Raw genomic sequence first — 58,570 nt, 5'->3', positions numbered from 1 at the left:
TTTGTGTGTGTGTGTGTGTGTGTGAGTGTGTGTGTGTGTGTGTGTGTGAGTGTGTGTGTGTGTGTGTGTGTGTGTGTGAGTGTGTGTGTGTGTCTGTGCCGCAATTATCTACCTGCCGTACAATTAAATGCTTTTGCCACCGCATCCACTCGCCCTCGCTCATGGCTCGCCATGGATGGGTGAGGCGTGTTGCCCTCAGGCTCCGGCGCGGATCTTGAAGAAATAGTTATCACTCGAGGAAGGAAGCCAAGTTCGCAGTGTTGTTCTTGTTCGTGGGTAGTGTGGGTTCAACACGTGATGATATGACGGTGTGAAGGGCCCGGCAGCTCCCCGTGTCCAGGGAATGTTACCTGATTCGAGGTTGGTTGATAACTTGGGGTCTCTACCCTGTCCACCCTGGAGGGGCCGTTTGTGGGTTCAAGTCCCACGACTGCGTATTCCTAAGTCCAATGTGTCGGCATGTCGCATGATGGTACGGTTATCCCCTTCAGCAGCTGCTGAAAATTGGGATGATGTCTGGAAGCGAAATGCGCCTTGGTCCAAACGATTAATGTCTGGAATGTAGAAATATATTGCGTGCAAAAATGGTGAGGTAAGAGTTCAAATTTGAAACCGTGGTGTGCTGCAACGCGCGCTAAGAACTGCGCCAATGTACTGCGAATCTTGCAGATTCCGCGAAGAACCGCAACGCTTCCCCGAAACAGTGTCAATATTGTCTCTCAGAGACTACATTTTCTCAATAAAAACAAGTTCCAGGATATTTGAAATATGTGGTTGCGAGTTAAACGGCATAGGGACATCCCGCGCAAACGTAAAGTGAACTGATGACAGTTGACGCGTTGGGTAGGTCAAAATGCCTTCGGTTTATTTCGGAAGCGACTGGAGTGCGGAAGAAATTATAATTTTATCCGAAGCAGCTAAAATGGACCCACATGCAAAGAGCCGAGAAGGTTATCGACACTTACGACGAAACGGATCTCACCCCGCAAGCCATGCAGGTGAACAAAATACTTAACAAAAGAACGGATTGATAAGTCATTTAGGATTGCGGCAGTCCAATGGCCTTTCAAAGAGCTGGCTGTGATACGCAGCAGCACCTTTGTCAACGATTATGCTATTACCCAGTTGTACCGTTGAGGATCCATTGCGTGAGGCCTTCGAGTTCTCTAGCAGTTACACCCTGTCTTTAAAGATGTACATTTATATAAATGCACCATCCAGCAAGGTGTGATAGTAGAGTCAGCGGCGACGGTGCCTACATGTACACACGAGGATAACGGACCAGGTGATGATCACTCAAAGCAGCGGTTAGGGCACCTGCACCTAGATTATTCCAGCAGGGCTCAACAAACAATAAGCTTTGGAGTGTCCACGTCCTTAGTTGCCCCGGGGCGATGCGCCGGCTGGGCTGCAACCTTCATAGGGCCACTGCCGGTAGAGCCATGCGTATAATAGATATGTGGACCTGATAAAAAAATAATTCAGCTTTTCGGTGCTGTGATGCGCTTTGTGTAGCGTGTTCATTATTAAATGGGACCGCCAACGTGCAACATTCATGGGTTGTGCACGTGCATAACTGTTGAAGGGACGGCTATTGTTCCTTGTCGTCTGGCTAAACAGGTTTCCATGTCGTGTCCTCATTTTATGCGCTCTTGAACCCCGCCGTAAATCCGGTTGCCTAATTTGTCCCGCAGCCTTCACTGTATACATAATCAGGGACCTCCGACAACCCGGAAATAAAAGGAGGATTTGAATACTTTCGTGGAATATGTGCTGCTCTTCCGCACCCAACAATCCGACACAGCGCTCTGTGACATCGGCATCGACCTCGGTGTCGGCTGAACCGAAAGAGCCAAGCTTCTCAGTGCACCACGGTTTTCATCCAGCACCTGCCAGCAGCCACTACTGCCGCGCTGAGTGCGAGAGCAGGAGGCCGCAGCTGTACTCCGCTGGCGCGTGCAGCCTTCGCGGCACTTATCCTTCCGGGGTCCATGACATTGTCGCGAGAAGAGCACAGCTCGCCGGGGATGCCGGCGGCATCCACGGCCGCGCAATGCAGCCAGTGGCCTCTGACCGGCCTATGGAGCGGAGTTGTCCGCCCGCGCATGGCTGCGGCACCACAGAGCTGGAGCTGTCCGAGGTCAGCAACCGTATGTTTGAAAACTCCTCATCCTCAAAGTTGGAGCAGCATATCGGCTGGCCCATTGGCATTGCTACGTCGGCCGCTGCCGCCACCGCGGCTGCCATCACTAATGCCATGTTTACTAGGAGGGATAATCTGCAGGCGAAGGCGGCAGCAACAGTAGCACCGATGGCAGCAGAAGCAGAAGAGGCAGGACGTGGTTGGGGTCATCCAGGAGAGTTGCTGCATCGCTGCACCAAGCAAAGCGGCACCTATGACATCAGCGACCCAGGCGCTGAGGACGATGACATCAGCTCTCTTCTGCAGCCCGGGGGCAGTCCGTGCCTGCCCCTGGAGGCCGGTTGGGCCCTGTCTAGCGTGGCACAGCGGGAAGCGCGAGGCGGCGCTGTCTGCGACAGTCAGGCTAGCGGCGCCGGCAGATGGTTGCACCGACCCGTATCAGCCAGCAGTAGCCGTTGCAGCAGTAGCAGTTGCAGCAGCGATGACTTGTGTGAGGGCATGGACATCAGTGGCCCGGACGGACCCGCGTCCGGCGCCACCGGCGGCGGCGGCGGCCACGGAGAACAGCTGGGTCAGGACAGGCCCCGACGGGCACCGCCGCCGCCTTTGCCACGCCGCCGCGCGCGCCTGCTGGGTTACACGGACTCCGCCCCTGCCCACTGCAGCAATGCGGCCGCCGCGGCACCGGCGACGCGCGAGGTCACGATGGCGTTCCTGCTGGGGCAACAGACGATGGCGGTACGGCGGCACGTCCCCGGGACCAGCACGCTCAGCGCTCCGCCAGGGGTAACGGCTGCTGCGGCAGCGGCATCATCATCATCACAAAAGCCTTTCACCCCAACGGAGACAGCGCCCCCGGTTACGGCAGTGGCACTGGGCTGCCGCGTCGTGGAGTCGTCGGCAGCTGAAGGCGAGGCTCCGAGCGGGGACGAGATGAGGTTGCTCCCGGGGCGAAATGCTGTCCAACTTGTGGTGGAGAAGAGCTGTGGAATGGCTGCCGTGGCGCGCGGGTTGCCGCCGCCCCCCCTGCCGCCCCGGAGCAGCACCACGTCACGCAGCATCAAGCCGCCGTCCGCGGGGCTACTATCACGCCGGGCCTTGATGGTCGCCGCCGCGGCGATGGCGGCGGCGGCAGCAGGAGCCCCGCCGCAACCAATTCCTCGGCTTCTGCCGTCAGGCTCTCGCATTGCTGCAGCTGGCTCGTCCTTCTTCCACAGCTGCGCGGCAGGTTCTACGTTCAGCAACATAAGCATGAAGGAAGGCTCTGATGGAGGCGGCTTGCTGAGCTCAGTGCTGGCGGACGGCCTGACTTCGCTGATAGAGGGCCTGGCGGCGGCGGCCGGCGGCGACGGCGGCATGTTGCGGGGGTGCAGGGCTTCGGGGGATTGCGGTACTGAACTCAGTCGCGATCGTGACCCGCGGGGCCTTAGTGGCGGTGAAAGAGGGCGCGATGATGGCTGCGGCAGCGGCAGCGGGAAGTCCGTTCGCACTCGTCGCTTTGGGCGAGGACTGCTTGCCTGCTTCACCGGTCACTGAATTGCGATTTCCACACGGCGCGGCACGGTACGGCGCGGTGCGGAGGTGCCGCTGGGGCCACTAAGCTTACGCGCACGCGTACATGTGTACATGCGTACATACGTACATGCGTACAGACACGCCGGAGGGACATCCTTCTTTCTAACAAGAGCGCGCAGAAGGAAGCTGATGTCCCAGGGCCAGGCTACGTCGATTAATGGTTATCAGGCTGGTGCTGTAACACACGGAGAAAGCGAGAGAGGGTTGCCTCGAAGGCCGCCACCCGCTAAGGCCGGAGTGTTTTCTCTGTATGTCGTTCTCTCTCCCGTCTCCCGGGGGTAGAGGATGGAGCTGCAAGCCATCGCAGGCGGAGGCAGGCAGCCTCCAACTTGTCTCCGTGCGGTCGAAATGTCGACATTCGACAGTTCGTCTGGTAACTTGACGTTCGCGGCTTTTTTCCCAGTGTGTTTTGCTGAGCGGCCTGGACAAGGAGTGGAGTGCGGCACCGCGCCGGGGCTGTTGTCATGGTGCAGTAATCGGTTCCGTAATCAATTCAATTCAGGTTCAGGGACATGTATGCATGCATATGACAGGATGGGGCAACCCAGGACGCGAGGGGCCTGCAAACGCGATCGAGGGGCTTTCAGGCCCTGGTGCGGCGGGTGGGGGACAAGCGGGCGAAGGCTGTCGGGTAGGCTGCGCTGTGTGAAAGGGAAGTTGACATGACAAAACCGAAGGGCATGTCAATGTTTTATTTGACTTGGATTATGTGCTGATTACCCTTTGTGCGCTTCATCATCCGGATTGGATCGTATCGGCTGCCTGGTGCGCATTGGTAGGTAGATGGCTTACACATGGCGCAGCTAGAGCTCTTAGTTGACTTTCATTATTGAAGAGTGCGTTGGTTGGGGCGGCCACAAATGATCCGTGAGATGTTTCTGTATTTGTACGCGGCGGCTTACGGCTCATAAAACCGCCCGTTAAAGCCAGGGGTCCGAGGGTGCCATTATTACTAGTATTCAATTTCTCAACTGCAGCGCTAAATTATTTTTGTTTAACCGCCATATTACAGAACGGAAAAGCACTGGATCTGCCAAAAAGTACGGAATGTACGGAATGTTCTTGCGTTCCTTTGGGGAGAATCGAGCGGCTTTGTTGGTTGGGCATCGCGGCGTAGAGACGTCTGAGAAGGTCTGCATCTGAATAATCCGGATCCCACTGAGCAAAAGCTAGCAATACAGTCCGCTGGTATGATTTGTTGTCATTGCTGCTTAGGACATTGCCGTACTTTGGCATGGTCGAGTGTCTGGCTACAGCATTTTTTTGCGTATATGTATCCTCTGCTGTGATTTGCTTGGGCAGATAGCTGAGACGCCCTGTGACGCGTTCATTGCACAGCCACTTAGCTTGTTCATGACGGCGGCAACGGCAGGTGAAGTAGCTACGTCAGCGTCGGCTGCTGCCGCCGCCGCAGCAGCGGCGGCGGCGGCGGCTTACTTGCTTTTGCTGCTGATTCTTTCGGTATCTTGCGATGAGTTTGTCGTTGCAGCTGCGTGCTTTTAACGCTTTGTTGCTATGCACATGGGGACCGGTACATTGCACGGTCCCATATCCATGTCCCGAGACTCGAACGCTTGATCCAGGTTGGGGATCTGATCGATTTGGTGTTCCACGTTTCGGTCGATTCCGTTTCGTTGGATACGAATTTGTTGGATTCAGCCTTTGTGCAGTCGGTTTTGGTATATCTGGCCTGAGGGAATACTGATGATGCATTTGTTTTTTGTCCTTGTCCAGGCTTCCCCCGGCCCGATTGACCAGTCGCGTGCCGTCGGTACCTCAACTCCGTCACTTAGCATTATTTATTTGTTGCAGCGTAAGCTGTTTCTATGGGCGATTGGCCTGTGCCGTGTGATTGGTTTGCAAATAATAAAATCGAGGAGAATCAACCCGTGGGCCCTAGGGTGGAACCGGTAGGCGCTTTCCCATCCTCCTCCTCCTCCTCCTCCTGCTCCTCCTGCTCCTCCTGCTCTCAACAACAACGACGATTCTCCTGCAAGTCGTCGCCGCGCCTGCGCCTGCCAAGTTGCTTGGCTGTTTAGCGGCAGCGGGCTTACATTTCGTACACTTCCGTACGAAAGTAGAGGGAATCTGCTATACGGTTCCATATGGCCCATGTGACCTTGGCGTGTGCTGTTAGCGTTACTGGTTCAAAATTCTTGGGACGCGTGATTCGTGCTCCTGCCACAGTGGTATTCTTCTTCGCTTCGCGTGGTCATAAGGCTATCCGGCGCTAATTAGTGTGAAAGGACGTCCGTCTTTTCGTCCGTCGCACGTACATTTTCGGCGAGAGGGTGAAAAAAACGGCGGTAGGCGGCCCACGTCTTGCATATTGGCAGGCACGGGTGCATGAGGGGAGTCAGTATCAGCTTTTCATCGACTTCTTCTCTCCGCAGCCAAGCCAAGCCTTTTGCTTTTGCCGCGTTTGCTGCTGTTACTGCTCATATGTGCATCTAGCAGGATGTAGCTAGGGTCTTGGAACACGGTCTCATTATGGAGCTCATGATAATAACGTGTTTTTTTGTGATGATACCCCGGCAGGATGCCGGTGTGGCGGAGTGTGCATCATGGCTATTTTTGAACAAAACTGCGGCATGCTGCCTGACTGGCTGCGGCATGCTGCCTGACTGGAGTTTTGCGTCGGAAGCATACTGATGCCGCAGGCAGGGTTTGATCTTGGCGGTCATGCAAATATGTTGTGACAACGGGTGTTGCGAAGTCTCCACTCGACAGCGGGTTTAATGACGTTGATGATGACCAGTCCACCATCTTCACGTTTTACACTTGTCAAAAGATTACGCAGCCTCGCCAGCAGCCAGCCGCGCATGCCGCATCCAAGTAGTGCTAAAACCCTGTGGCGACACATTTGGCAGCCCGTCGGCTCCTTTTCTCGTTCCTCCTCCTGCCTGCTGCCGGTGTCCGTGTCTGTGCTCATGTCATCATATGTATTAGCTTGTAATCACGTAGTGCCCCCCGCATCCCCTAAACTCGACACGTCACTTGTGCTACATAGATACTGTTGTATCTCTGTAAGTGTTCCAACGGTGATATGTTGTGAGTACGCACTCTATCTGGCCAGCTAACGGTCCTGAACAACTCCATGCAGTGCAACGGTTGCCTCGTGACTGGGACCTTGCCATGTGTTATGGTTTATAGAGCTGATGCCGGGTATCGACTTGCGAAATCAAATTCTGGGCAGGGCTGATCGCTATGGCTTTTGGTTTTGCCTCTTCGTCACCGGCGGAGTTCCGGCCTGCCCCATTAGTGCATGCATTACGGTCTGTTGGATGGTGTTCCAAGGCTGCTTCGCTGTATCGCTGTTAACTCCGGGGAGCAGGGCTTTGCGTAACCACTTTTCTACGAACAATTGTCGCACACCTTGCGTTACAAGTGATCACCAGCTGCATATGAATACCAGCGCCCTTGAGCCTGGACATGTAGCGCGTAGAGTAGAGTCTGGAGTGTCGACCCATTCTCGTACAAACGGAATCAAGGAGTACGGCAAAAACCTGAACTTGCAGAGTTACATCCAGTCATGGATACATTGAAGCTTTGACGATGCCAATCTAGGGAGAAAGATCAGGTGCTCAGGAAGGCTCTTCAATAAAGTAACAACACGGCGCTTAATTGCTTCCCGAACGTCAAATAAACAGTCATTTGTATAGGTTAGGTCACATGCATATTTTTAAGAACGTTTGTCCTTGAAGGGACTGTGGTGCAAGTGGTGTTTAGGGAAGGAGGCTGTGACAATGAACAACGCACACGAAGTAGAGACTTCACAGGCAAGCATTTTCATGTACTGGAGGTCATGATTTGTATGAAACGCTTGGCAGCACTCTCTCCTAAACAGTTACGCAGTTTGGTGTTGATCGACATCTTGCGTCGTGACATCCAAAGCTTGGCAAGAAGGCTCCTCCTCCGTTACCATGCAATTTCGGTCTGTTGGAATTTCGTGTGAGGTACTGGGAAATCTGCCGTAACAGGTTGCAGCGTATTTCAACGTGAACCTCGATGCTGGTCTGTCTGACACCGATGTCTTCAAGGCCCGGTCTCGCTATGGCCGAAACGAGCTAGCTCCCGAGGAAGGTACGGTGAGGCTTGGCTCGGGTACACGTCAGCTGTCACATAAGTAAGAAGGGAACAGGGTACCTTGTTTGCACCGTGTGAACGCGGCCGGGAGTTCAACCCTCCACAATGCTGATCACCCTTCGCCTACATCCTCGTCAACTGCGCTTTGCCCCATTTGGGTTTGATGCCTATTACCATGACCCTGGGCAATCATAATCCTGCCGCTTTTTCCCTCCCTATGGTGCAGCCACACCCCTTTGGAAGCTAATCCTAAAGCAGTTCGATGACTTGCTTGTCAAGGTGCGGGTGTGTTTTGAAGCCCAGTGTTATGAAGATGGTCCGCAAGACCAAAGGAAACCAAACGTGCATTGCTAAGCTGCGCCGCCAAGCTTGGGCTTATCTAAAATGGAGTTAGACAAGCTGGGCTATTCCCTGGGCAGGTTTTGGCCTCGTGTATGTTTGCGAGCGCCAAGGAGCGGGGGCCCCCTTTCCCCTCCCACTGCCCTCATCGGCCCAGCACTCCTCGACCCCCATATGGGATGACATGGCTACCGCTGACACACCCCACCGCCCGCGGGCCCCCCTCTGTCCCTATCCGGCCCAAAGATTCTGCTTGCGGCAGCTGTGGCGGATTTCATCATAGCATTGAGCGATGGGGAAGGCGTACTAGGGTAAGCAAGACGCAGTGGTGCGTGTTTTTGACGGGTTGGATAGGAGGTGTTTGTTGGGTTGGGAGTTTAAAGTTGACGGATTCTCATGTGGCTCGGGCTGGGACGGGACGGGCTGGGGTTTCAGGGGGGAGCGAGGGTCTCGAGTCGCGTTCGACCCGAGCGAGATGCAGCCTGGATATCCCTTTAGATATGGATAGCGCGGCAAGAAGGAAAAGAAAGACGGGTGTTGAAATGCTTGGGCAGTGTGTGCTGCGTGGAGCTAGTGCGGGTGAGCGGCATTAAGTGGGGGTTTATGAGCCGTCCGGGGCCATACACGGCTTTCTTCTTACGCGGGTAAGGCGAGGCAGGCCATGCCTTCGTCGGGAAGTGGGCAGTCCGCGGAGGATCTGGCGGGGGTTTTGAAAGCTGACCAACGTTTGCATCTGTGGTTGCGAGAGAAGAATCCCCCTTTCCTGCCGCGCTGTCCCCCTGCCGCCCCCATCGCCTCCTGGGCGTCGACAGTTGGCTCTTTTCTTCTTGCATGATGGTGATTCCCACCGCCTCCCCTACCTCCCAACCTGGCACAGGGCCCTCGTGGAGCCGTTTGTTATTGTCCTCATCTTGGTTGCGAATGGTGAGGATGCCGCTGCTGCAGCCATTACAATCGCTGCCACAACCCTTGCAGCAGCTGCTACAGCCCTTATAGCAGTTGCTTGGCTTGTGGTAAAGAGCAGTCCAGTTGTATCACCCATCCTCTTGCATGGTCCAGGGTGGTGGGGCCCCGCCCGCCGGCTGTGTGGCGGAGGGCCCCGGCCCGGACGGCAGCTCCACCTCAGGGGTGGATGGGGGGTCCCACGCCGGACTACCTCGTTGCCTGAATGGACGGCTTTGCGTCGCGTGTGCCTGGTGCCACAATACAAATCTAATTGCGTGACCCTTATCACGAGCAAAACCGGTGTCTTTTTGGCTGTGTAGACCCTGCTGTCGGGTTGTGAGGGCACACTCTTGCCTGGCGCTGTTTTCTTTTTTCTCTCCAGTCCCCATGTTTGCCGCAGCCCTGCTGATACACGCTCATCTCACTTCCTTGCTGTTGCAATGCTTGGGCCCCCCCCCCCACACACACACTTGCGTTCCTCGGCCACAGCCACGGTGGGTGTGGTTACGGAGCGTAATGCGGAGCAGGCCATCGAAGAGCTCAAGGCGTATGAGGTGCGTGTGAGGAGGGGACTGGGGGCGCCCCTGCAGACGGGGAAGGGGGATGGGGATGGGGAAGGCGAATCCTCTGAGTTTTCGCAGGTTTTCAGGAAACGACTGTTGACGTTGGGAATGCCCTTTGTTGGGGCTGGGACTGTGCGACTTGTGTGGAGCTCATTGCAGCACTCGTTGGCTCCGAAACCTCTGCAGTTGATGTTCCGTATTGCACAACTCCTTGCGGCCCCTCGTATATCACCCACCCAACCACCCACCCACCCACGCGCCTAAAAACGCACGTGCTGCCCACGCCGCGGCGATGCAAAACCCCAGGCTGAGTCGGCGACAGTGCTCCGAAGCGGTGTGCTGCAGCTGGTGCCCTCGGGCGACCTAGTCCCCGGCGATGTGGTGGAGGTGGCGGTGGGGGCCAAGGTGCCGGCAGATATACGGCTGACGGCGCTGATCGGCTCCGTACTGCGAGCAGACCAGGCAAGGATTGGGCCCGGAAGGGGTTCGGGGCCGGCGCGGGCGGCGAATCGCGAAGGGGTGGGGGGGCGCTCAGGGTTTTAGGATGACAGGACAGCGAAGCTAGGAAAAGGGCCGCGGTCCTGCTGCGGGGTGGGGGCCGCGGGGTGGGGGCGTAGCTAGGGTGCAATGCCGGAGGAAAGAGGTGGTGGGTGGGCTAAATGATGCGGATGCGAGGAGGCGCCAGGCCGAGGCTGGGCGGGGCCGGGATGAGCCCTTGGACTGGTTTTGGGGGCCTGGTGGAGGGCTTGAAACGGATCTGGAACTGGAGTTTTTTAATATTTTAATGTTGGATCGGGTGCTGTGGAGGGCTGCTCACGCACACGTGCGCCCTTTTCCCCTTCCTGCCTTGTTCTTTCGTGACGATCCCCCCCCGCCTCCCAGGCAGCTGGTTCTTAGCTTCTTGCATGTAGCTTCTTGCAATGTCCTTTTCCCCCTCTCCCCTTAGCTCCCATACGCATCCGTTGAGTCCTTGCTTTTCCATACGATTTCCTCCACCTAACACCCTAATTCCGTGGTTCGTCTACGTGGTTCATCTCCGTAATTCCCATCCGCAGTCCATTTTGACGGGTGAGAGCCACACTGTGGACAAGCAGGTGCGGCCGGTGCTCAAGGACAACCCCGTGTACCAGGACAAGACGAACATGTTGTTCTCGGTGAGTGGGGTTGGGTGCGGGTGGGTGGGTTAGGCGTGGATTTGCTTGCCGGGCCGAGACGAGGCGTGATGGGCCTGTGTGGGCAGTCCAGGCAGATGTGCGACAGGGGTCTCTGGCAGGGGGCTCGCTTGCTGAACCCTCTCCTAGCTTTTACCTTCAGTAACATCACCATCATCACCATCATCACCATAAATGCCAATGGCTTTCCTTGCATGCCAACAGTACGCCTCTTCCTCCCACGATGATAAATGGAGCGGGTGGGCCGGAGGACGTTCTGTTATTCTGCCTTTCCAGATGCATATACACACACGCGCACGCGTACACATATGCACACCAGGTTTGCATCTCCATCCTTTCTTTCCGCCGATCTCTCTTTGCTCTCCCGTCCTTCGGCTTCGCCTCACGCCTGCTTGCACGGCCTTGCACGGCCTCCCACCCAACCCTCCACACCCTGCCGGCTGCAATCCAAGTTGATCTTTTCCACCCTCCATGGCGACCTCACCCCTCCCTTTGCAGGGCACGCTGGTCACTTCGGGTCGTGCGCGCGGTGTGGTGGTGGGCACGGGCGCCTCCACCGCCATTGGCCGCATCCGTGACGCACTGGCGAGCGCAGACGAGGATCAGCGCACCCCGCTAAAGCAGAAGCTGGACGAGTTCGGAACGCTGCTGTCCAAGGTCATTGCAGGTGGGCTAGCGGAGGCGAGGGCGAGGGCGAGGCTGGGCGTTGGTGGTGGGGGGCCCCGGGCCGGGCTGGGCCAGGTTGAGCCGGCGCCTGGGGGGCCCGGCGCATGGGGGTAAAGGAAATTTGGCGGGTGTGCATGGTGGTGGTGGTGGTGGTGGTGGTGGTGGGATGTCGGGAGGGGGAGGAGGGGACGGGTGATAATGAGGACACCTGGTGGACTTGGGGCAGCAAACAGAGCATTTTTGGTGAGGTCTGGAGGTCTAGGTCTAGAGGTGTTGTGCGGGATCTTGAGCTGCTGATGTTGAGGTTTGGATTTAGATCCGCCAAACAGAACGGGTCAATTCCGTGAAACGGTCCCCCTGGATTATCTCTTGCTCTTGTACTTTCTCTGCGCCCGAATTCTCAACCCAACACACAAACATACATACGGACATACATCCACAAACACGTCCGCCCCCGGTGTCCGCAGCCATCTGCGTAATCGTGTGGCTCATGAACATCAGACGCTTCAGCGACCCCGCGTTGGGTGGCTGGCTGTCGGGTGCGCTGTACTATTTGAAGATTGCGGTGGCGCTTGCGGTGGCGGCCATTCCGGAGGGTCTGCCGGCCGTGGTGACCACCTGCCTGGCGCTGGGCACCCGGAAGATGGCCAAGCAGGTGTGAAGCCCCGCCTGGAAAGGCGATTGGAGCGGGGGGGCGCTCTGACGCTCCATGTGGGGGAGCTTGTATGTGTGTGGGGGGGGATCTGGGATGGAAGGATCTTTGCTTGTGTGGGCTGTTGGGTAATTCCGCCGTGAGGGGGATGTGGTGTTGTCCTTGAAGAACGCACCTGAGTCCCTGCCCGCGCCCTGCTGCGCGCCCAAGCCCCCAGCCCCACCCGCCTCTGCCGCTGGGGCCCTTGCCCTGCTCCGTTGCCCCACCCTGCTGTGTCTACTTTGGCCTGGACCCGGACTTGACCCGGCTGCCCACTTTGCCTGCCCTGTCCTTGGACCCTTCTTCGGCTCCCTTCTGCACCCCGACCCCACCAGATTAACACACCCCATCACTGGTCCGTAAATTTTCCTGATGCAGCATTTATCTTTTCCTGGGCTACCCGTCTTTGGTATCTGCTCCATTCGCCAATGGTTCGTCTAAATCTCCCCCCACCCACCCTAAAGTTTCGGACTTCGGGCGCCTGCAGTTCATTTCTGGTTTCTTTGCATATGATTTCAACCCCCACCCTACTTCGACCCCAGTCGACCCTCTACCCTACTCGGACTACCTACAGCAGCTTGTGCTTTGGACGCTAGCAGGCAGTTGCTTTCCTTGCACTTGACTATTACTGCCACTCCCATCGACACCCTACCCTTCACCCCACCCTACACCCACCTGCCCCAGAACGCCATCGTGCGGTCGCTGCCCTCTGTGGAGACGTTGGGTTGCACAACCGTGATCTGCTCTGACAAGACCGGCACACTGACCACCAACCAGATGAGCGCGGTGGGCTGCTCGGTGGTGCAGTCGTGCGCTGCGGGGGGAGCAAGTCTCATGGAGTTTGAGGTCACAGGTGTGGGCCCCGGGGGCCAGCCGTGTGGGGTTGGGAAGAAGAGCCGCACAAGTCATGTGGGCTCGGGGAAAGGGGCCGGGGAAATGAGTCGGGGTGATGAGTTGGGAGGTTTCTGCAAGGCAGGAGTATCACAAGCGACAGGGGGGAAGCGGTTGGAGGAGGGCGGTTTGCTGCCGGGTTCTTGATGCGCTTTGCAGTTTGGCCTTCCGGATCTTTGGGTGGCGACATGGCTTCACGCTGCGCGCGTGTTTACTAGGTAGTGGATTTTGCGTCACATCACACCGTGATGCCTAATGCTCGTCACTAAAAGATTTACTTATCTCCCATGCTTACACCCGCGATTTCTGCTTACCCCATTCCCCCCCCCCCCCGCTTTCCCCCTATTCCGTCTGCTTCTTGTACACTCTTTCCTTGGCAGCAGCTTTATTCGTTCGTAGTTCGTCTTTCCCCCCTCTTTCCCCCCTCTTTCCCTCTTTTTCTTCCGTTTCTCTCTGTCTATTCATTTCCTTGTGGACCTTCCTCTCGCGTGGACTTCTCTCTCCCCTCCCCTCCCCTCCCACTTTCTCACATATGCTTCCTCTCCCCTCCCCTCCCCTCTCACGGCGAAGGTACCACCTACTCCCCCGAGGGCATGATCCTGGGGCCGTCCGGGGCCGTCCTGCAGCGCCCCGCCGACTCCCCCTGCCTGCTGCACCTGGCCATGGCATCGTCCCTCTGCAACGACTCGGCGCTCGTCTATCGGCCAGACAAGGGTGAGTAGTCAGTCGGTCTGTTGACTGGCCGGCTGGGTGACTGCGTGGCTGGCTAGCCGGCAGGTTGGTTGCGTATCAGCTATCAGGTTCCCGGCCGGCGGTGAAGATGGTAGGTTTGCAGCCCTTTGGCCGCAAGCGTACGCCCCCGCCTGAAACAGATATGCACATATATACATATATATGTATAATATACTGTATATAGCCGTATTAGAGCTGTACCGCATCCAAAAGCATCAGAGCAGCTCAAGGGTTACCACTGGCAGTCTCTCGCGGTCCACAAATCGCTGGAGACTACACCCATATCCGGACGACGAGTCTACCCTTTTTTTCATTCCGCTTGCATGTTTCATGGACTCCCGTCTTCCTCCGGACGTTCTAATCGCCGCTGTCCCTGCTCCTTCGCTGCCCCAGGCACGTACCAGCGAATCGGGGAGGCCACCGAGCTGGCTCTGAGAGTGTTTGCGGAGAAGGTGAGGTGGTTTCCCCGCCCATCTACAGCTGGGGGTAATACCGGTGGTGGAGCGATGCGACGCTCGCAAGGTGGTGGGAACCGCCCACTGCCACACTGCTGGGATTGACACTGGCGAGAGGAATGCTATTTGCCTTATCCCAAATATGTTTGCCCTATCCCCAACCATGTAAAACCTCCGGGCGGGGGCCACCACCCCGCCACGCGCACACACACACACACACATACACATGCATTACCCTTTCATACACATTATTGGGCAGGAATTACACTGGCCAAATTGATTTATTTGTCATGTATCATTTTTCGGTTGGTTTCCTCGTGGGTTAGTTATCCCGCTACCTGGCCGCCGTCCCTTCTCCGGCCTCCTCCTCCACCTGTTCCTCCCCCAGGTGGGTCTACCCGCCTCCGTGGGCGACCACCCGGGTCCGCTCTACGTGGCGGGATCCGGCCCGGCGGCCGTCAGCATGGGAGCCGTTCGCAGGGAGCTGCACTGCAACACACACTGGGCGGAGAGGTTCAACCGGAACGCAACCCTGGAGTTCACCAGGTCGAGTGCCGTGGTGGGGAAAGGGAGAGGGAGAGGGGGAGGGGGAGCGTTCGGAGGGGTTTAGGGGAACACAAGACAGATGATCCTGGGTTGGGTTTACACACCTCCACTTTCCCTTCCATTTCTCCGTGTCGCCTTTCCCCTAGTCCTGTTTCCCATGTATATGCCGCTTCTCAACATGCCTCTGCGCCGTATCGCTAAATTGCCCCTGCTACTTTGACGCGATGGCCTCGCTGCGCGCCCCATGAAGTACGGAAGTACGGCAACTGCTCCCGTGCTCGGGCAACTGCACTACAGGGACCGGAAGATGATGAGCGTGCTGGCGGTGGGGGATGCCCGGAGCGTGCTGTGGAGCAAGGTGGGCAGGGGCGGGGGGGGACGCCGGGGGGTGTGGACGCCATGTGCGAATACGTCTGAACGCCAACAGGCATCCCATCGCAGTTCTGCAGAGACTAGCCAAAACACGCACCACCGGCAATTCCACAGATTTGCTCCATCTCCTAACGATGATTTCTCCCTAACCAGCCGGTTTGACCGTGTCTAGCGCCCCACTGAGGTCCCTTGGAACCCCATCCTGCTTGGAAAGCACTCCCCTTGCGGCCACCGGGCTGTTGAGCTCTCCAGGGGGGCTGCCTGGGCGGCCCATGTGCGGGTGGGATGGCCCCCAAGTCAGCACTTGGCTATCTCGGTATCTGAAGTCCAACCCTGTGAGACCGTTGCTGTGGGACCCGTCGCTCCTCGCCTCTGCAGGGCGCGCCTGAGAGCATCCTCGCGCGCTGCTCTTCTGTGCTGGCCAATAACGGTGAGGGCGTGGTGCCACTGACGGATGCCGCGCGCGCAGCCCTCACAGCCTCGGTGAAGCGGTACGGCAGGCGGGCGCTGCGTACCCTGGCCCTGGCGTACAAGCCGATGCCGTCGGGAACCAAGACGGTGGGTGGACGGGTGTTGGGTGCTGCTGCGTGAGCGGCGGGGGACGCAGGGTTTTGGGGTTTTTTGGTGTGTTGTGTTCTCCTACTTCTAGCATTTGTGGCGGGACCGGGGAGGCTGGCCTTGCGGCTTTGCATCGAGCTCTCTTTTCTGCGATGAAGCGTCATGTATTTAAGACTGCGAGCCCGTTGGGGTTGAGGGGTTGAGCTGTGCAGCACCTCTTTCCCATCCGGGGAGGGCAGTGACAGCCATTCTCCTTTGCTTATTACCCTCCGCAGTGAGGGAAATGTTGTGATGTTGTCTTCGGAACATATGCAGACTCCGATTTGGGGCGGGGGGCTGTACGGTGTGGCCGCTGCGGACCTGCCATATGGTCTAGTTATCCCGCCGCTAACGCTCTCGCGCTGCGGCAGCGCTAAGCCGCGGCATCCGCACCTGCCCCACAATATAATTGCATGCTTACCGCCCCGGGCTGCTGCCGCTGCCGGTGGTCATGTTGCTCCCGCAGCTCGCCCCTGCCGACGAGTCAGGACTGACGTTCCTGGGCCTTGTGGCGATGCACGACCCGCCGCGGAACGAATGTTCGCGGGCGCTGCAGCTCTGCCAACAGGTGCGGGATGACGGCGTGTCGTCGCGCATGCCCGTTAGGAGAGAAACTACCTTTCTTAGGTTCCAACTGCGTAGCACCTCCGTATGTAGCTTTAAACCGTGCCTTGTTTGTATTTGCGCGTATAGAAGAGGGCTCCTTATTTAAAATATATATTAAAGTATACTAGGTCCATCTCATGTAGGCCCTGCGGTGCGGCTTTCCGTGCATTACCCCTGTTTAGAGTTTGTTATTATTACCTGCATGATCTTCTCCTTGTTTTTACTCGATTGCGTTTCCTTCCTTTTCCAGGCCGGCATCCGCGTGGTGATGGTGACGGGCGACAACAAGGCCACGGCGGAGGCGGTTGCTCGCCAGGTGGGCCTCCTGCCAAGAGAAAGCGGTTCGGCTGCCGAAGATGACGAGGCGGCACTGCAAGGGCTGTCGTACACAGGTGCGTGGCAGAGAAGGTGCTGCTGCCATTGTTCCTTGCAACCGATTTCCCTGGACCTCTGTTGTTAAAAGGGGAGGTGGCACATGCGCATGCGTCTTCCTTATCCACTTCCCCCACTATTCGCGCGATTCCTCCCCACCTCCTAAGGCGCCAGCACCTTCCCCCTTGTTCCGTACCCTCTCCGCCTGGTTCCTGATATTCCTGTTTCCTTTCCTTCCTTGCGTTCTCCACCACATGAATGGCCACGTACTAGCTCCATGTCTTCTAGCACATCCAAACCGCACCTTACCTGTCGTGATCTTTCCGATCTCGCCTCCTCCCCACGCCGCCTCAATGCCAGTGGAGCATCCAGGTTCCCGTCCGGGTGGTCGCTTCTTCTGTCTTGTTCTTAGACCTTCCCCCTTACAAACGCTTCCCCACTCGCTCCCTCTCCCCCCTAGGCCAAGAGTTCGATGCGCTCTCCGCCTCCCCGGGTGGTTCCTCCGAGCAGTCTGCGGCTGTTTCCCGTCTGGCGGTAATGAGCCGGGTGGAGCCCATGCACAAGTTGAGATTGGTGGAGCTGCTCAGGTCGCAGGTGAGTTGGAAGGGGGAGGGTAAGGTGAACCGCTGGCGAATGAAGCAGGGAGCCCAAAGGGTGTTGTGTCGAGGGGAGAGGGTTTGGGTGGGTGGGGACAAAGGGGTCGGAGAGGAGGGAGGTGACGGCGGGAGTGAGGAAAGGGACAGGGAAGTCTCTGGAAGAAAGATTTTATCAACATGATCCACGACCGCAGCGGGGTGCTTCAGTGGAAAACCGCTCAGTTGCGGTGCGCATATGCGATGAAGAGTGGAGGTGTATGGCGGGGACGAAAACACGAAACCACGGGTGAGCATGGCGTTCACGCCACATCCCTGTCGCTGCGGCTCTGCCTTAGGGCCCACCCGACCTGTACATTCTGGGAAAGCAGATCATCTCTCATCCTCTGTTCCGTCCCCCTCGTGCCAAATCCCCCGTTTTTTTTAGTGCACGATGGGAACAGAGTCCCCACACTCCCAAGTAACGTACTGGGTAATACAAGAACGTTGATTGTAGCGTATTAGGGTATTTCATCGTTCAATGAACGATGCGAAGCGTGCTGCCCTCTTTCCCACCGCGTCTCCCTCCCCTCGTCCTTCCGCCATGTGTGCAGGGGCACGTGGTGGCGATGACGGGTGACGGAGTGAATGACGCCCCCGCACTGGCCCGGGCGGATATCGGTGTGGCTATGGGCAGCGGCACGGCGGTGGCCAAGGGAGCCGCGGACATGGTCCTGGCGGGTGCGTGTGCTGTGGAGGGAAGTATGTGGGAGGACGGGGGTGGGAGGATGGGTGTATAGCCAAGGAGATTCGATACCTGGATGAAGGTGTGAAGGAGCGGATTGGAAGTGTCCAGAGCTGCAGGGTGAGGAAGTGTGGGGCCACGGCGGCCTGGTCTAATGTGTTGAACCTAAGTAACATCACTTACCTTAGAAATTACCTCACCAGATTAAGAGGGGGAAGTACATTCGAGGTACGTTCGATGTGGATATTATAGTCCACATTAACAATATAGAGACAATCTCTGTGCTGCCCTCCCGTTGCTTCTTATCTTGCCCACGCCTGGCCCCATGTGGACAACCCCGGACACCCGCGCCCGGCCGCCCAACCCCTGTGCCCACACGCCCCCGCCCGCGATCGAGCTGTTCAGATGACAACTTCGCCACCATTGTTGCTGCGGTGGCGGAAGGTCGCGCCATCTACAACAACACCAAGCAGTTCATCAGGTATTTGGTACGTCGTCTGTGCTGTCTGGTGCGCGGTGTTCCTTTCCGTCGCCGAATTGGGAGCTGGCTGGGGAGGAGAGACGGAAGCAGAGAAAGGGGGAGGGAACGGCGGTGGACAGCCCCTGCATATAGGAACCAGGAAGACTGGCTGTCGCACTTGCGTATCGGTGGGGTGAAGGAGAACGGCCGAGAAGGCAAGGGCAGCACAGAGCAGCGGGGCTCCGGGATCAAGATGTCGCGGACCTGCTGCTGCAATCGCCAGGACGCAAGTAGCACCGGTATTCAGCTGGTGTTACAAGCGAGTTAGGAAAATCGTCCGTTCCAGTCGAACCCCACAGTGTGTTACTGTGTGCGCTTGGCTGTTGGGTGTTGGGCCTCGTTGCGGGTTGGGTGTTGATTTTTGTTCTGGACTTGGAACCTTGACACCCCGGCCAGGTATATGATCTCCTCCAACATTGGTGAGGTGGTGGCCATCTTTGTGGCTGCACTGCTGGGGGTGCCTGAGGTGCTGACGCCAGTGCAGGTCGGTGTGTTTGGGGTGGGGTGGGGTGGGGTGGGGTGGGGTGGGGTGGGGTGGGGTGGGGTGGGGTGGGGTGGGGTGTAGAGGATGTGTGCGGGGGTTGCGGATTGTGAGGAGGAGTGGGCGCGCACTGACATGCAGAGCCTCTTGTTGTGCACTCTGGGCAAAGATTTCCAGCTTTCCTTGCACACTGCGCCATGACCGCCGAGTAGAACCTCTCAGAGCCCGTATGGCACCTCTGTCACACACTGCGCCCTTTCTGGGTCGCTGGTGCTCGGATTATGTTCGAGTTTGGCTGTTGGTTTTTCAGATCCTCCACACCGCACCGCTCCGCATCTCCCCGCCACACACGCCATATGTTCCGCTCCCATCGCTCTGCTTCCCCGACCCGGTCCTCTCCCCCCCATCTCCCGCCCTGATTCCCCGGCCTCCTCAGCTGTTGTGGGTGAACCTGGTGACGGACGGGCTCCCCGCCACCGCACTGGGCTTCAACAAGCCGGACAAGGACATCATGGCGGTACGGCCCAGGAGGTGAGGAGGGGCCCAGGAGGAGGTGGGGAGGCTAGGGCAACGCACCAGGGATGCTAGTAGGGCAACGCACGCATCTACCGATGGCGCATGCGTGTGTGTGTGCGAAGTAAAGCATCCTACTGACGCTCACGTGCCGGCAGCTCGGCAATTCGCGTTCGTCTTAATGACCTGAAGGACCCTTTGGACGAATAGCCGCTTCCCTTCAGGCTTCTTGTTGAGTTTATTCTACGGCGTCTCCCTGTGTCTGTCCCCCTCCTGGCGGCCTGTCCCCGTCCCTCCCCTTCCAGCGGATGGGGTTTTCGTTTTCAGGCGGTGGCCATTCCCTTATGACATCTCACCCCGTCCCTTGCTTCCGTACTTTCCCTTTTCGCCAACAGGCTTGACGAGCCCATTGTGAACGGTTGGCTGTTCATCCGGTACCTCGTGGTCGGTATGTATGTCGGGCTGGTGACTGTGGCTGGCTTCCTGTGGTGGTTCCTGGGCTACCAAGGAGGGGGCAATCTGACTTGGAGCCAGCTGACCGCCTTCCAGAAGTGAGTGAACGGCTGATCGCTGCTGCTGCTGCTGCTGCTGCTGCTTGCTGTTAAAGCTGCTGCAGCAGAATGGGAGGCAGCAGGCCTCTCTTGTCCAAGAGACGTTCCGCAAGGGGCTGTCGACCCCTCGACCACAGTCTTGGCCTTGACCGCCTACTGCGCCTTGCCTGGCCATGAGTTTCACCTTCCACGATCCGGCGGGGCCACATATTTAGCCACGGGGATGTGTACATATATGGAGGCCCGGATCGTAAATTAATAACGAGCCGTCAAATTCAACAATATAATAGCCATTCCTCATATTCAATAATAACCATCCCGTTCTCTCCTCCCTCCTCCCCTTCTCCGTCCTTCACATTGCTCGTTGCCACAGGTGTACAGAGCCCTCTGCCAAGGCTGCAGGATACACATGCGCCGTATTCGAGTCGCAGCACCCGCGCACAATCGCCATGTCGGTCCTGGTGGTGGTGGAGATGTTCAACGCGCTTAACAATCTCTCAGAGAACTCCAGTCTGCTGGTGGGGTATGCGGGCTGGGCCATAGGCAACTGCGTGCCAGCGTGTCTGTGTACATGCCGTATGTTCGCATGGCGCCGGGGACCCTGTCTCCGCCGCCGCCGCCTCTCCGTCTCTATTGCACGCTTGGGCTCTCCCCCGCGACCTCCCACCTTTCCCACTCCCCACGCTTTCGACACGGCGAGGGGCCGCTTGCCACCTAGTTTCGCTGCCATATACAGCTGATTCGCACTTCACTGCATTTCTCAGACCTCCGTCCTCTTCCCGTCCTCCCCCCTTCTCCCTTAGGTGATCCCTCCTTGGGACAACCGCTGGCTGCTTGGGGCCATCGCCACCTCCATGGCCCTCCACTTCTTCATTCTATACGTGGGCCCCGCGGCGGCGCTCTTCGGAGTGACGTCGCTCAATGGCGCGGAATGGCTGGCTGTGCTGTGAGTACGAGAGCGCAAGGGCCAGGGCCAGGGCTGCGCCGATGATGAGGCGGTATGGGGCGGAGATCCCGGTGTGGCGCGATATATGTGCGCACATCGTTGACCATGGACGCATCCTGTGTCACTATCACTACCCTTACCCCCTACCACGACCCCTACCACTTATCGCTACCCCTACCCCTGCCTCTACTACGGTTGCTGACGACAACCTTTGCAGGGCGCTGTCCGCCCCCGTGGTACTCCTGGATGAGCTAATGAAGTGGATCAGTCGCAGGGTCATACGCCAAAGGTCGGCTGGGGCGATTGTGACACCGCAGCTAGGGGACAGCAGGGGCGCTGCCGGGCTCCAGGTGAGGCTGGGGGGAGAGGAAGGGGGAGGGGAAGGAAGAAGATGGGGTAGGAGGAGAAAGATTGGGGTTTGGTTGGGCAGGTTGGGCCGCGGCTGGGGTAAAACGGTCTGGTGTGGGACGGGGAAGGTGAAGGGGCTAGGGGCACGGGACGTCTGAGCTGTCGTGAGGAATAACAACCAAATCCTAGTTTTGCATCTGCTGTTGAGCAGATTTGGCGTGGGGCTGGGGGACTCTGTTCGATCTGCGTTGTTTATCCCTTGGTTCCCCGCCACCTGGCCCCGTGCACTGTAGGAGGTGCGGGTGGGCAGCCACGAAGGTCTTCGAAGCGCCGGTGCCGTGAGCCCCTCCTCGGGCTCCATGTTGCAGATGATGGGATTGCGTGCAGGCGTGGATAAGTCGCACTGAGCTGGGCTGCGGCCCACTGACCCGGCGCCACGTGCACTTGCTGCCTAACAAACAACCATAACTCCAACGTGTTACTACGCGTGCTGTGTAAAGCGGATAGTGGGTGGGACCAGCGGCTATGGGGTGGGATTTGTTTAGCACTCAGGACGGGAGGTGTGCCGGCTAAGAGCGCTGCGGGGTGTTGAATCTGGGCCGGGCGCCGCCCGGAAATAGAATTACCCAATTGTGTCTGGACTGTATCCATTCCTTTATTGAAGATCTAACAGGGACCAGCCATTGTTTACTGCGACGCAACACAAGGAGAGCCATGGGACACGGCATGGCATGTGCGCCGTGACGCGGCTTTGTTTCTCTTCTCTACCAAGGAATAATAAGCGCTCGGAATCCGCTCCCTTTATGGCGCGTTTTGGATGGGTGGTCGTTTAGCGGGGAGTTTGAGAGGTGCTTTGGCACCTCTGGCGGAACTAATTTGGAGGGAAGGCGCTGTTGTACACCGATCACAACTGATACCGATGGTACGTTTTTAGGCACCGATGCTCGCCCTTTTTGCGGCGATTACCTTGCCTTGCGGGTTTCGTGGGTCTGGCAGCCCAGTAGATGGCACCCACCGGTGAAACACTTGGATGGCAGCGGCCTGCAACAGTCCGGTTGATGTGTTGCCTGCCAAGGATACACAGGAAGTCAAACTGAAATGAATTGCAACGCGCCACTTTTACTGTTTGCGGATCGGCATTGCAGCTGTGTAGCGCCGACATCACTGCCTCCTGTTTCCACGAGAAGTCTCCGTTACAGAGAACGCACCTGCAAGGAATGAAAGATAGCCATAATGGCAGGTTAGGGCCGGGTGCGGCCGTACATTACCCCTGGTAACAAAGGGGTTGCCAAACCCTTTAGGGAGCCCGAAGGGGACAGAAGACACAAACTCTTGTTCCCCATCACCTTCAGTTCATCCCCTAAAGGGAAACTTAAGGGGATGGACTTGGCCTGGCCAACAGAATGCGATTTGTTACAGCGGACCCCGAATGGGTCGAGTGCTGCGCCCCAAGGAACGCCTCCCGCACAACATTGTGGGCCTTATTCAAAAAGAACTCGGCCAGGCCGTACTAACTTCACTGGACACAAAACCTCAGTTAGTACGCTCATACAGAAAAGGTGAGGCTCAGACGTGAGCCCTCAGACCTCTTCATTATACATCGGTAAACGGCAAACGATCTTGTTTGCGTCGTTGACACATAAGGAAGGATGATTTTGAGGCACGTGTCCCAAAGTTTTGGCAGGTTATCCTGTGCCGCAAAAGCAGTTAAACGGGCCCCAAAATCAGCGATTAAATCGTAAGTAATGCGGTTAAGTGTTGACATAGACACGCCCATGTTGGCCTAAAGACCTTTCCTAAACAACAAACGGCGACCGAGACAGACCAATAGACCAACCCTTCCAGGACAGCACCCGAGCCGTATGTAGCCCTACAAAACACTAAGTAACCCCAGCACTGTCGCTTGCTGCGACAGATGATAATTTACGCAAGTCCACACATCACCCGAATTCACACAGAATCTTGTTTTCTATACGTTTCGCTAGAAAGCTTACAGTTATCACTGGGCGAATCTGCCTCGGCACTGTGACTGGCCTTTGGACGTAGAAAGATCTGAGCTTTGCGCGCAAGGTTTGGGTTTGGATTCACTTGCGTTCCTGAGTTTGCCAAAACGAGGGGCCAAAACCAATCACAAACAGTGCAACAATGTGTTTGGGATGTTGTGGCTCTTGCTGCGGTGTCAGCCATGGAGCATGGGAGACGATATATGGATCCAAACATGAAAACCAACCCGGCACTGTTACCTGGCCCTTCCCTTACGGAAGGAGCCATTTGTCGAGTTGTTGACTTTTGGGGCCGCCTTCAGGGTTTCGCAGCTCTGGGATTTCCACGGAAAGGTTGGGATTCTGTTGGCGCACATTACCCCTTCTTGCGAATCAGGCAAATTGTTATGCTCACGGGAGCGGTCACCGATGGACGATTAGTTATCACCATTTTTTTTTATTCTCTTAATTGGAGGACTTTCCAGGCTCAGGCCTATTTCAATAATAATTGGGGGTCCCTTTTGCTCGCGGTTTGACTGTCTAATTGCCTTCAGTTGTCTCATCTGGGTGATTGTCTAATTTGTATATTACTCGCTAGTGCAGTGCACGGCCAGCTGGACCGCTGGCTCTACTCTTCGTGAGTCTGGAGTCCACTTCGTGAGTCTGGAATACACTTCGTGCGTCTGGAACCACACACACGCACAAAGCCGTGTCCAAGCATTTGGCTGCGCAAAGCTTGAATGCCTTCTTTGAACGTGCTATTAATCGTTGCCTATGAATCGACCATTCTCAGGCCAGCCTAATATGTTTTCCCTAACCGTTGACTGACGTGGCTTAGCGTGGCTTGCCGCGAACTGTTTGTACTCCTTCGTGGTCGGTTCTTCCTTTGCAAAACGCAAAACTGTCGCCCAGGTCAACCGGCACAAAGATAAGTTGTCGATAAGTGTGCAAGCGAGTTCACTGTCGCGTATCGTGAAAAAACGGGGTCATCGAAGGTTTTGCCCGTACTTCTTGGTTACGGGCTTTATGGTCCAAACTCAATCATCGCAACACGACCCACCCTCGAACGTTCAAAAATAAGTCGTGTTCCACCATGCTACGCTCCCTGATCCATTTCAACAAGATGTTACATGTTGTACTGGCCGTACTGGCCGGCAAACATGTGTCTTCCCGCACAACGGATATCCGCCAATGGGCGCACATGTGACCGGAATTCGGGAGAGTTGATGTCCGCTTCTACAAAAGAAATCTCCCGCACGTTACGCATTCCTACCCCGCCTGCACAAGAACTGGCCGCACGAGCCGCGCAGCGCCATACGGAAAGCTTACAGAACCGAGTCCTTGAAGCAAAAATTTAGCTCTACCAAGTAATAAGCATATTTTTGCTCTATTGTCCCAAGGATGAGCAGGAATCCTTGCAAGAACCATTTCCCGAAGCGAAGGTCACCCTCAGCGACTTCTATCCGGATGAAAATGAAAGTTTGCCCGTTTTGCGCAGCAAAGATAAGGCACAAACAATCTTATTGAATTAACGTAGTATGAATCGTTGCATACTGGGCCATACCTGCATTGTTGAAGCTTGAAGCACTATTAATTAGGGACGTCTTATCAGCTGAGTGGTGTCTCTAGCGATATGTCTGGGTTGAAATTTAAAATATTCGCTAAAGTCCAAGCGATTGCAGTTCGGACCCCGGTGTGCTCGAATACAGGGCGACGGAGAAACGCATAACCGCAATAACCGCAGCCGTTAAACACAAAATAATGCATAAGCTCGCTCACTTTCCTGTTATGTATATTGCACCAAGGAAAGGAGGGCAACAGCACCCATCACCAAAAAAGGCTCATTTGTGTGAAATCATGAAATCATATGCAGTAATTACTACTAGCCAAAACCTTAGTAGCTCCGGTTCAGCCACTTACAGCTTATATCGAACCCAAATCACCACCACCGTATACAAGTTACAAGTTCAGGGGGTCACCTTCAAAGGCCGGGGGCAATGGTCTATGCATACCATGTAAATTGACTGCAAAGCACAATCTTCACGAATTGCTTTAATGATGCGTTTCAGGTTTGCCTGATAATAATAGTGCATTGCGGCTATTGCTGTGCGCCCTGCAACGTGCGGCCTCGCAATTCCGAGTTTTTGCTTACCACATCGCCATTACAGATCCAGACAGTACATGTAACCCGGGCCTAGCGAACGTAGCACCTCCGCCCACGTCAATAGAAGAATTATATATTGTTCTCTTATTCTGCTCTTACAGGCGGGGGCTATGCGCCAGGGGTCCTGTCTCGTCCTGCCTGCGCAATTTATCTTGAAAATCAGATATTCCCAGAGACCTAATTATAACTTAAGCTCTATGTTGGCATAGTAGCTGTCCCTTCCTCTTGAACGCTATACTGCGAAGGGGCATAAACCGTAGCCCTCTCTAGTTTTCAACCCTATACGAATTGCCTACTTTTTTGGACATCCGAAACAGCGTAAGAAATGGAATGTTTTTTGCAATATTGTGATCCGGGCTCCTGTGGATCAGTGGATCCGGGATCAGTGTACTTCCACGCACCAAGGCCAAACAACGGAGCTGAAGGGCAATACTGAATCGCCACTGCAGATTTCTCAGTCAATAAAGCCATAGCGGCTTTACAAGTATACTCTCCAGCAGCCGCAGCAAAGGGCGTTCGGGCGTTCGGAAGCCGGCTGCCATCGAGGCCCCCACGGTTCGTCAAGGCAGCGAATTGCCATCCTGCGGGTTCCTTTTCAGTTCAAATTGGGAATAAGCTTCAACAGTTACACCGTTAGCTTCTGCAGCAGCCTGCCATGTACTCGTCGTTGCCGCTCCGTAATCTCGAGCGAACGCCGTAGCAAGGACCAAAAGGCCATGTGGGCATCAAAAGAAGAAGAGTTATCAGGGGAATTGAAACAATGCATAGCGCATGGCAACACGACCCAGGCTGCCAGAACCGTGAGGAGGATCCCTGAGGCAACCATTAACGCAGCTCGGGCGCATAGCCGCGAGCTGGTTCCAACTCGCAATAAGGGCCATCAGAGCACGTCGTCTCAACGAGGCGCAGCAGACAACCGCCACAAAGAACCAGATTCCGTGGAAGACGCCCCAGCGGGCTCGACCTCAACTGCACGTGGCATTGTTCGAGTGCGGAGCACGGCAGTCGCTGTTCCAGAAGCCAGGGCAGGTTCAGCGGCCCTGGATTTGGAGACTGCCTCGGGCCCTGAACCGCCTGCATTAGGTACGGCTTCATTAGCGGCGGGGAGCCAGCGACCGCTGACGTGTACGGCAGCGACACAAGCCGGCCCAGTCGCTCCTTCTACGACTGCTACTGCCGTGAAAACAGCAGTAGCGGCGGCGGATGCCATGGCGGTTGCGGCTGTTTCATCACCGGCCGCCAGCCAGTCTGTGCGCTCCGTGTCCTCCACACGCTTTGACCCAAACAGTAGAGCTGGACGAGATGGCAGTGCTGACGGCAATGGCGAACGAGGAGGCCGGGCTGGAGGCCATGGAGAAGGGAATGATGGAAATTTTGGCCTGCAGCTAGGCTGCGAACGTGGCACGGTGGCGGCGGCGGCAGCGGCGCCTGCACTCAACGGTTTGACTCCTGGTAACGAGCCGGACTCCAAGCAGGCAGCACCGGGTGTATTTACGATGCCACACCCGACGGCGTCGCCGACGGCGGCGGTAGCTATGGCCGCGGCGGCGGCGGTGGCCGTGAGGTCGCTGTCGCTGCCAGGAGCGGCCCCCACGTGCCCGGTGATGGCGCCGCCGCTGCCGCTGAGGAGGAGGAGGCCCCCTTGGGGGCTGTTGAAGAAATGGCCGGGCCGAATCTGCATGGACTTGGATTTTGATTGGAACTTCGTCCTGGGCCTACGTTTAGGCAGGGGTAGCTGCCCGGGCAAGCTTCCAGGACCGCAGAAGGGCGACACCTCCGCTGCCGCAGCCGCCGAAACGCTCGACAGCCTTGATACGACCTCGACGCTGGCGCCTTGCTGCGTGCATCATAGCGCGGCACCGGCACTGCCATTTCCCACGGCCATTACCACCACCGCCACCTCTGTCGCCCAGGCCACGACGGGTCTTATGGAAACCCTTGATGTCCGTGTGATGGAGCGGCTGTTGAGGGCATCACGTTGCAGTGGCGGCGGCCGCGGCTCGGAAAGCGGCTTCGATGATTGCAACAGCACCCTCGGTGAAAGGACTGCTTTCGCCGGTGGCAGCGGCGTGGGCGGCCGACGGCAGCGGCAGTGCCTTGTTTGGCGGCAGCGTTCGGCCGCTAGCCAGGCGCGCCGCCGCGACTGCCAAAAAGGTTACCATTGCATTGGCGGCGATGACGAAGGCGAAGGCGAAGGCGTCGCTGCCTGGGCACAGGCAAACGGACTGTGGACCGTGTTGCCAGCAAGACCTGGCTTAGGCTGCTCTTCAACCTTGCTGTCGGGTTTGGTCCCATTCCCACCAGTATGTGAGGGCCTGCTGGGTGCCCAGGATCCTGTCATCCCTTCCGGCCTGTCGGACGGTCTTGCCGTCGGTGAGATGTTTCCGTACAATTTTCAGCCCATCGCCTTCATGCCACACAGCGGCGTCCTAAATGGCGGCGGCATCACCGACCACGCCAGGTGCGTCCACGCAGTCGCTACTGCCGCCGCTGCTGCAAGATATAGCGGCGGCTTTGTAAACACCGGCGGCGTCAGCGGCGGCCTCCATGGCGGCAGCCCCATCTGTACGGAGTGCACGCTCGGCACCGACGGCGCGACGTCGCCGCCTCTGCACCCGCTACCACTGCCGCAACGGCATCGTGCCGTACATCTGGGTTATCACCCCCAGCCAGAGACCGGCCCTCCGGGGTCAAACCAGGAGGCCGCCGCCGCCGCCGCCCAGAGGCTCGTACAAGCACTGTGTCCTGTGCGTTGCAGCTTCCCCGCACTCCCGTCATTCCCCTCACTCCAGGCTCCCGGGCCTGTACCGCAGCCTCAGCTACGAGGCGGCCGCGACACCGCGGGCCCCCCCCCCACCGGCGGTCACAGCGGCTCTCGGTCCGGCGCGGTCAGCAGCATCTGGGGCTTCGGAGGAACGCTGGGGGTGTACGGCAATATGGGTTTCGTACAGTCGCTGGATAATCCTTTGCTTGAGGTCACAGCTTCAGCGGTGAGGGCTCAGGGCCTTCCGGGTGCCGCTAGGTCGTACGGCGTAAGCGACGATGGGCAAACTGTACCAACTCGGCCAAATCGGTATACGGGAGGGACAGCTGCTCCTACAGGGATCATGGAGTCCAATGGGCGGGGTTGTGGCAAGGGTCTCGTGGGCCGGCTGCTGTGTGGCTGCCTGGGGTGATCCTGGGCAAGGTGAGGGGGGAGGAGGTGATGGGGCCGACTTTGGCAAGGCGTCACTGGGAGTGATACGTAGGTAGTAGGTATGGGGGCTGTGGCCACGTGGGCGCGGCCAGAGAGCTTGGATTGGGATCGTTGCACTGCAACTTTTGAGCTTGGAGCGCAGCCGCAGGTTTGAGATTTTATTGATTGACATGCTGGCAGATGAACCGTTTCTCTTGACAAAGGACGGGTTTAAGGGGACCTAGGTGCACCTTTTGGCGCCGAGCCACGCCACCAGCGCCGGCCAGCATATTAGAGCCCAAACCGTAAAGACTCAGACCTATTTGCTACGAATCAGGCAACGATTTCTATGTGCACATGCCTGTGTGTATGTGAGTATGTATATATATGTGTGCGTGTGAGTATGTACGCGTTTTATGTAGGATATGATAATCGCCGTACTTAATTGACGTGCTCTGTAAAAGCCGCCAGAGCGCTATCTGTGATACGTCTGTTGTGAAGAGAAAACCCCGCTGCGTCGCGTCCAAACCTCGGAGATGAGCTTGGTTAAATGCGTCGTCAATAGGACATTTGCTGTTGCTGATGCATTGTAGCGCTCTTCTCTTGTACAGTAATCGAAATCCGCAGATGCTTGCTTATGGTTTGTCTCCCTCTCTCCTCTTCCTAATCGTCGCTTATGCGTTTAGATCGTTTACTAATGCATTGAGGGCTGCAGCAGGATGCACCTGGGCGAGGTAGTAGGGAAGGGAAGATCGTAGCGAGTAGACCCATGCACTTCTCTGTGCGCTCGAAACGAGCATCGAAAATCACGTCGAAACGCATTGCTTTGTTTGTTTGGTTAGGACGGCCCTAAGGCGACATCGGAACTTCCATCGGGGACTCCGGCTATATGGCAGAGTATGGCAAGCGGCCGGCCCCTAATATTTTAGGTGGTGGATGGCTCCCGCAGAAAGTGTGTTGGGGTCGTTGGATCGCTGGGATATGCTTGTTTATATCTACGTGCGTGTGTGCAGTATGTAACGGCGTGCAAACGGTGGCCAAATTGATCGATACCCAATCGCTTTCACTTGTTGTTGTGGTACCTGTGTGTGTTTGTGTTTGTTGGGTTTGGGGAGGCAGGAGGTCGGCCCTGATTCAACCTTTTCTTTCGTCCCTTTCCTTTCTTCTTTGGGTTGGGTTGTAGCATGTGCATATCTGACAAGGGCCAACTGGGCGGGGCGCGCTAGCTCGGTGCTTGGCGTACATGTTTGGGTTGTGTGCGCTGTTTTTTGGTTGCCTTGAAAATGGCCCTGAATATGTGGAGTCATCGCGCGCCGATAATAATGATAGCTCCAGGAAGAAGAAAGACCTGCATCTTGCATCCTGGATCTTGGATCTTACTCTCGCGCCCTCCTTCATGCGTTTTGGCTTTCTTCGGCGGATCCTGTAAGGAACGTGGCATTGCCGTTCTGCTGGCTGTGTACGAATTGAATTAGCCACCAACACCAACCGACGCACATGCCAGGCATACCCGATGTGCCTGGCGCGCCCGCCCGTGTCCAATTCGGTGTTTTTACAGTGACAGGTGTCTGTAGCATAGTACATAGTTGCTTTTAATGTATTCGTATATTCCGAAATCTAAGTCACGTTTTTGTGTGTGGACACATCCTGGTCAGGAAGTGTATCCGACGGTTTGGTTGGGGATTTGCGAGTTAGTGTGCGAATGTCCGTGCGTCGAAGGTGATCGCTGCGCCCCCTCGAAAATCTTAACCTCGACCAGGTATTGTCCATGGGTTGAAAGACAGCTGGTAGATACATTGGCTCTTAGCATTCCATTCCTAAAGCCGCAAATGTATCCATCCGACGTGGGTTCACATTAAATCCGCAGTTCCCAATGATGCGATCGTGTCAGATCGTGTTTGTGCGCGCTATTTACGCTTAACGTTTCTTCTGTCCTTACGGTCCTAAAGGTCGTGTGTATATTTCTAGACGAAGGTCGCGACGGCGTTTGCGTTACGCGTTCCATCGACCTGCTTTGTTAAAAGGGGCCGCTTGCCAAAGGCGATCACCAACTTGAATTCTTGTCGATGCGCTTGTAATTTACTTCTGGGTGTGCTGCTCCGTGATACGGGACGCGGGTGGTCCAGCGTCGCCATCGCCATGTTGCACATGTGGATTCAGGCCATAGGTCGCCTGAGGCGTTATCGATTCCCGTCTTATTAAAACTCAAGAAATGCGCCGCTTGGATGTGAAAGGTTGATGTATGAAGGCAGGGATGAGGCTACCAGGCGACAAAACATATACACCGTGCGTGACCTCCCGCGACCTCCCGATGATTGATGAATTTGCGCAAAAGATGCTGCTGCTGGTGGTGCTACTGCTGCTGCTGTGTTACAAGTTCCGTATGCACGTGGGGGTTTGTCCGTTAAAGCGTGAAGGGGGCCCCCAAAGGACGGTAGATGGGTATTGATGCGGTACACGGGAGGCCATTATCGTCCTCTCCCGCCCGTTTAAGCGTGAAGCGCCTTAGCGCAACGTGCCTGACCTCCCAACAGGATGTCCAGAGGAGCCTGGCCAATGCCAGAGGCAGTGCCTCAGTCATAATGGTGCGCATGTCGCGCCCTTGAAACACGAGGTCGTCGTCGTACTTAATCCACGTGCCTGCGTAAGCAGGGTATTACGCGAAAAACTTGCAAAAATCATCTTCATCAACTCCTCGGTGATGAAGCCTGCAGGTACGTGCGGAGCGGAGCGTTCACGGCCGTCGGGCCGGTTAACCTCTAACTCCCAACAGCTCAACAGGAGCTGCATGAGCACTTGATGCAAACGCTGGGACATTGCTGCTTCGGCATGCACCAGTCACTTGAGACGCGCGCACTTCAATGTGACCGGCCCCATCCAGTTCTGCACTGTTCTTAGCACTTAGCACTTTTGCTCACTGAAACGAAAAATAGGCCGCTATTACTGTCGAACCCCCCCGAGACACGACTTTACCATCAACGAAGGTGCCGCCCGTAAGCACGACCAGTTTGCGCGTTACATCCTCATCCGTTCGTGCACCTACATGCGCCTTTGTTGTAAACGAGCCCCACATTCTGAATAACACAATAACACTAAGCACCGGAACTTGTGACATAGTCCCTCCGTAGATGCCGTTGCTCGATCGACACACTTCATTGATTTAACAGCGTAAACAGGCAGTCTTAACAATACGAGCAGAGCGAGTACTACGAAGCAACCGGGGAGCTAAGGGACGTTAATCCTTCCCATGCACGCCCACTCATGCAAACTGTCCGGGTCGCCGAGCTTGACAAAGCACACACACCCACACACCCACATGCGTGGCCAGGCCACCAGCTCAACACATGCTTCCCCCCCATCCATGCTCCATCGATACGTGTGGCCCACCAACAGAACCAACAGAACACGAACATCTAAAAACGCATCAAAGCGCCTCTTTACGCAGTAACGTGTTCCTGCCGGTTTGCGAAAGCTTCCCCTGTTTGCCTCAATAACTGTGATGAGGTGAACTCAATTTGAAAACCCTCAATACCTCCCGGACCACATCCCTACAAGCAAGGGCAATCTCGAGGCCAATCAGCAAACCGTGCGTCACAACCACCAACCAAAAACGTTGCGCAAGAACAACAACGCTGTTGTTGGCGAAGGCAACATGAGAGTAGCAGGTCCGGCATTGGGCCATCCGGTCGAAAACATCAAAAGCAATTTCCGGGCCCCGGCCACGAGTCTACATATCTACAACTTGAGCCCGACCCCGCTAGCCTTGTTTTCTTGCATGACCTATCTCGTCTACTCGCTAGTTGTAACCCCTGAAAGATAGGACGAAGGGTCGGTTGTTTAGTCGGTCGCAGTCGCACGTGTGTTTCCACGTGGTTTCCTTTCCAACCCAAGATAAGCCGTTGTTGCAACTTGTTCCAACAATCAGCAGTATCCGCAGTAATCCACTCCCCAACATGCCCAACCTACGCTGCGGCGTGCCGTACATGGCCCCTCCCATACTGACCACCTGCGGTGCATATCTGGTAATAATTGAGTCCACACACGACGAGCTGGGTGAGCCCGCTGCATCCCCCGACAAGCAAGCAACCTCCTGCACAAGCGCCTGGTGATGCTGTGCAACCCCCATCCACCCACCCATGTCTGCTTGGGTGGTATGCAGTCACCCAGAGGACCGAAGCGCAGCACGTGACTTCCCGACATGCAGCACAAGTGTGCATGCACACGTATATACATACTAGGTTAGGCACTTCTGGTAATGCACGACCATTGCCCCCGGGAGATCCCGGAATCGAGACTGAGAAGTTGACTAGGGTGACTAGGTGAGGGTGCCCCGAAATACCAGGGAAGGCAGGGTTTCGCCAGGTCGCGGCCACGGGTGAAGATATGCCCCCCTGTCCCACACATCATACATACATACATACATAGGTGCACTTGCAGAGGTTCACTCCACGCCACTAATAAGGCGCCGTCAGGCGTTAGTTCGCAAGAGTGCCCGGGTGCCATTTCCAGTACGCATGGCGCTTGGACGCATGACTAGCTAGCTTGTCACCAACGGCCCACACATCACTCTTAACCTCCTACGTAACGCTTCAAACCTAATGTCCCAGCAGCTTTCAGCGCATGTAGGGTCCGACACCTTACAGGCGCGGGGTATTCAAGCGAAACCCGCAAATCCCAACCGCTTCACCACGAAATCCTATCTGCATGCCTGAAATGCAGGCAAGCCCAAACCCGACCTCCTGTACCCACCTTTCCCGTTCGCTAACAAAACCCCCTTGTCTGTCACTCATCACTCTCCCCTCTCCTCCGCTTCCCCTTCATCCCTCCCCTTTTCTCCCCCCTGCCCTCCCGAGGTCGCCGCCTTCAAGGATGCCTACTGGTCAGCTCTGCTCCTTGGCAGCAGCTTCACTCGTTCGTGGTTCGTCTTTCCCTTCACTCCCCTCCCCTTCCAGCCCATCCCACCTCCTCCCTGCACACAGCGTGGGGTCCTTTCCACTACCGCCAGCGCTGGCTGGCACGCTCACCGACAACGACCCCGCTACTTCTTGCAACCCAGAAAAGCGGCGGCCTCTCCCAAATACTGAAACGCCTTGGTAGCAAGCTCTTTATCGTCCCCGTTCTTGTCAGGGTGCAGCTGCAGAGCCATCTTCCTGTACATCCTGCTCAGGTCCTCCCCACAGAGGTTGTGGAACACCTCCAGGGCGCCGTTGAGCTTGTCGCCCATCTTCTGGCATGCAAGGACACGACGAATCTCCCAGGAATTCGTCTTGGCCAGCGCCAGCTCAAGAAGCTTGGCTCGGTCCATGCCCGGCTTTACGAGCCCCTCAGCCCCCGCCTCGCGCAGGAACCGCAGTAACGTCTCAACAGACGTCGCTTCGTTGAGGACCGGCATACTCGATGTCGGAATGGGCTGCTGCGTCCAGGACGCGCCGGGCTGCTGCGACATGAACGCGGCTGCGTACTCACGGAAAAAGCCACTGTTAAAGGCCCGGTCAAATTCGGGGTCCGGACGGCAATGGAATGTGCCGGTAAAGGTGCTCGCCGGTTTTTCAGGGGCCCTGGTGCCAAAGGTAAACTTGGCGGACGGATCGACCTTCGGAGCCTGTCCTTGGGCTGGACAAGTAAAGAATATTGGAGGGCTGTCCGGACCGGTCTTAAACGTCTTCTCCTCGAATGGTGGATCTTCGTACTCCGCGTGCCTCTCCTTGAGGTTCTGATAGTCCGTCATCAGCTGGGCCAGTTGACGACTGAGCTTCATATTGGTGGCCTGCGTCTGCTGAACTTTACTGGTCGCTTCGGCGTGATCACGTTCCAGAACTTTCGCTTTCTCCTGAGCGCGCTGGAGCTCTTGCAGAGCCTCCTGCCGCTGCTGCTCACACTCCTGTTTCTGCTGTTGCACGTGCTGGCGCTCAAGCTCCCACTTCTCCCGCTCCGCCTTCAAAAGCTCCTCATACTGCGACCTCACCTCGGAAATCACCTGCTTGGCCTCAGACAGCTGCTTCCCGAAGGATTCCGCTTGGGCCGCTGCGCTCTGTCGGCGGTTGACCTCCCGGTGAAGCCTGGCCTTGCTCAGAAACAGCTGGTGTCGCAGACGTGGAAGCAGCAGGCAAGGAGCCTCCTCACCCGCACAGTTGCGACCTTGCATCGACGCTGCCGAAGGCTGCTGCGGCTGCTGTGTGACACGGCGCCGCTGCAAAGCGCGGGGGGGCTGTTCAGCGGCCTCGATGGGGTCCCGCGGGTGCGGCCGCGGCCGCTTCCGCTCGGGAAGGGGGGTTGTGGCGGGCGGCGCGGTCTTGGAGGCGCTTGCCGCCGCCGCCGACGGCCGTGGCTGCTGGCTCCGCGGCCAAGCAGCTCCACACGCCGCCGGCGTGCCGCATCGCTCCACACTGGGGGTCCGGGGCGTCCGCGGTGCAGCCCCTGCATATGTCCGTGGGAGTATAGTGGGTGGGGGGCATCAAGCGCATGCTCCACGTGGCGAGTGCTATAGGGGTTCGAGTGTGCATTAGGTTACATACATTTTGCGGTGGGTACGGCATCAGAGATCAATGACGGGGCAGGATGGGGTTTGAAAAAAGAGGTTTCCTGCTGTGCGCGTTAGGTGCTGCTGCAGTTCCAGCAGAATAGAAGTACGCACGCTACACAGCTGGATCTGCGGGTGGTGAGAACGCTTGCTTTGCGAAAGGGGAGATATGAGGTGCTAGTGCTAGGTGCTTTCACTGCTGCCCGTTCAACCCTGTGACGCACGCCTAAGAGCTCAGCGAGGGGGAAGCGAGGGGTGCAACTGAAAGGGAAGCGGCAGCGAGGAGGGCCGGACATCTCAGCATCAAAATAGCAAGGCCGCACGTGTGACAATTCATGTAGGCTCAAAACGGCCGTATGGCTCAAGACGTGCACATATATATATCCGGCCTCGGCGGGACGCAAAATAATGTCATTGAAGTTCCTGGCCATCTTGGCTGCCTAGCCCACGGTTGCTGTGTGCGTAATGAACGGCAGCGGCTGTACCAGGTAGGTAAGGTCCTAAAGCTGGAAGAGAGCCCACCGCGGGAACAGTCTGAAATGCAGCAGCAGCAGCAGCCAGTCAAAATCCGTAAAATCTCCAAAACGTACATCATATGCGCGGTGCGTACGTCACAACTTCCTTCTGTCAGGTCCTTTCCGTGCTCCCCAGCGCGATTCTTCAACCTAAAAAACTCCCCAATCATAAACACCGGCAAAATACTAAAAACCGCCAAAAATAATACATGCTTTGATAGAGCCCAATATAAAATGTAAGCATGTGTTAGAGCTGGTGGTTCCTGACACGCCGGTGCCCCATCATCCTGGAAACTCACCACCCGAGGTTCCAGCAGCAGCAGCACTGTAGAGTCCAGGAGTAAAAGCGGATCGCTGCTTCTGCTGCTGTTGCTGTGTAGCCGAAGGTTTCGTGTTCATGACCGACGGAGGTGTCCACAACGGGTGCGTGTTGTGTGGCGCCGGGGTGCCAATGGTGGCCACATCCTCGGTTTTGTTGCTGACTCTACGGCCAGGGCCAAATAATGGAGCGGGAACTAGATTCGTCGTGAACCCGAAGTTAAACAGGAAAACCTTCGTCCTAACAAAACCAAAATGACAAGCTTTGAAGACGGGATATACGCAGCATGCTTGGGAAAGGACGACATGCTTCATCGCATTGCTAAGCGTCTGTCCAACCTACCCGCGAAGCCCGTGAAAGGCGCCAGCAAGGGCTGAGGTGACGTAGGAGAATCCGTTCATGTTGATGTCAATGCCTTGAGAATCAAACCGAGAGATGATGATGTTAAAGCTGAAATTAAGGGTAGTTTGTAAAACTGGAAGAGCGAAACAAGGGAAATTGCTCTGCTTTGGTATGGACGTTTCAACTACAATAAATACCAGAAGCGAACCCGCAACCGAGCTTCGCCGCCTGCCTCAGTAGCGCCAAATGTCGTATCTTGAGCAGTTACTGGTTTTACAGGTTTCCAGTTTTGGACCTACGTTTTGTAAATCAGTTGTATATATCAGATAAGCAAATCACTTTGGATGCGGAGCTTTGCTGCTCCTAAAACTGGAAGGAAGCAAGTCTCCATTTGATGAGAACCTTCTCCGGATTGCTCGAAATCTTTATGAGCCGAGACTTGCAAGCAAAACCCGTCGGTGCTCATGCCAAAATACTAACATCGATAGCGAAAAAATGTAACTGCTTTCATCATCTTCACTACGGCACGCTGTCATGCAATGCAGGCGGGGAGATAGAGTGTCAGGTATTCCTACCCAGCTTCCTTGCTCCCTTCTGAAGATACACGAGATCCAAAACATAGCTAAAAATGTTTTATGTGTGTCATTTGGTCGGTGTTAAATCAGCCGCCAATATACTACTGGAAACAACTGGCGCACCCGGCTGCCCTTATTTAAGTGCGCATCGCCACAAAGTCCCGTTTTTGCGAGCTGTATATGTATATACAGTATAATCACCGCAAATCATTCTGCTTGGGGGCTTGCGATGAATCTGGTTCCAGGCACTGGCATTCCAGGTCGGGATCCTCGTTGGTCCGCTCTCCTTCAGGGACCATACGGCCGATGCCATACCTGGGCACAGGGTATCTTAGTCCTAGCATATCCTACCATGCACTCGGCGTCCAGATTAACAGGGACGGGTGGTCCTGCTCCTCGGCATGGCTCCTCCATAAACCCAAACTAAAGTCTGCGCCAATTGCAAATCACACACCTGCTGCTCAACAGCATGTATTGTAATAATCATCTGAGTTTTGATGGCTTGTGGCCATGTATACTTATTGCTGGTGCGCATCTTCGCCACCGCACCATTCCCATCAGCAGCGCATAGGCTTAAATTGCGCAAAATAGTCATTCTTTCATGCAAATCATATCTTAATAGCAAAATGATATTCACCCGGGCATGTATGCCCGGCAGAGTGACACGAGAATCGAGGTCCTTCCCGTGCAGCCAAGCTGTCCTGTTTGGAAGCACCGCTCATCCAACTACGTGGTTTCTTGCTTGGTAAAGATATTGCACTGCGGAACAAGGAAACCCAGTGAAGTGGCATGCGAGTATGTACGGGCTTCGATGGTTCCGGAGCTCGGCCCCTGTGTCAAGCGGTTGTTAGAATGCCTCCTGCGTACTGGGCTGCTTCATCGGTTAAAGATACTGCGGCCTTCGTTTATATTTATTCTATTATCTCTATCGGGCACTTCTTTCCCTTGTGGGCCTTGCGCCGCAGCAGCTTGCATCACCCTCGTCTTACATCTCCCTGAATCATAGCACCCCCGCTACTTGGTTCCGGACCCAGCGAGCTCCGGACTCCCTGCAGCTGAGGTTTCAGCGGGAACGGTAATCTGTGCGCAGTTGTAGGAATGAATCCTTAGCCCAAAACCATTCGTTAGTTACTCACACGTACGATTACAGCCGCAGCGGTGCCCCCCATGCTTCACCCAATTTGACTTTCAAAGTCGTCGTCTGCTCGAAAAGCCAGCCCGCCAGCTGAACCTTCAGCCCTCAGGCAATACTTAAGCTTTCATAGGTAAGTCACATAATGCAATTATTCGTGTGGGGCCCGCGGTTGTGACTGGTTGGTAGATCGACGTGATGGACGGATGCCAGCACCAGCACCAGCACCAGCACCAGCCGGCCTCAACCGGGCCTGGCGGCATCCGTAAACAATTCGCAACCAAGACCACAAGAGCTGCAAATTCAGGAGCCAGGTGCACGGACGCGCCTATACAAAGCGCCCGCTTCATCATCGTACAAGAACTGCGATCAACGCATTACATTCCATTACTGTTGCATCATAGCGCCCGGACGTTTCGAACCAGCTCGTGAATCCTTTCCGTCACAACTCCGCTACATACATCCATACATGTATCCATCCATCCATCCATCCATCCATGCATACATACATAGGCAGGCGGCTGGCAGAGGTTAAGGCCTGACTTCTGCTCCCAGTCGACCCAGTCGACCCGGGTTCAAATCCGCCTGCCGGCTCCTCGGGTGTTTGAGGAGTGATGAAATGGGAGGTGGCCCCCCATCTTATGGACGGTGTAGGACGTGATAATATCAACTTGCGAGCTGACCAGGAACTAAGTTGATGCGCCGTTGATCCGCTAGATTTGGTTGGATGCTGGTGGTGAGTTGCCGAACCCAACGAATACATTCTGAAGTCGGATGGGGTGACGGATTAGGGTGCCCCTCTAGCAGGGGAGAGCAGGGACTGCCCCGGGAAAGGGGGCCGCTGGCGAAGTTAACCACCCTGTAACAACATACATACATACCCACCAACCGCATGGCGCGTGCTGCCTGTGAACAAGGCGTACCGTATGTTGCCGTACTGTTGAGGTACTCGCACAAGAGTGAGACCGGACGCCGACATGATGGTTACGCCGAGGAGGATCCTGAGGAACCCGGGGGGGGGGGGCCCGGAGGGGAAGGCGTACCGCTTCGTTTGTCCCCCCTTCCCTTCCAATCACAGAACTCTAGGAGTCAAAGACAAACTGAACCAACTGAACCAACCGCCAAAACCCAACTAAAACATCTGTAAAGCATCACCAATGCCGACAAGCAAGTGTGCGCAGCACCCAATGTCTCACACCAACATCCACAACCACCCTCCTGCCACGCATACGGCCCAGCCAGCCATGCATACAAATCAGGCACCAAACCCTGTTATGTCATCAGCTCAAAGCAAGGAGGGGGTTGTTTGCACAGTGTATGCATGCATGCAGGGCAACAGGTGCCGCGGGGGGGTGGGCAGTACGGCACCAATGGCGGTACGGCACCAATGGCGGTGCACGGCGAAGCAAAACACTATCTCCATTTACCGACATGCCCGATGCAGATGGGGGCAGAGGGTGTGCCCATGCAAGCACGATGCAAACACCAATACTCACAACGCTCCCACGCCATGCACATGCATATGTGCATACATACATACATACATATATACACACATGCTCCCAAAGGGCACGCGCGCGCGATACCGTGCAACTGCGGGTGTCCGCACTCCACACCGAGCTCCCAGGGCCGCACACATCTGGCGCCGCTGTTGGACTGGATGGTAACTAATCATACAAATGGAGCGCAAACAGTTACACATATGCATGTATGTATGTATGTCTGATATACATAAGAGATATACATAGCGACTTCGGAGATCGTCGTCCGGTAGTCCAGTAGGTAGGTGCAAGCAACTGCGTACACCATGCGTACATTCCCAAGAAGGCAGAATGCGTCAACTTCAAGCTTTATAAGAATTAGGTGGTACCGAATCGGGTTCCATCCTGCATTGACTCATGGAGAACGACTCGAAGGACGAGGCAGCGACCCATACACACACACACACACCTCCTCCTGCCCGGCTAGGGCAACTGTGCGCGACATGCAGAAGGGACATCGCCGTACATCGCCGTACATATGCTGGCGAAGACCCACAACGATACGATACGATACGATACGGCACGGTACGGTAACTCACAATACGGTAACTCACGAAGCTACACCACTCGACACACACATGTATGTGTACGACATTAATATACGGATGGACAGACGGATGTTCATTTTTTCCAAAACCGAAAAAACAACCGACCTGCCCCCAAAGCCCCTCTCACGCGGAGCATCAGCTCCGAAACACCCAGGAAGTGGAAATCGCCCGAGCGAGCCTGGAGCCAGGATCATCTGGCTTTTTCTAAGATCCCACGGACCAGGACGGACAGAAGAGTTAGATGGTGGGCCTCCATCGGGGTTCGCGAATCGAGGCGAAGCTAGCTGCCACGACGTGTGGACGGACCGGCTGCAAGGGCCCACATTGCAGGCTACATCTAGGACCACCACCACACATCGCGAGCTTCTGAAGTCCTCCATTGGAAAGCACCTCCATGATGAAAACCCAACCAACATAACAAAGTTTTCACCGCCGTTTTCGGGCAAATCTGCACATACACACACGCCCCGTGCACTTCCCGACTGGTTGGCCGGTTGGTGACATAATACGACGCCTATTGCGTCTACCATTTTGTATTGGTACAGGAACAAAGCAAAGACAAAAACAAAATTTTCAGTTTTTCGAAACGTTCCAGAGGCATCACAGCGGCGCACAGCGGAGAGCGCGCTGGGAAAGGTTTATTGTGACTGAGCTCCATCGCCATCACCACCACCACCACCAAGGCGCGGCCGTACGTCTCAAATACGGTTATTAGGGTTGCGAGGGGGGTCGTTGCCAATTTTGGACTGATACGATATTTATTGGAGGACTCTTGAACGCCTTAACTTCGAATCGCAAAAAAACGTTGTAGACACAACCAGCTGGCCCCAAAGACGCACTAAAAATGCCAGCGGTGGACATACATATACATACACATACACACACAGGTTTGCGCCAACGCAGGGGCAGTGGTAGGATTAGCCCTGCATGGAGCCTAGACCAGACTGTACGACAGATGATAGTTAGAAAATGAAACCGGGCGGGGACAGAATTCGCAAGGATTGGGGTGGCGCTATTGGCGCACCGGTGTGGGTGGAGTGCAGCCATTGGTAGATCGCGCAGCTGTAGAGCATGCGCTTTCGGTGGAACGGAGGTTGCTTGGCGTCTGAGCTGGTGTGTATGTAGCTGGCTAGAGGATTTGAACAGGTGACGGCGCCTTGTTGTTGTTGATAAGAGAGAACGGATAGGACTCTGACGACCGACCTAGCGCCCCTCCAATCATGGAGAGTGCTTCAGCGGTCGTTCCCGTTGGGGTATACGGTTAGGTGCCCCTGGCCAGTGTCAGGCCCGGATCGATATGTAACAGATACACACTCTTCGGTGCTAAGCGAGCTCGTGTACCGCCATCGGCAATTCCCTCATCGCAGCTCCGAAGATCATTAAGACACGCCCACACACACATACACACATATACACACACCATGTATGTATGTGTGTGTATCTGTTTATTATCTGTTTATCGCACACAGATAAACCGCGCGGGCAGCAACCAGCCATCCGCAATCCGCTCGTACCGCTATTCGGTAAAGCAGTCCGGTACGGCTGCACGGACGTGACGATTGGGTTCCAGATCCAAAATTCAAAAGAATAAAATTCCGGCGCGGAATTACGTTGACCGCAGCCGGCCCAGCCTGAGCAGCACATAAACGCCCCTAGCATCACTCCGAAAAAAAATAGATTAAGCAACCAACCGGTAGTGTATTAGTTGACAATCCTTTCTCTAGATGGGCCGAGATCCCGCCGAAAAGGAGGACGGAAGAAAGGCACGCATCCTTGCCGCAGGAGGTATTCATGTCGACAGTAACCGATAACGCAGCTTGCTAGCGCGTATGTTCTAATCGCGTGTGTGTCTGATACAGTAAATTCAATGTTCCCGCTTGCCTGCCAGTCTGCCTCGATGGATAGATAGATAGATACATGGACAGATAGATACATGGATAGATAGATAAAGCTCAACAGCAAATAATGCCCTTTGACAGGGGGACCGCCGGGAACTGCGAACTATAGTCCAACAACCGTACATCAACACACTCTCCAACGGCAGACCCACACTCCCGAGCGACGAGGGGCCGCCTCTCGGGGGGCCCCTCTCCGTACAGACTGTCCGCCGTACCGCACATTAACCTACACCCTACGACCTGCCCTGTGCCACTCCGTCCACTTGGCGGTCTAGTCCTGCCGGCCCCGGGCAGTCCGCCGGCTGCGAGCTGCGGAGGCTCCGCCTGCCTTCCTGAAGGTATGTGGTGCCCGGTGGCAGCGCCTAGGAGCAGTAGCAGTGCACGAGGCTTCTTCCCAAGCCGACCAAGCCGGCCTGCAGCTGCCGCCACCACGCTCTGGGCGCGCCGGCGCCGACGGCAGCAGTGGCCCGCGAGTCGGTCGGTCTGCCGCCGCCGCCGCCGCCGCCGCCCAGCCGCCACCGCCGCTGCTGCGGCTCGGCGGCCATCGCCGTATTGTCCCCCGCTTGCCTTCCTGATTCTGATGGCCCCAGCGACCCATGGGTCGATGTCTCTCCCATAGCCGCCATAGCCGCCTCCCAGCCGTCCGGTAGATCCAGCAGTGGGCCCCCCGTCCGGGTGATGGAGGGCACACGCATGCCTCGTTGCTGCTGGCGGGAGGGCTGTTGCTGACACCGCTGCGGCGGCTGCTGGCGGCGCCTCCGCCTGGACGGCTGTCGGCTAGGGAAGGACAGCTCCGAAAATGTGTGTTGCTGCTGCTGCTGCTCCCCATCCTCGTCGCCATCCGGTGCCCACAAACTGTCCCAATCGCCGTCCGCCGTACTCACGTCTGGCATGCTAGACGGCAGCGGCAGCGTCCACGTCTCGGAGCCCTCTCGCCGCGCCGCCGCCGCCGCCGCCGCGGCGGCCACTAGCACTGTCATGCGGTGTAGAGAGAAGACGCAGCTGGGGGCTTTAAAACTGGAAAATCCGGTTGACGTCAACAGACTGAAGCTGTTTCGGTCGACGTCGACGTCAGCATGACCAGTTAAGCCGTACTCGCCGTATCCTGATTCCGTGATGGCGCCTCGCAGCGCCCTCCCCCGCCCGCCGGCCCCGGTTGGCAAGGCCCCGTGGCCAAGTACGGTACTGCTGCCGCCGCGGCCCCGTACATCCCCACTGCCTTGTCGTACTACCTTCCGGAAGCGACCCGGGGACCAAGTGGTGATACCCGCGCTGGCCAGCAGAGCGCCGAAGCCGCGGCGGCGGGCACCAGCATCACCGCCGCCGCCACCGCGGCCCGCGGCCGCCCCGGCAGCAGCGGGTCCCGCGAGCCTCCGAGGGGTCTCCGGGTCGTATCCCGGGTTACAGACACGCCGCTGTGGTCGACCGCCCCGCATGCGGCCGCGGCCAACAAACCGGTACCCAAACACCGAGGCCGAATCTGGCGGCGGCGCTGCCACCGCCGACATTCGCGCCGCCGCCACCTGGCCTTCGACTTGGCCCCCGGTAACGGCCGCAATGCCCGTCGTGTCCACCTCCCGAATTGCCGATAAAGTATTTACTGTCGCATCTGCGCCGTCTACCGCTGGCGCCGCTGCCCCCTCATCTGCGGGTGCGCCGACGGTTGCGACGTCGATGGCCGGAGCTGTAGCAGTATCCACCGCTGCGGGGGCAGCAACAGCAGCTTCGTCTCCGCTGTCCCTGACACCCCTACTGCTGGTGGTGATGGTGATGGTGGGGATGGGGGTGGGGGTGGTGGTGGTGGTGGTGGGGATGGTGGTGGGGATGGTGGTGGGGATGGTGGTGGGGATGGTGGTGGGGATGGTGGTGGTGATGGTGGTGGCGTCCTCAGCCCTTGGAACCCCGCCTGTGGTCACTGGTACGACACCCGGTAGTAGGCCACTGGCAGCTTTCTTGGGAAGGAAAGGACCTAGCGAGGCATCACAGGGCAGGTTCAGGATCTGGATCTGGATCTGAGCCGGATCTTCGGATGACCGACAAATATCGCCGCCCTCGAACAGCAGTCGCCTCGCCTGGTCGGTCGTCGTGGCTGATTCGGTGATACTGTCGTCGCCGATGGCGTCGTCGCCGGTCAGGTGAGTAATTGCAACAGCGGTGACGACGGCAGCGGCGGCGGTGCCGCTGGCGACACCACCTATGTCCAAGCCCGTTGCCATCTCCAGTTCGAGTCCCAGCCCCCGCAAGGTCTCTGTTACTGTTGACGTGAGCCCGCATGGGCCAGCGGCTGCGGTAAAAATTGTAGACCTTCCCTTGAAGCCCCGGGAACCAACCGCCGCGCATACAGGCGCCGCTGGCTGTTGCGCTGCTGCTACTGCTGGTGCTGGTGCTACTGCTGGCAACGGAGAAGCGTTGGCGATGTAAGTCAGCGGCGGCGCAGCCGGCGGCGGCGGGAAAGCGGCGCCTGTAATGGTACTTAAAGGCAAAGGCTCCTGCTGTGTCGTCCACAGCGCAACCTCGCAGACGGCGGTGGCACTGTCCCCTTTCCCAATGCAGCCGCTACCTGCAGTGCCTCCGACGGCGGCGGTGGCGCCAGCTCGTGCTACTGCCGGGCGGCTGCTGCTGCTGCTGCTGCTGCGCCCGTTCTCCTCGCCCCGTCCAAGGTGCTGCGGCACCGGCTTCAGAGGTGCGCAGTCGCTGCCACCGGAGACAAACGCCTTCGCGGCGGCTGCCCCAGCGCTAAAGGCTTCAGCTGCCACGGTGGCGGGGGGCGCGGCGGCGGCGGCGGCGGCAGTGGCGGCGACAGCGCCGTCACAGCAGCAGTGAGGAGGTGCGTCCATCGCCGCTGTCACTGCCGCTGCGACTGCCACTGCCACTGGCGGGACCTCCAACTGCGACACCCCTTCTTCCCCTTCCTCTTCCCCTAGGAGGTGCATCCAGGGCTCCAGCTCACCGTGGAGCCCGTCTCCTGATGTAGGTTCGCTGCGGGAGGCGCAGGAGCGGGGGCAGGAGCGAGCCCCGAGGACGGCCCCTGGGTGAGCAGCGCTACCGCTGTCCGCGTCCCCACCACCACCATCATCATCATCACCATTATCAGCAGCAGCAGCGCCACCACCGGTGCGGGCGCCGCCGCCACCACTGCGTTCGCGAATACGCTCGCTCGCTTGTAAGAGCTGTCGTTGTTGCTGCAATTGCGATTGCGGTTGCGGTTGCGGTTGCTGCTGGTGGTGCAATGGATGAGGATGGGAGCCCCGGCATTGTAAGGAAGGCCCGCAGGGGGTTGTAAGTAGGAGGCGGGTGTGGAGGCGGGGCGGGATTTGCGGGGGTTGGGGTATGTGGGGACGCTGGCACTGTGGAAGTTTGGCAGTATGTCCGCTGCAGACTGTGGTGCTGGCCAGACTGGACGCGCTGTTGAAGCTGGGTGGAAAATGTTGGCCCAGGCCGCAATTGCCGCTGGAGTGGCGTGAAGTGGAAGCATCTGATACGAAGGAAAAAGGGTTACCTTCACAGGTGTCGGATTGCGTGCTGCTAGGCAGGCAGCGTATGCCTGCGCTGCTGGTAGCAATGCTCGTGCAACTGTCTTGATGATGCCGGCGGCCAACGCTGATTTTGTCCGTTGGGATCCCAACATGGCCCTGCTCACCGCAGCCGGACGTTTCCACCGATAAAGCTAAAGATTTATCGCCAATTCCGGCGAAGGAAGCATGCATCGCCATTTGGTTTAGGTCCACCGATATTTTGCAAGGTTGTGAATTACCAGCAGGGTTCACGCGCGGCCGCTGACCCGTATGGACAAATGGCACAGAGCGAAGCAGGTTTGTCGTGATCGCAGATACGAAGACCACTTTTAAGGCCTGTTGAAATCAGAGGACAGGCGGTGTGGGACGCGGACGGGCAGCCGTTGAAGTACACCCAAACATGACTATGGCAATGTTGCGCGATGCTTAGCATACCGCTTCTCTGTCATTGCAAATTCAAAGCTATTAGAACACCATGGGAACAAGCGAGTCCAAGTGGATTGTTACGGCCTTGGTGCTCGGTTGATTTTCAATTATAGTGACAGACCAATCTGATAAGGAATATATGGGACAAATGACATTCTTGGAGCTATGTGAGAACAATTGAAGAGCAATTCATAGGGTATTATTAGCACCTGCAGCTCGTGTCTACAGCCACTCTCGCGAGGCCCTACCTCTCAGGAAGCTCTCATGGAACAAATTATTCATCTGTAAGGCACTTTGGAGCATGCGCAAAGACGAGCACACGCGCACCTTCTTATCATCGCGCAGGCGTACGTCGAAGCCGGAATACTGCTAGGATTGTACCTTAACAATTGAACAACCTATTAAATATAATATTATATTATAACAGATTGGTGTGTTTATGCTGTGCGCATGAATCCCCAAGAATTCCCAACAACTTTGTCCCAGTCATGTACTGTGATCACGTGTAAACAGCAGTACACAGAAAACTCTGCTGTGTAATTTCCGGAATAACTTCAGGCAAACTGCGGATTGGCCTGATGTGCCCTTTGCTCAGCATGAAGGAGACGGGAACATGTACGAAAGGCTAAATAATGCCAGGCCAAAACGGTCCTGCATCTGAGAGCTCCACGCATTATGCATTTTATAATTTTTGTTTTGATGAATAAAACCTTTACGGGTGCGCCGCACTGCATTGGGTCTTCGCTGGCCTGGTTCAAAAGTATGGGAGAATGGGACTCCGAGCCTTTATATACGATTGCAGAATCCTCTTATACTAGTTTGCCCATCTGGAACTTATGGTACGCGCATGTGTCATTCTTCGAGTTTCCGTACAGCCAAGGGCGGTTGGTCTAGCTGAAAGTTTAATGACATGGTCCCACCCGTCCTGCAGCTGGGAAGGTGCAAATGCTCCCCCATAAATACAGCTCTAGGACCGACCTAAAAATTGAGCCTAAGACCCTTTGCAACGCTGCTTCAGCCTAATAGCATAATTAGTGATCCCTCGCCCCCAGGTCCAACCCTTCCAACCCCAATGCCCCATAATTTGCATGCCGTGCCATGCCGGCTCTGCGCGTTTAAGTAATCAGACCTTCTGAATAATCCGCAACAATGTATTACGACACATAGATCAATACCAAATTCAGCACATTCGCAGAGAAACTCGACCGGTGTTGGAAGGATCAAGCTCGCCGCAAAATACGTAGAGCTGCCGAGCTTGCTGGTGATGGAGAACAGTCGGTCCCTTTAGCACGTCATAAGGGCCACGTACTTAATGTTCCACTGCCTGGACCAGATGGCCGTTTCCAGCCCGCTCGGAAGAACCTCAGCCAAGAGAAGAAATTAAAAATCGCGAGGAGAGGCTTCCACCGGGCTCCGTGCCCAAGGAAACAGCTTCAGGCGATAGCTGCGACAAGGGAGCTGCATTTATAACAGACAACGAAAAGGCCCATGCAGCTCCTCCTGAAGCTCTGGGAGATACGGCAGCTGCTGACCAAGGGGCCCAGGGCCCCGCCCGCGGGCCGAACCCTCCTGGTCGTCGTAGACAGCTGCATGGCCGTGGCCGGCTTCCGTCGCCGTCGGGGGCCAATGGGCCCCCTCTGGAAGGAGTGGTCCCCAACAGAGGCGGTACGGCAGCTGAGGGTATTGGGATGCCGGAGGATTCAGCAGCCCTCCAAGAGCCCGAGGGTGGTCGTTGTGGGAGGTTTGTCGGTGCTCGGAGCAGTCGCGGTGCTGCCATAGCCGTAGATGTTAAGGCCGTTTACGGCCAAGTCACCAGCGTGGTTGCAGTGCGGCCAGCGGGTCTGTTTGTCCTGTAGTGATTTAGGCTGGCTGGCTGGCTGTGTGGAACGACAACAGGTCTCATTTCTGGTGGATGAAGTTTAGGACTGTGCTTTTGACTGCTGGGATAGAGCTGTGACAGACACCGACGGCAGCCAGTTGGGTTAACTTGGCGAACACTACACGTCGCGAATCCATCTGAGCAGGGGAAGATGTCCTTTACGATAATGCCAAGGGCCTCTAAACGACGCGTTACGCCAAAATTCGGACCTTGTCTGTGGTGGCCAGACTCTCTGTGCAGTCCCGAGCTGACATCTTGGGCGGCGCCATGGCCACCGCCACGATATGCAGTAGCCCTTCCGCTTGCACTGATTGATGCCATGAGGGCGCATCTAAGGCGGCGAGTCAGGAGGTATCTAGTAAAGGTTCCGCATGCGCTGACCTTTCGCTCTGGCCGCCCCTATCCTTGAGCAGCGCATGGGAGCAGCACAACCGAGACGCCTCCGCACCTCAACGACCCCACGGATATCCCAACCGCTGACACTCTCAATACATATGTACCTCTCCCTCCCGGGTACAGCACCCGGCCTTGGTGCCTGCACAAGAACTCTTCGGCCATTTGTAGAGTATCAGACGGAGTATCAAGTCTAGCCAGGTTCATACCCCAAGTGCGGTATCAGTCTTTGTGCACCGTGCTCCGGCGCCTGGCCCATGTGTGCCCATGCGTACACACGTCCGATATGCACACAGCGAGAGAACGTTTAGCACGAGGAAATATCTGCGGTGCGCTGTACGTGGACCTGGTTTACCCCAGTCATGGCTGCTCGCCACGGCCGGGGTGACCCTTGTTAGGCGACGGAAGAGCCTGTGTTGGGGTCCGTGCAACATACGGGGGACCCCCGGGCGGGCGGTTACGGACGGCCCTCGCTCGCGCGGGTGGAAGTTGTCAGCCTTGCGACATACTGGTAGCGAACCGCATGTACGTACGTATGTGTGTAGTCACAAAGGCACGCAAGGGGCATTTTATGTTTGGCGTCGGAGACAACGCATGTTACCGGTATTGTGCACGCCAACCAACCAACCAACCAATGACGCGTGCAGTGGTGGTGGTGATTTCAGCAGCGAACAAGTGTTGTTGTGTCAGGGGGTGCAGCACCCCAGACGTGAGGCCTTTCCTTCGTAACGTTAGTGCCGGTCTCAGGCACTCTAAGGCTCGGCCTCGTGCAGCAGAGACCAGAAATATCTCAGCACGCTCTCTACCATTTTCGCTTCAGTGCTACTTTACAGGCCCGGCCACCCTTTTGGAGCGCTACAACATTGTAACTGAAGCTGTGCAAGAGGACGCATGGAGGCGTATGGAATGGAAGCGTGCGATGACCTCCATTCACGTGTGGCCTTCGTGGCACGCAAGGCAAGAGAGTTTTACAACGCCCCTCGAACGGCCCTACACATGCACGTCGGCCAAGCGGTGGCGGCAAGGAACGGGTTGCCATCGGACAGTTTCAATCTCTACTTCGTCGCATAGTACAGTGCAGGATCAGAACAGCGCCGACGACGATACCCACCACAAGGACGGCATATACCTGCGGGCGCATACTCCTGCAACCAAACCAAATTTCCCTGCCAGATTCATCTCCGGACATACCTACGTGCACAAACTTCTCGCTACTGTATACGACTGTACGACGGCCTCAGGTTGCTCGGCCTGCGCACTAACAGCTTCTACAAAGCTTCTGCTGTTGCTTTGCTTTGGCGACGCAAGTCTAAGCAAGGCCCGGAAGGAGGAAGCCGAGCGTTGTACGTACATTCAGGCTGTTGAATGACCAGGTCCGTCAGACAAACATGGGGGTTAAAACCCGAAGTCATCCAGCCTCCAAGAGCAGACTTGCAGTACTTTCTACCAGGACAAGCCGTCGAAGCTAGGACAGCAAAAGCACATAAGCATATAAGTACTCCACATACCCAAAAAAAACAGCAGCGCCGGCTGCAGCGCCAAATAGATTGGAGCACGCCCAGCAGGAATGCCCGAGGAAAGGACGTGCATGCGTCCATTCAAACGTCACGTTTGAATCGTACAAAAATATTACAACATGCTTCCAGGCGGATAGTCATAACTATAATAGCCTTAGCATGGTTTTTAAGCACATTCGCGATCGTTGTCAGCCAGCCTATTGTTGGACAAATCTTCCCGAAATCCTTCCGTGAATAAGAAAAAGGCAATCTTCATAGGCTTCTTACAACCCAAGGATTAAGAAATGGGTGTGAAGATGCAGCAAAAAAACAAACTTCGCCAGCTCCTGCCGCACCAAGTAGCCCTGGGACTGGTGGGGCGGTCGTCATGCTGGTGTGGGTGCGTGGGGGGTGCGCAGGTCGCCGAAGAGACCAGCAAGGCAGGGCGCATTGAGCCCCGACAGAAGCAGCCACAGCTGTACGGCGGTTGTCCAATGCAAGACAGCCAAGGGGGCCAACCCACGGGAGCCAGGAAGTCGGGTACTACCTCACCCACACCCTCCCTCCCCCAAACCTACTCATCTCGCTCGCCGGCCTGCACTTGGCCACCCCAAAAACACCATCCTGCCACGCCGTGTGGATGCGGATGAAGACAAGCGCAGTCAGCTCCCAAGCAACCCCCGTGTCTCAGTCATCTTCGTAGTGGTAGTAGTAACGTAGTAACTGCGTAATAAGCCGCCACCGAAACAGAATGCAGACCACGCAGCCCGACTACCCTTAACACCGCGCTTAATATACAAACCCGCCCTTCCAGTGCTGGAATGCATTTGCTGAACTTCAGGCCAGAGATTAATCAGAGACAACATACATACATACATACACACATACACGGCAGCTTGTACACTCACTGCGACTACTACGCTGGTGATACATATCAACCGCGGCAGCCGCTTTGCTCCTGCTCCCTCTTTTGCCGTGGGGGGTTCCCGAGTGCCTAGCGGCACGGTCCGAAACCGTCCAGAACGTTATATTGTGCCCAATACAAGTACAACCGTCGCAGGCCAGCGGTTACATCCACATCACCCTACAGTATGCATTTCCTACATTATTGCAAGTTACGCGATGGAGAACAAGGGCGACACCGGCTTCGACCCGTAAACCTGCGCCCATTCCAATATGATGACATATGATGGGTGCGTCAGCAGTATCAAACACCTTTTCGTCGCGCTTCCGGAGGGAAGGGGCGACAGATTTGCATCCCAGGGCCGCTTGCCCCGCTGCGCAGCGCGGCAGAGATACAAGGCCCAAAGGAAATCGAGGTGTCAGAGCGCGACCTGGCTACCATACACAACATCGCGCGGCAAAAGCAACTAGGAAGGTAAAATATTATATCTTCATCTCCAGTAATCACTCTCGCTCAATTACAGGTTGAAACCAGCCGAGACGGAACTGGAGGAAACGCAATGCCGCGCTGCAGCAGCTGCCGGGCCGTACCCGTGCACACCTCACCTAGGTTTCCCTGACCCGCTCCCAGACCGACGCAATCAAGCTGGCGCGGCCCGCCACCATTGCGGCTGTCGTAAGAAAGCAGCAAAAAAACGAAGCATGGCGACAAGAACAACAGAAAGCCAAAGCCCATGCAATTTGGGGTCCAGCACCGCCCCTGCAGCAGTGCCAGCCGCAGCCGTAACGCAGCATTAGCGAAATAAATACCAGCAGTAGCAAGTATCAGCAGTAGCACAGGTTAGCGGCATTCACATCAAAGAGATGCAGTAACAGAGATTGCCTCCACAGCAACCTGCAGCCCACTTTTCACCAGACGGGGCCGAAAAAGGGCTCCTGCACCATCATCATCGGTACACCCTCAAAACACACACTAAACCTCAAACCGTCTGCTGCATCTACAAACCAAGCCATCAATAGCCACCGACTGAATAGCGAGTCAGTTAACTTGGCAGTTAAAATAACCACCAACCTAGCAACCAACAAGGTGCTGACGAAAGCCGTCATACACAGTGCCGCTCCGGGTTCCTCCTCTTCGCCTACGTCTTTCTCCCCAGGTAGCGCTACCTTCATGTCTCAACTCCGGGAACCCCTGTTCAAACCCAACTTCGGCCGCCTACCTACTACTGGAGCCACTGTTTTGCCTACTGCATGCAGAAAATCATGCCCTCGACAGTCCTGTGAATCAGGAAAACTGGAGGATAAGCATCCCCACCCCCTTGTCTACACACACACACGCTCTCTCTATATATATAAATATATAAATATATATATATATACATACATATATACATATATATATACATCACGTGACGCGGATCAAACTGGAGTGACAATTATAGATTTATGTTACCATTTGTGGAATCATGTAAGGAAAGATAAATGGCAGCGGGAATTAGAAAATCGACAGAATTCAATAGCGCACCTTGTCACTCATCTCCCAACACGTCAATTATTAAGGTTACCTCTGTATGTACATATGTAATAAAAACGAGCCTGAAGGCAGGTACGGGACTTCTGCAAGTCGCGTCGGTATGAGTTACCGCGATGAGGAGCCGTACGGCTCTCCTGTCCAAGCATGTCGCATACCTGCTTCTGCACCCGCAATACCAACATCCTAATAGTACATCAAAATAAACGATAAATCTTCAGACCACGGTAAGTGGTAGTTCTCCTTCCTCTTCAGAAGCGCATCAATATATAACCCTCAATCTCAACCCAATCTCACTATGCACGTAGCTTAATTCAAACGCACCAAATCCCTAATAACAACACACGATCTCCGCACTGCATTTCCAGACGCTCCAGCGTGTGTCGCCATAGCCAAGTTCCCTCCCTTCCTCCTACCTACATAAAGCCTCTCAGCAACCAACAGCGCGCTTACAGCACACCACGCAAGGCGCGGGACCCCCTTGTGGCGGCCCCCTCCTCAGGCGTCATCGCTCCCAAGGGGGGCGAGACATTTCCTCACTCCTCAGGGGACACAAAGCAGGCACAGGCATGCATGGGACAGGCATGCATGGGACTGCCACCAGCATCATAAGTAATCAAGGGTGAGGACGATCCTCATCCGCAAAATGAAAATCGCCTTTCCAACTCAAAAGGTAGAAACTCTCCCTCCAGGATTTCGTCCACCACTTTTAGATAGTAATGCCACTACCACCTGCAGCAGCACCACCATTACCATTATCACTACCAAAACCAGCAGCACCATTTTGCTTCAGCACCACCACCAGCACCAGCACCACCATAGGCCCAAACCGCAGCACACCACAACTACGCTAGACGCACCACACTGCTCCCTTACCATCGCTCGCAAACTTAGGGTTACCGCTAGCCAAGCCAATCCGCGAATCCCGGCCTCAAGGCCCCCTTCACAGCCACACAGCTCCCGTAGTTAAAGAGGTCAACAGCAGCGGCCGCACCGCGTCCTGCCCTCCACGAAACCACCGCTGGTTATCCTCCTCGTCCCCGCCGTCAACCGTGTACGGCATTGCTCCACGTCTGCCGTACAGTTTCAACCCCGGGAGGCGCACCGCAACCTTTTCTTCATCGCCTTCATCTCCGTCGAACATCAAAGCGAACAGGTCGGCGCTGAGTTGGCTTTGTGGCAGGGATCCGTCCCTGTCAAGCTCCCCCAGGTCCTTAGGGGGAAAGTCGGCCGGCCAGTCCAGCCTGCCAACACATGAAGACAAACCAAAGCCGCCTGTGCACTGTACGGCACCTTTTCGCGGATCCACTGCGCTGCCCAGCAGGTTCAGAACCTCCACTGCCGCAGTGTGCCGCAGCGGCATCTGCAGCTCATGCTGCTGCGCAGTCGCCGCCGGCCGCCGCAGCGACGGCGGCATCCCGCAGGCCGCGGTGGAAGACGTCACCGCCGCCATCACTGGCAATGACCACGACGCCGATGCATCCGCCGGGACGGGAGCACAGTCCACCAAGCTGTACGACTCGGCGCCCGTCATCATCTCCGCAACCGGCGCCGACGCCGACAGGAAGCCGTCGCACTCAAAGCCACATGGCGAGGGGCCCCCACACGGCCAGTGAGGTGCGGCCGCGTCGACGGCATTATCCAAAAGCCCCAGGACCGAACCTCGTTCCTCGTACTGACCCGTGGGTCCATACGGTTCTGCTGGCTCCGGCACCAGCTCCGAAACCGACATCCGAAAGGACCGCACCTCCTGCGGCAACCCGAGCAGCTCCAGTAAGTGTGCGTTACGGCGTGTCGCGCCGCCACCGCCGACGGGCACCCAGTGCAGGCCGTTATTCAAGGCCTGCCTGGCCGCATCCGTGTCGTTAGCCATGTCATCATCATCATCACCACCACATGAAGCGATGGCCGTGCCGACCGCATCCACCTCTTCCAGTTCCTGCGACGGCCCTATCGCAAGCACCGGTGCCGGCACGACCACCGCCGCCGCCGCCACGGCTGCTGCCACCCCGGCCTTTCGCATGCTTCCCTCCTCAGCCACCGCCGCCGCCTCCGCCACCGTCGTCGCCGCCGCCATATCATTCCCCTGGCTGGGCCGCAGCCATGCAGTGACCCGTACAACCGCGGGACGGATTGAGGACTTCTTGCAGCTACAGCCGCTACAGACAGCATTTGGGCCGCCAACGGCATCCGGCTGCGTCGTCCAGTCATCGTCGTCGCACCGAGATGCACAGGGTACAGCCGCACCCGCGCTGGCCCCATCCATGTCATCCGCCGTACTCAGCAGGACTTGAAGCCAGTCCTTAACATGGCACCGTGGCGCTGCCTCACTGAACCCTGTGCCAGTACCTGCTGCTACTGCTGCTCCGCTGCCGCCAGCGCCGCTTTCCAGTCCACGGCATTGGCAGGTCCCCGCCGCCGCCGCCGCCGCCGCCCGGGACAACAAGCTGCAGCTGTTGCTGCAAGCCCGCCCGTCAGCGATACCAACGGCACGGGAGACTGGGTTGGCCGCCCTCTCAATACTCAGTGCGGAGCTTGAGGCGGCTGCTGCGTCCGCCCTGCTGCCGGCCACAGTGGGGGCCCCTCGGAGGTGCGGGACCGGCGCGATACCGCAGCTGCTGCTGCCGCAAGGATGAAGACTCCTGCATGCTGTCTGGATGCCGCCTGAATGACTGGCTCGGCCTGCCTGCTGCTGCTGCTGTTGGTGACCCTGATGGTTTTGATGCGGTGCTAGCGGTTGCAGCTGTAGCTGTGTGTCGCCAGTCTGTAGCTGTAGCAGCTGGTGCTGGGCGTCCAGAGCTTGCCCGAGAGCGGCACAATAGGACGCCACGCCGTAGTTGGCCATGCCGTGGAGGCGGATCGTAGCACCTGGAAGAAGGGGTTTCGGAGGGAAAGTACGAGAGTCAGCAGGCTTGACCCAAATGGCCCGAGAAAGGTCCGGTAGCAGGCGGGCAGCAGGGTTGAAAAGCGATGCGTAGATTCCAAAGTAAGTGGCGGGTGCCTGGTTGGCGGACAAGGTTTGATGGGAAGCAACGTTTTTGCAGCGCTTTCGGATGCTCAGCAGCATGGCGCAGCAAGTGCCAAGTGTATTGAGACGTACCTGTCATTATGTTGAGTTCAAAAATTGGTTCGTCGTCGCTGCCGAGGGGGATCGCGCTGCCGGTGAGAGTGTGGACCTGCAGCCTGAACAACGATGCGCCGCCGGCACCGAGCCAGACGCGCACCGCAATAGCGTCGCCGCTTGGATTGTTTGTTGCGCAGGTGGATCTTAGGTCCATCTCAGCTGGGCGCAGGGAGCAGCAACTTGTACTGTTCAGCGGCAAAAGAGGCTGTAACAAGCGAAGAGCTGCTTGAAAGTCGTCCGAAGCTGCGTGCTCGCAGCACCATAACCTGTGATGTTGTCATAGTGGACGTATCAGGAAAAAACGCCGCCAGGAGTGGACCACCGGTACAGGACGTGCAAAAAGTGCCTTCTACGTGCATGGAGATTGCTCGTGCGTCGGATGTCGAAATGCTTATATTTGGTTTTAGATCGTATTACCTAGCTCTCACCAATCATGCTGCGCATTCACGTGCTTGGACGAGGTCCGCGGCATTGGTTGACCAGGGCTACTCTTAGGAACAACACAGGCCTCATAACTAAAAAGGAGTATAAACAATTGATTTCAACACGAGCGTGGCGACCTCTGAGGGGACTCGAGGATCGCCTCCGCGCTTCAACACATAGCAAGGAATTTTGATGCACAATAACCAAAAGGAATGTTTCTCTTAAGTTTGATAGAGCTCATGCTGACACCGGTCTCACTGCCTTAAGGGTCCTTTAAGGGTCCTTTATGTAACGGTCGTACCGAACTCACACAAGAACTGCGAACACACTCTTCATCGTCTACCATTGTCTAGGAATCAAAAGGGTAGCAAAGGTTTTCGGCAAAGCCACCAAGGCAAGTAGAGGAAAGTCCACCCGCGGGGGTTCAGCCGAAAACCACGGATGGGCAGCTCCAGCTCCAGATGGAGTGGGTGTATCCTCTGTGCACAAAAGGATGAAGTTTCTTTGGGCATTCCTGCATATCCAATTCTTAAGGGACAGTTATTGCGAATCCAATCCCGAAAAATTAGGGCTGACGTGGCTAAGACGTAACCGACTGGCCCGTTAGTCCGCGTAGTCAAAAAGGCGGGTTTCTTTCTTCAGCACACATTCCAACACCATCCTCCTTGCTCTATTGGTTGTGAAGGACTGTTCTCGCACTTCTGCTTCTTTACCCAACCATGGACGATGCCACTCGGCGCCTCCGTGTAGTGTCTGGTCATTTTCGCGTGGAAAAGCCGCCGTCAGCATCCCGTTATCCATTTGACGTGAAGGAGCTGCAACGCATCTTAGATCATGACAACCATGAGCACCGGCAGGCAATGAAGGAGTTCATGAATGACGACCTCTACGTTCCGTGAGTTCCATTGCCCGGATGCTCTCTGTAAAACTTTCATAGGCTTAATTAATCGTGAGGACGCGTGTTTCAGGAGTGCTTGGCAGGACAGCCCTGCGTAAGAGTCTAGTCAGCGTGTTACGGAATGTTTTCACGGCTTTTAATTTTCACCTCTGCTTTTGAGATTTGACCATCTGTACGTTATCGGTGTTGCTATATGCGACCGACTGGGCCAGGGCATCAGGAAACAGCTTTGCCAGTCAAAGGCTCTACAATTCGGCCTTTTGTTCGTTAGCAAGCCTAAGTCCACCCTTTCCCCTTTTTTTCCCTGACTTTGCGTAAACATCCCCCTTTTCCTGCGCATGGCATGCACCGGTAGCTCACGCACATGCATACCCACTGCGTGCACGCCCACACATATCATACCACACGCCTACTACGAAACACACCCAGCCACGCCGCTCCCGCTGACCCATCCCTTTGTTCCCCGTTCTCTTCACAACATGTACTGCAGTCAGTACGACATCAGCCTGCGTGACGAGCGCGAGCTGGCGCTGCAGCGGCTCAAGCGCGTGTGCCGCGCGGGGTTCATCAGCGTTACGGATTTCCGCACAAACCCATTTCGCATCTTTGCCGCGCACGAGGTCGCGGCGTTGTGCGACCCGAGCATGGGCACTAAGATGACAGTGCAGTTCAACTTGGTGGGTTTCGATTTGGGTTTAGGTTCCCCATCTAGGTTTTCAGCTTTATCACACTTTTAAGTTTTTACGGTTTTTAAGAGAGATTCTGCTTTTCTTACAGTTTTATAGTGGTCGATTTTATGGTTTTGCTGACCCCCAAGAGTTACATCGCCGACATCCTAACCCCTCCCACTCCTCACGCACCCCCTGCATCTGGGTCCTACGAAGAGTCCGCTACCACCACCACACACCCCGCAAGGAGACGACCTTTTCGAATTCCCTCCCACTGCACCCTCTCCGCCGGCTTCTACCAGCAATCATTTCTTCTGCTCCTGATTACTATATGATCGCTGTGTGCGTGTGTATGTACATGTGTTTCTTTCCCCGCCCTCCAACTTGTGTAATGTATTCTGCATAAGTATATATTTGCCTGTGCTTATTCTCCACCACCAACACCACCACCATCACCAACAACAACAACACATGATGATCATGATGACGGTGATTTTCAGTTTGGCGGCACCGTGCTCAAGTTGGGCACCGAGCGCCACCACGGGGCCTTCCTTCGCGATATTGACCAGCTGGACGCGGTGGGCTGTTTCGCGCTCACGGAGCTGGGCTTTGGTAAGAGACACGGGGGGGGAGGGGGGCCCTTGAGACGGGGAAGAGAAGGAGGGGGTCACGTGCGAGGGGGGGGGAAGGTATGAAAGGAGGCAAAACTGCCGAATGATGACGCAAAGGACGACGAACGGAGGGGGGGAAAGGGAGGGAGGGAAAAGCAAATGGAGGTAAGGGAGAGGGGAGGGAAAGGATCATCAAAGTATGAGAGGGGGGTGGGTATATACTGATTTTTGGTGATTGCGGTGGAGGGCGGCGAAGGGGCCCTATGTCTCTTAGGAAGCCCTGAGCCTTTCAACTGGAAGAAACCCACCACATGCTGGGCTCAATATTCCACGGGGGGTTTGGGGATTGAATCGCAGGTAACAACGCCGTGGAGATGCAGACTACGGCAGAGTACGACAAGGACACGCAGGAGTTTGTCATCCACACTCCGGGATCGCTGGCGCAAAAGTGTGTTTTTTTTGGTGGGGTGGGGGGGGAAGCAGTGATTTTTTTTTCATTTAGGGGGGGTCTCAATTTATTCCAACCTAAGTAACAAAGTTGCTAGCGTCGCCGTAATGTATTCCT

At 56.3% G+C, this 58,570-nt stretch overlaps 7 protein-coding genes across 7 annotated transcripts in view; 4 read left to right on the top strand and 3 right to left on the bottom strand.

Moving 5' to 3' along the window:
- VOLCADRAFT_93970 (uncharacterized protein) overlaps window positions 1-3,679 on the top strand; it is a gene marked incomplete at both ends in the record, with an annotated part of 8,264 nt that extends 4,585 nt beyond the window's left edge. The window contains one exon of the mRNA XM_002953191.1: window positions 1,805-3,679. Coding sequence (XP_002953237.1) covers window positions 1,805-3,679 — 1,875 coding nt within the window. The remainder of the gene's footprint in view (window positions 1-1,804) is intronic.
- A 1,865-nt stretch (window positions 3,680-5,544) lies between these two features.
- On the top strand, window positions 5,545-21,834 carry VOLCADRAFT_105844 (uncharacterized protein; the record flags this gene model as incomplete). The annotated part of the gene is made up of 28 exons (XM_002953190.1): window positions 5,545-5,628; window positions 7,699-7,801; window positions 8,031-8,083; window positions 8,390-8,454; window positions 9,021-9,067; window positions 9,578-9,642; window positions 9,958-10,170; window positions 10,707-10,805; window positions 11,322-11,490; window positions 11,957-12,144; window positions 12,865-13,033; window positions 13,642-13,785; window positions 14,197-14,255; window positions 14,647-14,817; window positions 15,055-15,162; window positions 15,555-15,734; window positions 16,240-16,341; window positions 16,630-16,771; window positions 17,212-17,345; window positions 17,938-18,064; window positions 18,474-18,549; window positions 18,985-19,072; window positions 19,506-19,600; window positions 19,978-20,133; window positions 20,507-20,651; window positions 20,937-21,079; window positions 21,297-21,429; window positions 21,721-21,834. The coding sequence occupies 28 exons, from the start codon at window positions 5,545-5,547 to the stop codon at window positions 21,832-21,834; spliced, it is 3,372 nt and encodes a 1,123-aa protein (XP_002953236.1).
- Window positions 21,835-26,333: 4,499 nt separating this feature from the next.
- Window positions 26,334-32,165, top strand: VOLCADRAFT_93968 (uncharacterized protein; the record flags this gene model as incomplete). The annotated part of the gene is made up of 7 exons (XM_002953189.1): window positions 26,334-26,373; window positions 26,762-28,034; window positions 28,074-28,320; window positions 28,387-28,563; window positions 28,596-28,760; window positions 31,283-31,333; window positions 32,142-32,165. 7 exons carry the CDS (start codon window positions 26,334-26,336, stop codon window positions 32,163-32,165), a joined length of 1,977 nt encoding a protein of 658 aa, XP_002953235.1.
- Window positions 32,166-33,786: 1,621 nt separating this feature from the next.
- VOLCADRAFT_93967 (uncharacterized protein) lies at window positions 33,787-36,503 on the bottom strand (the record flags this gene model as incomplete). Its single annotated transcript, XM_002953125.1, has 3 exons — window positions 33,787-35,165; window positions 36,083-36,267; window positions 36,445-36,503. The coding sequence occupies 3 exons, from the start codon at window positions 36,501-36,503 to the stop codon at window positions 33,787-33,789; spliced, it is 1,623 nt and encodes a 540-aa protein (XP_002953171.1).
- Window positions 36,504-42,500: 5,997 nt separating this feature from the next.
- Window positions 42,501-48,212, bottom strand: VOLCADRAFT_93966 (uncharacterized protein; the record flags this gene model as incomplete). Its single annotated transcript, XM_002953124.1, has 4 exons — window positions 42,501-44,630; window positions 45,089-45,117; window positions 45,779-45,989; window positions 48,168-48,212. 4 exons carry the CDS (start codon window positions 48,210-48,212, stop codon window positions 42,501-42,503), a joined length of 2,415 nt encoding a protein of 804 aa, XP_002953170.1.
- Window positions 48,213-53,224: 5,012 nt separating this feature from the next.
- On the bottom strand, window positions 53,225-55,877 carry VOLCADRAFT_93965 (uncharacterized protein; the record flags this gene model as incomplete). The annotated part of the gene is made up of 3 exons (XM_002953123.1): window positions 53,225-55,149; window positions 55,382-55,590; window positions 55,834-55,877. The coding sequence occupies 3 exons, from the start codon at window positions 55,875-55,877 to the stop codon at window positions 53,225-53,227; spliced, it is 2,178 nt and encodes a 725-aa protein (XP_002953169.1).
- Window positions 55,878-56,547: 670 nt separating this feature from the next.
- Window positions 56,548-58,570, top strand: part of VOLCADRAFT_93964 (uncharacterized protein) — a gene marked incomplete at both ends in the record, with an annotated part of 7,617 nt that continues 5,594 nt past the window's right edge. Inside the window, 4 exons of the mRNA XM_002953188.1 lie at window positions 56,548-56,723; window positions 57,217-57,403; window positions 57,895-58,006; window positions 58,363-58,453. Coding sequence (XP_002953234.1) covers window positions 56,548-56,723; window positions 57,217-57,403; window positions 57,895-58,006; window positions 58,363-58,453 — 566 coding nt within the window. The remainder of the gene's footprint in view (window positions 56,724-57,216; window positions 57,404-57,894; window positions 58,007-58,362; window positions 58,454-58,570) is intronic.

Source organism: Volvox carteri (assembly GCF_000143455.1).
Source record: "Volvox carteri f. nagariensis unplaced genomic scaffold VOLCAscaffold_34, whole genome shotgun sequence".
Taxonomy (NCBI): domain Eukaryota; kingdom Viridiplantae; phylum Chlorophyta; class Chlorophyceae; order Chlamydomonadales; family Volvocaceae; genus Volvox; species Volvox carteri.
Note: the sequence above shows the minus strand (reverse complement) of the source record. Positions and strands in the feature narration are given on the sequence as shown.